The sequence below is a fragment of the Bubalus bubalis genome, chromosome 19, assembly GCF_019923935.1.
Source record: "Bubalus bubalis isolate 160015118507 breed Murrah chromosome 19, NDDB_SH_1, whole genome shotgun sequence".
Taxonomy (NCBI): domain Eukaryota; kingdom Metazoa; phylum Chordata; class Mammalia; order Artiodactyla; family Bovidae; genus Bubalus; species Bubalus bubalis.
This window is the reverse complement of record NC_059175.1, coordinates 45,203,141-45,275,229: the sequence shown is the minus strand read 5'-3', so window position 1 is coordinate 45,275,229 and position 72,089 is coordinate 45,203,141. Positions and strand designations below refer to the sequence as shown.

Below are 72,089 nucleotides of genomic sequence, written 5' to 3'. Positions count from 1 at the left end.
CTTTTCGACATTTTTGTGATTGCACTCAAGTACTGCATTTCAGACTCTTGTTGACTATGATGGCTACTCCATTTCTTCTAAGGGATTCTTGTCCACAGTAGTAGATATACCCATTCCTGTCCATTTTAGTTCATTGATTCCTAAAATGTCTATATTCACTCTTGCCAACTCCTGTTTGAACACTTGATCAATTTACTTTGATCCATGTACCTAACATTCCAGGTTCCTATGCAATATTTTTCTTTATAGCATTGGTCTTTACTTCCACCACCAGTCATATCCACAACTGAGCGTTGTTTTCACTTTGGCTCTGTCTCTTCATTCTTTCTGGTGTTATTTCTCCACTCTTCTCCTGTAGCATATTGGGCACCTACTGACCTGGAGAGTCCATCTTTCAGTGTCATATCTTTTTGCCTTTTCATACTGTTCATGGGGTTCTCAAGGCAAGAATACTGAAGTGGTTTGCCATTCCCTTCTCCAGTGGACCACTTTTTGTAAGAACTCTCCACCATGACCCATCTTGGTTGGCTTCACTCATAGTTTTATTGAGTTAGGCAAGGTTGTGGCCCATGTGATCAGTTTGATTAGTTTTCTGTGATTGGGGTTTTCATTCTGTCTGCCCTCTGAGGGATAATGAAAAGAGCCTTATGGAAGCTTCCTGATGGGAGAGACTGACTAAGGGGGAAACTGGGTCTTGTTCTGATGGGTGGGGCCATGCTCAGTAAATCTTTAATCCAATTTTCTATTGATGAAAGGGGCTGTGTTCCTTCCCTGTTGTTTGACCTGAGACCAAACTATGGTGGAGGTAATAAAGATAATAATGGCCTCCTTTAAAAGGTCCCCTGCATGTGCTGCTGCACTTAGTGCCCCCAACCCTGCAGCATGCCACCACCAACTCACACCTCCACCGAAGACTCCTGGACACTCACAGGCAAGTCTGGGTCAGTCTCTTGTGAGGTTACTCCTCCTTTCTCCTGGGTCCTGGTGTGCACAGGGTTTTGTTTGTGCCCTCCAAGAGTCTGTTTCCCCAGTCCTGCTTAAGTTCTGGCTGCTCTATGGTGGTGTTAATGGTGACCTCTTCCAAAGGGGCTTATGCCACATTCAGGTCTGCCCCACCGAGAGCCTCTGCTCTTGAGGCAGGCCATTGATGACCTGAGCTTCCACAAGAGACACTCAGACACTCAAAGGCAGGTCTGGCTCAATCTCTGTGGGGTCTTGTGGTGCACACAAGGTTTCATTTGAGTCCTCTGAGTGTCTCTGGGGAGTATGGGGTTTGATTCTAAAGACAAGTCCATTCCTCATACTATCTTGCTGGGGCTTTTCCTTTGTCCTTAGACATGGGGTATCTTTTTCAGCAGCAGGATATTATTTTGGAGTTCTCACAGGAGATGAGCACAAGTCCTTCTACTCAGCCATCTTGTGGGTCTGACGACTGTGGATGAACCATGACTTACACTTACTTTAAAGTGTAATCCTAAGGAAAATGGATGATTTAAGATTAACCTAATTAATTACAATTAAACAGCCACTTCTGTCATTAACCCAGGATACTTCCCTGGGCCATTCATGTCTTAATATATATTTTGCCCTTTCAATGGAGTAATGTTTGTTGTAAAATACTGCACTTACCTTTGTACTAAATCATTTTAATGAGAAAAATGCAAATTAAAACCACAACCATTACTCACCTATAAGATTCAAAATATGTGAAATGTTTGATAACACTCTGTTGGTAAGGCTAAGAAGGAAAGAAACAGTCTAATATTTTGTTTCTAAAGATGTAAAATGGGACAATATCTATGGAGAGGATTTTGTCAATGTCTAACAAAATCAGAGATCTATTTAGCCTTTGACCTAGCAATTCCTTTTCCAGAAAACTGTCACACAGCCTCAAAAGTACACTGACATTAACTTGAAATCACATGCATTAAATGTTCTTCAATGTAACATTATTGGTACTAGTAATAAAATTGAAATTACCTCCAATTTTTTTTTTTCAACCCCCAAATCCACTTTTTATTGTATGTGGTCTTTTGCTAAATTATGTCCAACTCTGTGCAACCTCACAGATTGTAGCCCACCAGTTTCATCTGTCCATGGGATTCTCCAGGCAAGAATATTGGAATGGGTTGCTGTGCCCTCCTTCAGGGGATATTCCTGACCCAGGGATTGAACCCATGTCTCTTATGTCTCCGCATTGGCAAGCAGATTCTTTACCACTAGCACCACCTGGGATACCCATTGCTTATTCCATCAACTCTGGTCACATCCCTGAGGGTAAATTTAAATGTTAGAAATGGTCAGTATAATACTTTGCATGATTTTTGTCATTGTTCAGTCACTAATCTTGACCAATTCTTTGCAACCCCATGGACTGCTGCATGTCAAGCCTCCCTATGTCCTGGAGTTTGCTGAAATTCATGTCCATTGAGTTGAAGATGCTATCTAAAATCTCATCCTCTGCCATCACCTTCTCCTTTTACCTTCAATCTTTCCCAGCATCAGGGTCTTTTCCAGTGAGTTGACTCTTCGCATTAGGTGGCCAAAATATTGGAGCTTCAGTTCCAGTATCAGTCCTTACAATGAATAGTCAGAGTTGATTTCCTTTAGGATTGACTGCTTGGATCTCCTTACTGTCCAAGGGACTCTCAAGAGTCTCTTCCAGCACAACAGTTTGAAAGCACCAGTTCTGAGACACTCAGCCTTCTTTATGGTCCAACTCTCCCATCTATACATGACTACTGGAGAACCATAGATATTTGTTGCCAAAGTGATGTCTCTGCTTTTTATATGCTGTCTATATTTGTCATAGCTTTCCTTCCAAGAAGCAAGAGTCTTTAAATTTCATGGTAAAAATTATTTAAAATTTACTCTATATATTCCCAGTGAAAAGTGGTTCTTATTGTGGCTAATTTAATGAAATGATATTTTATGCAAAGCATAATTTTCTTAAATTGGAAAGTATAATTAATTAAATTAAGAACACAGTTGAGTTGTGAGTGTGGCCACCTAAACTGTGGATATAATCAGTGTATAATAACCCACTTGGTGAAAATTTAGTCTAATTGAAGACCAATTACTTTATTTGCTTGTAATACACATGTCATCTACTTACAAATAGAAGTAGCTGCTAGTCAAGTAGCAAGGAAGAAACAAAGAGACTTGGGTAGCTGATATTTCAAACTCAGTAGTATAAATCAAGGAAAAATAACATATTTTATCATAAAAATGCTAGAAAAAATGTTTATATGCATGATTTTATAAATTACTTCTATTCTATTTTTTATATCAATTCAACAATAGCTATCTTCCTATCTTATGTCACTATTACTTATAAGTAAGTAGTGTTATAGTTTTAAAATATTTGCTTTTATCAAATAATATATGCCTATTTAAAAATCACATGTTAAAGAATTTTTTATATTAAATGTGAATAGGGTCAGGCCACAGCTTCACTTCTAAGTCTACCCTCCAGGAAACTTTTCTAAAATTGTTTATATTTTGCTTTTTTCCCATCCCAAACAATATATAAAATAAGTTATTTTCCAAATTGATTAATATCAGATAACATTTATTGTTCCCTCATTATCAAATCCAGAGAAGGCAATAGTACCCCACTCCAGTACTCTTGCCTGGAAAATCCCATGGACGGAGGAGCCTGGTGGGCTGCAGACCATGCAGTCGCTAAGATTCGGACACGACTGAGCGACTTCACTTTCACTTTTCACTTTCATGCATTGGAGAAGGAAATGGCAACCTACTCCAGTGTTCTTGCCTGGAAAATCCCAGGGACGGGAGAGCCTGGTGGGTTGCTGTCTGTGGGGTCGCACAGAGTCATATATGACTGAAGCGACCTAGCAGCAGCAGCAGCAGCAATATCAAATCAAATATAAATATTTAACTCACTCAGGTCCTCTTCTCCTTACCTATTTTGGTCAATTATGTTATTCTTTTGTTTTTTCAGTCAATTATCTTTAGTATAAACAATGTAATTAACTTCAATCATTTTTATTCAGTTTTCATACTTCATATAATATGATGATTTTAGTGTTATTTCTTTTCTATACAATTTTGTTCTTGATATGGTGTGTATACATTACACTTTTGCATTATCACAGTTCTTGGATTGTTATTCCATCCTTAAATAACATCTTATTTTTCTTTCCATGACCTAAGGATTGACTCAAAATTGAAAGTCAATAAATAATATTTTCATCATTATGCTTGCAGACATGTTGAGTAATAAAATGCCAATTATCTTCCCATCTTCAGGAGTTCAAAATCACCATCCAGTGACTCTTGAGGGAGAATTATAGGCTGAAATAATTTTCACAGTCAGTTAAAAAAAAATCTTGAAAATTGAAAATCTTGTTTGAAAATCTTGCTTGGAAAATAGTTTTCATCCTCTGTTTCTGTCACTTTTGGAGGTTATAATAACCATTAAGTCTTGCATGTACTACCTTAATTCTTAAATTTTTCTGTTTTAAATCATGTTTGTCATTATGTTCTACTACTTTTATTTCTTAAAAGTATCTGTAATGATCTCTACCAAAATTTCATTACCTTCTCTGTTGGGTTTTCTCTTTGTTTTTCTTTTATTATAATTTTCTTTTGCTTAATTTACATGTTAGTTTTTCTTCCCCCTTAGGTCATAATGAAAGATCTTCCTAAACTATGAAATTAACAAGTAACATTTCTAATTCCTAAGCACTATAATGTTAATTTTAGAGCTCAGGGATTTCTAATTTCCTGAAGATGAAATATATGCATATATAGAGACAGTATGTGTTCCTCCAGCTGCTTGGTAAATAGGTCTGTCTTCTAGTTAGGTTGTACTCATGTAAATTATTACAGAATGAGAGGCTGCACAGTGTAATCTCTTCTTTTCATAAATCACAGCAATCTTCCTAGCTCTTGATAACACCAGCACCAAATTGACAAAGGCTTTATTCTATGAATCAACATTCAGACTTTTTCAATCTTATTTAGGACTTAAATGCTGTATTTAATTAATTATTTTAATGTCAAAAATAAAAGGACTTATTGCTCTAAAGTTTTTTAAAAAGGTGAGTTTTGAAGTAATTGTAGATTCATTAGCAGTAATAAGAAATAATACAAGGGAATTTCATGCACTCATTATCCATTTTTCTCTCAGTGTTGACATCTTAGACTGTAGTACAATATCACACCCAGGATATTGATTTTTACATAAGATGTGTGGTTTAGGTAAAGGCCCTAACATTTCTTTTTAAAGTTTTATTGAATTTGTTACAACATTGTTTCTGTTTCATGTTTTGGTTTTTTGGCCATGAGGTATGTGATCTTAGCTCCCCAACCAGGGATCTTACCCTCACCTCTTCCATTGGAAGGTGAAGTCTTAACCACTGGACCACCAGAGAAGTCCCCCCAGGCTCACTTTTTTTTTTTTTAACCTATCAAATTTCTCTAATACAATTGACTAAAAAGGCTATCTTTTCTTTGTTGAATTGCACAGAGACGAGATGATCATTTACAAGCCTCAGGATTGTGAGAGAATATATTCATCTTATTTAAGCTGCTTAGTCTTTGATATTTTGTTATGATAGCCTTTGCAAGACTAACACAGTTACCAAGTTGAAACTTCCAATCTATAAACACTAAATGTCTTTCCATTTAGAACCTCTTTGATTTTTTATTAGTGTTTTATAGTTTTTCAATGACAAGTCTTATAAATAAATTGGTTATTTGGATATATTTCAGTTTTGAGTGAGTATAAAAATCTCACTATTTGTTTGTTAATTCCTATCTTATAGGAATTTAATTAATATTTTATGTTTGTTATATATTGTGTATCTGTGCTGAGCGTATTAACTCTAGAATTTTTTTTGAGTATATGTGTATTCCTAGACTTTAGTTTGTATATAATCATCTCATCTGCAGTTAGAGACAATTTTAATTCTTTCTTACCTACATATCTGTCTTTTAACTATTTTTCTTGCCTTACTGCACTTGCTAGCACATCTCATACTATTATAAATGAGAACTGTAAGAGTGAATATCTTTGCTTTGGTTCTGATCTTGAGAAGGGAAATAATTCAGTATGTTAACTATGAGACTTTTCTCTTTGGTTTTCTTGTTATTTATTTATTTATTTTCTTTTGGTTGATGCTATTTAAGTGGGAGAAGTTACTCTCTATTCCTGTTTTTCTGAAAGTTTTTTGTTTGTTTGATTTTATTATGTGAACAGTTGTGAGATTTGTCAAAGTCTTCTTCTACACTGAATTATAAGACCATGTAATTCTTTTTTTTTTGTCTTTAGGATTGGGTGAATTACATTAATAATTTTTTAATATTGAACTAATTATATGTTGAGAATGAATATCAATCAATAACAGTGCATAACTAGTTTTATATATTACTAATTCTGTTCATTAATTTTGCCGAGGATTTCTACATTTATTTTATCATGGAAATTGATCTGCATTTTTCCTTTTGTGTACTGTCTTCTTCTTGTTTTGGTATTACTGTAAGAGTATCTATTACTGTAATATAAATAAAAATCTAATATTTTGCTTCAAAAACTGTGACCCTCATGAATAAGATCTGTGATTTCTGTCATTAAAGATGTGAGGACAGGGTACCTATAAGTGATTACTTTTAAATTTACACTAAGCATTTATTCTCTGGAATCATATCATTTATAATATGTGATGGCCAATTAGCTGCATTTTACAGCTACAGTAAAGGGTGCTAGAAAAGTGCAAAAAGATTCTTTTAATATCAGACACAAAACTGAATTTCTGTGTAATTTAGAACAAGTGGCTTTAACCTCATGGAATTGAAATTTCTGTGCTGTGAAATGAGAATTAGGATGCCAACTATTAATAGTACTGGAGAAGTCAAGTGAAATAATATAAGTAACACCTTGTAAGATAATAGAATTTTTAATAACCTCAGTGTGAAATTATATCTCTAGTTCTTTATCTATTATCTATATATAGAAACAGAAAAAAAAAAATAGAAAGGGACTTCCCCTCGTGGTCCAGTGGTTAGGAATCCACCTGCTAATGCAGAGGACATGGGTTCAATCCCTGGTCTGGGAGGATTCCACATGCAACTAAGCCCGAGGGCCGCAACTACTGAGCCTGTGTATTGAGACTACTGAAGTCCACAAGCCTGGAGCCCGTGCTTCACAACAAGAGAAATCACCACAAGGAGAAGCCTGTGCATTGCAACAAAGAGTAGTCCCTGTTCATTTCAAAGAGAGAAAGCCCATACATCACAACTAAGACGCACCATGGTCAGAAAAAAATAAATACAACTTTAAAAATGAGACAATAGAAAGATGGATGTGGGCTAGGGATAAACAAGATTTCCATTTCCAGAATTGTGTCATTAAAGAGAATGTAGACTAGGTTTTGGTGGGTTTGACTGGAAAGCCAGAATCCAAGTTGCCCATAAGTACTTCACAGAAAGAATGAAGATGCTGCTTAAAGTTCTTTCTGAATGGTATTAGGTGACTTGATTCTGAAAAAGCCATGAGCATAGAAAAAATGAGCTTTGGACTCTGTCCCCACAGAAGGAGACTTGCATATAAACAAGACTCCTTATACGGGGACAGAGTCAAACTTAACAGATTCTGCAACCCAAAGGAGGCTGGCTGAATATTTTCACTACTTTTGCTCTGATTATTGTGACCACCTCACTTACATTTCTGCCACTTTAATTAAATAAAAGATAATCTTTTTATTAAATGTGTTAGCACGTGTGTCTATTCCAACATTTTAAAAAATATCCCTTAGTTCTCATCACCTAATCAGTTAATTTTGGCATTATTTCTCCATTTTCCTACTTTATCACCATCTAGCCTTCTGCCCTAGGAGATTCAGACCTTGCTATTCATAAATGACATACTTTTCCTTTATGCTCAGAAGTTTTCTCTATAATCAAAAGATAACTTAGCTGATTATAAAATTCTGGCATCACATGTTCTTCCTCTCAGTGTATTTTAGATACTGATCAAACTGTCTCCTTGCATGAATATTACTCTGAAGAAGTCAAATTCAGCTTGAAATTTCATGCTAGTAGGGGACATGATTTTTTTCCCCACCTACTCCTAGGATTCATTCTTTGTACCTGATTTTTACCATCCTTTCCAGAATATGCTTTGATTTGGAATGCTAGGTATAAATGTTAGGTTTCATTATTTCTTGGAAATGTATGAGCCCCTTCAGTTTGCACATTTTCTGTCTTTATTTCAGAAAAAAATGTTAAAAATAATTATACTTTAGACTCTCTGTATTTTGTGTTCCATTTGCTTATTTCTTAAAAATATCCATAATATATGTTAGATATACTTTCTTTTTAAGTCTATCATTCTTTGTATGATCATATTTACATTCCTCTCTCCCTCTCTCTTTCTGCCTGAGTCATCCTCATAACTACTTAGAAAAGTCTAGCTTTTTTCACCTATAATGCTTTAGCTTTTCATTTTTTGTCATATTGTGACATTTTGCAACTCAATTCCAAATTCTTTGGACTTCCTACAAAGTCTTTTTGGAATACTTGTTCTCATTGTTCAAATTTCACTTATTACTTATAAAGATGATATTATCTATAAATCCTGTGAGAATAATGAGAAGTGTTTCCTTCATACCCTTGGTTTTACTGTAACCATCTTTTCATTAGAAATGTATTTTACTGATTTAAAGAAAAATGTTTCGTGCATAGAGCTCATTTTCTTTCTAAGTATGATCCATCTTTGAATTTTTTTTGCTGCTTGTCAGAGATGTTGGCAACTGTGGTAACTGGGGCCTTCTGGGGTGTGGATTCAGAGGTGCTGTTTCCAAACTTCCTCAACAAATTGCTTTGTTGATAGAAAATATTATCTGGCTTCAGCATACACTTGGTGGATGTGATTCATCACACAACAAAACCCTTAGCTTGAATCAGTTAAGTGTCCATTCCAATGAGGAACACCTTTCAGTATTTGCTGCTGCTGCTAAGGCGTTTCAGTCGTGTCCGACTCTGTGCGACCCCATAGACAGCAGCCCACTAGGCTCCTCTGTCCCTGGGATTCTCCAGGCAAGAGTACTGAGGATGGAGAAATTTATAGCTAACCATCGGTTGCAAGAGTGATGGAGTGGCTAGAAGTGTTAAGTGAAGAGGCTGGCTGTTCTTCACAGATCAAGAAACTGTCCCTGCCTTTAGGCTACAACTCATCTGACCATCTTGGCCCCAGAGTTGCTGACAGTATGAGGTGCAAGCTGTCTGTGTCTGCTACTGTGGTTAAGCAAAAACCAGGAGCCCATTCTCCCATTGCTGCTAAACTACTCTCAAAGCTGTTGGCATTCACTGCTGCATAAAATCACCTTTAAAAAACAGCTTTATAAAATGTAGGTTAAATATTAGAAATTTCAGCCATTTCAGCGAGCATATTGTTCAGTTAATTGTTGTATATCTGCAGAGCTGTTCTGCCTTTTTCTGCCCCTAACCTCTGCATACTCTCCTCATAGAATGGAGGCTCCATTCCAGGAAGAACATGATCAAGATGCCTTTTTTGCCCTTATGGTCTTGCTACTCTCACAGACCCAGGTGCTGACAGAAGCTGAGAGCAATAGCAAAGTACTATTCTGTTTCTTCTTTCTTTCTTCTAAATTCTATTTAGTGCCTCCAATTGGCAGAAATCAAGAGAAATTTAGCAAGCTAGGGTGTCTGAAATATGTGGCTTGCAAGTTTACACCTCAGAAGAATGAAAGAAAGTGAAGAAAGAAAAATATAGTATTGAGAACACATCTTATTGAAAACCACAGTATCCAGAGCATGTCTCAACTCAGAAGGTCATGGATTGGTCCCTCTGTTTTTCTCTTAATCTGTTCAGACTGCTATAATGAAGTACCCTAGACTGAGTAGCATGTAAACAAAAGAAACATAGTTCTCGCAGTTCTGGAGGCTGGGAAATTCAAGAGCAAGATACTAGCAGATTTGGTATCATTTATTCATAAGGGGTCCACTCTTAAGATCACCAATCAAAGGCCCTATCTCCAAATACCATCCCACGGTAAACTAAGTTTTAGTACATGAACATTTAATCTATGGAAATACTCTTCTTTTGTCCTCTGTTTAGCTTTCACTGAAGCAACTATCAGGCTATGAAAGAAAAGGTACAAAGGTTTTGTTTATTTTCACTAGTTTTTTTTTTGTTTTTGTTGCTCTGTTTGTTTGTTTGTTTGTTTCAGGGTACCTGCTTTTCTGTTTGAAATATCTCCAGCCTTCCAGTAATGCTTAATGTCTTAGCTGTAATTTTGAAGAGATTATGCTGGATAAGGAACTCACTTTTTTTTTTTTTTAATATATGGATGTCTTGGGAACTGAAGAAGTTTGTGAAAATAAACATCACACACTCCTGTTTAGGTTAATATTTCACAATTTTGGCTAGTATAATTCTGTTTGTATCTTGGAATTATGTGTTTTGTTTTTTTTCCATTGTATTAAAGCTCTAATCTTCTACTATTCTTTTGTTCTTTTGGGTATTTTCAAGGGGTTAAGAAAGATAAATTGAAATAAAATGCTTTTATTTCATTATTTTTAAACAGAAAATTTGCATTCTCCAATTACAGCCTGTCAAACCAGTTTTTGGTCTTTCAGGAGAAACAATATTGTCCTTCACCCAGTACTTTTTGTTGTTGTTATTGCAAAGTTCCCATTATGAATCTGTCACAGAAGCAAAATCATAAATTGCAAGTCATAAACGTTTGGCAAATGTCCATCTGTATAAGAATATCACAAAGAAATGTTTGTTCATTTGGAATATCACTGGTGAATCTATTGCATATAGCATAGGTATTAGTATCCTAGGGCTGTTACAGCAAATACTGCAAGTACATGACTTTAAGCAACAGAAATGTATTTTCTCACAGTTCTGGTGGCAAGAAGTCTGAAATTAAGGTGTCAACAGGATCATGCTCCCTCTGGAGACTAAGCAAGAACCCTTCTTTCTTCTCCCTAACTTGTCATGATCATTGGCAAATTCTTGGCATGACTTGACTCAAAGTTGCATCCCTCCAACCCCTGTCTCCACCATCACATGGCCCTATAAACTGTGTGTTTATTTGTTCCGTCTCTTTGTCCTTACAAAGACACTAGTCATTGGACTTAGGGCCCACCTTAACCCAATATAATCTTGTGCTTGTGCTCAGTTCTATCAATCCAATCATCTCATTCTTTGTAATCCCCTTCTTCTCTTGCCCTCAGTCTTTCCCAGCATCAAGGTCTTTTCCAATGAATCAGCTCTTTGCATCAGGCGGCCAAAATATTGGAGCTTCAGCTTCAGCAGCAGTCCTTCCAATAAGTACTTAGGGTTAATTTCCTTTCAGATTCACTGGTTTGATCTTGCTGTCCAAGGGACTCTCAGAAGTCTTCTCCAGCACCACTTCATGGCAAAGAGATGGGGAAAAAGTGGAAACAGTGACAGATTTTATTTTCTTAAGCTACAAAATCACTGTGGACAGTGACTGCAGCCACAAAATTAAAAGATGCTTACTCCCTGGAAAAAAAAGAAAAAAGCTATGAAAAGCTATGATGAAGCTTAAAATATCCTAATTAGAGAGCCTAGTTGATGTTGGGGGACAAAGTCTTAGTTTCTGTGACAGTAAATTACTCATATTTTGAATAACAGCTTCTTATGCCACTATGTTCTATTTAAACTTGACTCTAGTATTTCAGGTGATCCTGTGACTACAGCTACTTATCATCAACTGGGCATAATCATATCATTAAGCCATAAATCAAGTGCTCACAGCAGAAGTTGACTATATAATGAAAATGATACATTCAGGATTAGGCCAAACATTTATGAAGGGATCCAACAGCTGCACCTATAAATTACCTAGATTCCTGAGTCACCTGCAACAATGTAGACTATTGCTTTTTCATTGACTATCTTGACTTCAGTTCAGTTCAGTTCAGTCACTCAGTCCTGTCCGACTCTTTGCAACCCTATGAATCGCAGCATGCCAGGCCTCCCTGTCCATCACCAACTCCTGGAGTTCACTCAGACTCACGTCCATTGAGTCAGTGATGCCATCCAGCCATCTCATCCTCTGTCGTCCCCTTCTCCTCCTGCCCCCAATCCCTCCCAGCATCAGAGTCTTTTCCAATGAGTCAACTCTTCGCATGAGGTGGCCAAAGTACTGGAATTTCAGCTTTAGCATCATCCTTCCAAGAAATTCCAGGGCTGATCTCCTTCAGAATGGACTGGTTGGATCTCCTTGCAGTCCAAGGGACTCTCAAGAGTCTTCTCCAACACCACAGTTCAAAAGCATCAATTCTTCGGCGCTCAGCTTTCTTCACAGTCCAACTCTCACATCCATACATGACCAGTGGAAAAACCATAGCCTTGACTAGATGGACCTTTGTTGGCAAAGTAATGTCTCTGCTTTTGAATATGCTATCTAGGTTGGTCATAACTTTTCTTCCAAGGAGTAAGTGTCTTGACTTGAGTCCATTCAAAGACTCTGGCTGGGTACTAGCTTTAAAGGGTCTCCATGATGGATGGTAATCATACCTGCTCTCTCTTATTAGAAAGGAAATGATGGCAACTTTTTCTCCCAACAAAACAGGACCCCTTTTGTGACATGACAGCTAGAACTCCTAGAGAAATAAGATATTTAGTGTCACAAATGGTGGCATGTTTCTGTATACCACTGTAGGAACACTGTTTTATTCGCTTTTATTCTTCAGCAGAGAAGAGTCTCATCTCAACAATAGATAGGTTTTACCATCCACCACGTGAATTCTCATGTTGACTCCAAGGCGTGAAGTAAGATTTAACCAAAGGTGACCAGACCAGTTCATTTCACTATTTCCTGACCTTTCCTATTTTTAACACCAAGAGTCTCTCAGACTTGAATACGCATGAATTCAGTCGCATGAATATGAGGATATTTAATCATTCTAAATCCAAACTGTCCACTTCATATAGGAAACATATTATGGAGTAAATTTTAGAAAACTATGGAATGGGAGCTGATGTATCAATGCTTTTTCTTTTTGCTCCCTAATCCTGAGATACCTTCAAACATCTTCTCATACAGTCCCTTGGAATCATGCAAGCAGCAACCCATAGTGTTGAAAATATTCATAATATCTCTTTGTTTTAGCCTTCCTTTGAATTCAGCTTCCTTCATTATATTTTTCACCATTGTTCCCTGAGATCACCTCCTTCATAATGTATTCACATGTACCTTTTAAAAAATTGTTATTTTAGGCTTCCTTGGTGGCTCAGTGGTAAAAATATCTGCCTGCCAATGTAGCAGACTTGGGTTCTATCCCCAATATGTGAAGATCCCACATGTGGGGAAGCAAAATAAGCTCGTGTGTCACAGCTATTGAGCCTGTGTGCTAGAGCCTGAGAGCTACAACTATGGAGCCCATATGGCACAACTGCTGAAGCCTGCATCCCCTAGAGCCTGTGCTCTGCAACAAGAGGCCACCACAGTGAAAGCCCACACCTGCAACTAGAGACTAGCCCCCACTCGCCACAACTAGAGAAAAGCTTGTGCAGCAACAAAGACCCAGTACCCTCAAAAATAAATGAATAAATATATAAAATTATATAAAAATGTTCTTTCTTAGCAAATTGCTATAAGTCACCTGCTATCTTAAACAAATACAATTTTATTTGGATTTGAAGTACTAAAAAGAAGCTGAAATGATAGTGAAAGCCATGGTGATTTTCAGATAGAAATTTATATTATTCGAATACAGGTTTCTTCTTAGATGTAACTATGAAGTTAAGTAGATTTTGAAGAAAATATTTAAGGGAGCATTATCTATCTATCTATAAAATGGCATAATTGAATTGGAATGGAATCTCTCTTGAAAGATCAGAGAATTAGATCACCTACACTTCCTCCCACATCTCCACCCATTCTCTTCCCAACTTCATTTCTGTTACTTAAGTTTTTCTGCTATTGTCTTAAATTCCACAGTTGTTTTATATAAATTGTATTTTAAAATAGACTAAAGTCTTTCCTCCATATAAGGCCAAATAAAGATTTTTTTTTTAATTTTATTTTATTTTTAAACTTTACATAATTGTATTAGTTTTGCCAAATATCAAATAAAGATTGATTTAGGATATACATTACTTCATCTATAGCTGTTTTAGAAATTATTCCAATAATTATAAAAAGCATAAAAATGCTAGAATGTTTCTGATGTTGTCCATTATTACATCAACAATAATTCAAACGTGTTGAAGTCTTATACTTCTTAGTTTTCCTTTGTAGTGGACATGTTTGAGTCCTTGTATTAATGGCCATCAGTTTCTTTGTCAAAGCTTCTCCAGTCATGAGTTATTTTGTCTCAATTATTTCTGTTCATTGGATTTAACTGTCTAATTGTTCCTCTGTTAGGAATATCTGTTAAAACTATTTGCAGGTGTCTGAGTTTCTGCCTGTTTGTGAGTGCCTGAGTGTTGCTTTTATCCAGTTTAAAAAAAAAAAAAAAAAACTGGATAGAAAGTTTTTATTTCACACTTTTTCTCAGAACTTTAAGACATAACCCTTCTGTCTTCTCTGCTTCTCTGAATAAATATCACATTAGTCCTTTGTTTGCTTCTCCATGAGTCTTTTGCTCAGCTGGATTTTTCTTCAAGAAAGACCAATGTCCCTCTCTTTTTTTAAGCTTTCAGGCTTGACAATGTATATGTTCTGGTTTCATGACTGAACAAGATCTTAATTAAGCGTAATATGCTGCTGTTGTCGTTCAGTTGCTCAGTTGTTTTCTACTCTTTTGTGACTGCGTGGACTGTAATGGTCATAATTTATTTACCTGAAGAAAATGCTGATGGCTCCTTTATCTTCTAGCTTTAAATGGCACTCACAAGAAATCTGGGCCCAGCTTAAATTTCACCCCATGAAAGCAAATTGCTATTTTCTGCCTGGTTGCTTAATTTTTTTTTTTTTTAATTCCTGAAGTTTTGCAACTTTAAATGGATATATCTCAGTGTCAATTATCTCTGTCATTTCCCAGTGTGCTCTTGTATGCTTCAAATTCAGTTATTCCTCCTTTTATGAATTTCCTTTCAGAAAAAAATGTTATTTTAAAATATTTTTCTTCTCACTGTTAAGGTATCCAGAAATACCAATTATCTTTTTCTGTCTTCATTATCTATTACTCTATTCCTAATTTATTCAAATTATATATAATTTTGTAAGTTTTTACTTTTCTTTTTTGTCAGTGATTTCATTTTCAGCAGTATCTATTCTCTTACTTGCCGTGTCTAATCATTTATTAGTTTTATGAGAGAATTGCTTTATTCTCTATGGGCTTCCTTTTCAATTTTGAGTCCCTGTATTTTGGATTTATTTTATCATTAAGTCTCTATGGGGATATTTCTTCTGTATTTTGAATTAGGTTTCCTCTAACATGTGGTTCTTTTCTGTCTTTTTCATGATAGTTTTTCTTAAAAAAAAAAAAAATGAAAGAATATTCTTCCGTAATTGTTATCCAATTTCTCTTCTCTTTGGCCATACTTGTGGAGAGTTCTGTTTGTTATCAAGTCTAACCTCCTCCTACTTGCTGCAGGACAGGCCAATACATCAAGAGACCAAGTGTTGGGCAAGCAAATTTATTCTAAAAACCAGACCAAGAAGATGGTAGGCTAGTGTTCCAAAAAAGTCATCTTACTTGAGTTGGAATTCAGGCTTTAAAAGAGGGGATGTGGTTGGTTATTGAAAACTGCTTGTACCTGAGTCCTTTGTTCTTACAGCTGTCCATATAGGTCTGGTCACAGTGTTCCTATAAGCTTCCAACAAGATAAATATTTGTCTTCTCTGTTCTGTAATTTTTTGTCTCTATATAAATGGGAAAATGTTATACTTTTACAGATCAGAGCCTTGAAAATGGGCAATGTATATTTCAGGCTGTAGGCAACATTCTTTTAGTTATTACTTGTAGCAAAAGCTACAAGTAATTTTAAGGTAAAAAATTTTAAGGTAAAAAAAACAGAAAAATGGAATCAGATTTGCTCTGCTATATATTCACATGTTCCATTTGCTAGCATATTATCATGAATTTTCCTTGACCCTCCCTTTCAATCTTAGCTGAGGCATTCTTTGTTCTCTTTCTGAATCATTCTAAGACTTACTTAGAGAAGTGGGGTGTTTAATCTTTTGTGATATTGTTATTATTTTAGTATTGTGAGTGAATTCATTTGTTCATTAGTGTTGTGTTAAATCTCCTGCAATATGAATGCATTGGGCCCCCATGACTCATGCTTTTGTGAGAGAGTTCCTTCTACTTGTTCAGTGAATCTTCTCTGCTCTCTGTTCACTGAGGCCCATTACATTTGTATACGGCCACATTCATACCTGTACCACTGAATGGTAAGGATAATCAGGGGTATAGCAAATTTTGTTATAGCAAATCAAACACAGAAAGAATGTGAAAGTGTTAGTCACTCAGTAATGTCTGGCTCTTTCCAACACCACAGACTGTAGCCCACCAGGCTCCTCTGTCCATTAAATTCTCCAAATAAGAATACTGGAGTAGGTTGTCATGCCTTTCTCCAGAAGATATTCCCAATCCAGAGATTGTACTCTTACTTCTCCAGCCAATTCTGGTTCTTTACTGCTAGCCACCAGGGAAACCCAGATCCCTCAACCATAGAGGAAAGAGGGATTTCATCATGCCTCTATCTTCACACGATGTCTTTTGTTCTCCAAGGAGCTCTTTAGAAATGATCTGTCAGCCCTACTTTTTACTCCCAGCTCAAAAGAGTCCTGAGGATTCGCTAGGCTGCAGGCAGAAATGTGTTAGTATTCTCTAGTTGCCTGTACTCTTCTGCTGCTGCCGCTGCTGTTAAGTCGCTTCAGTCATGTCCAACTCTGTGTGACCCCAGAGATGGCAGCCCACCAGGCTCCCCTGTCTCTGGGATGCTCCATGCAAGAACACTGGAGTGGGTTGTCATTTCCTTCTCCAATGCATGAAAGTGAAAAGAGAAAGTGAAGTCGCTCAAGCCACCCCATGGACTGCAGCCCACCAGGCTCCTCCATCCATGGGATTCTCCAGGCAAGAGTACTGGAGTGGGGTGCTATTGCCTTCTCCATGTACTCCTCTAAATCTGATAAATAATAAATGTCACACTTACCTCCTTAATGAGTTTTATCTTGGGACATTTAAGTAATACCAAACCTCAAGTGACTAAAAAAATTATAAATTAGAAATATAATGTAGCAAGCCTGTAAGTGTTGAAACAAAATTAATTAAAAACAAATATTCTGAGGTGGAAATGCATAGTGAAAGTGAAAGTTGTTCAGTCATGTCCGACTGTGTGTGACACCATGGGCTATACAGTTAATGGAATTCTCCAGGCCAGAATACTGGAGTGAATAGCCATTCTATTCTCCAGGGGATCTTTCCAATTTAGGGGTGGAACCCAGGTCTTCCACATTGCCGGCGGATTCTTTACCAGCTGAGCCACCAGGGAAGTGGATGTCTAATTTATGATGATCTGGAGAGGTAAACATTGATAATAACAAGGGGCAAAAATGGTCACTTGAGTGCCAGCCAAAGGGCACTTGTTTTAAACATTAGTTGAAGAACAATATGAACAAATAAACTTTAGTTGAATAATAAAATTATCTATGAGTAATTGCTTTGATGAAATAATAGATTAAATTTCCTGGCCTAGAGGGGGTTAGTGCTTATATATCTCATCTCATTTAAATCTTTTTCATCTTTCAGGCACGTTTTACAGATTAAGGTATTTAGGTAGAGAAAAGCAAACGATTCAGCCAAAGGCACCCAGATTATTAAATTAAGTCAGGCTTTCAAGGAGGCAGGCTAGTTCCAGAGTCTATACCTCATCTTACACTCCTCCACCCCTTTGTGGAATGGGTGAATTTATACCCCAACCTATAACCTCGTGTCTTACTTACTTCGTTTTTTTCCTCATATATTTCTATAGAATCATTGCCATATAATCCTTTCCTTACACACCCTGGGCTAATATGTCATAGTTTGACCTTATCTATTTTCCCTAATTTTTGCTCACATTCACTATGCAGTTTAGGTGTACACTCCTTGAAACTAATAGGGGAGATAAATGTGTTCATTTTAAACCTCAAATCACAGCTAAATCAAAACTTATGCATTAGCATTTGTCTTTTACACAAATCTGTTGGGGTATGTGCAAATGTTCATCACTTAACTCTAATTTCCTTGAAGATATAGACTATTTTTTCATCTTTATTTTATTCCTAATCCCCAAATTTGCCTGCCACTTGGAACTCAGCTTCTGTTCAGAGGATTTGATTAAATGACTATGCTGCTGCTGCTGCTGCTGCTAAGTCGCTTCAGTAGTGTTCGACTCTGTGCAACCCCATAGATGACAGCCCACCAGGCTCCCCCGTCCCTGGAATTCTCCAGGCAAGAACACTGGAGTGGGTTGCCATTTCCTTGAGAAGGTTCTAAATAATAAATAAATATTACATGACAAATAAGCCCTTTGATATTAAGGAAACCAGCTTGAAAAGAGCCTAATAGTATCAGTTGGAAAGAAAAATGAGCATATATTTCTTCAGCAGAAACTTAAAGACTTTTGTATTTTCCATATACTTAACTCCCCCTCCCCCCAACAAACACTTTCTATTCATCAATAATCAGGAATTTTCAGTTACTTTCTCCAAAGTTATTTGGTTCTAATTGGAACTCAAGATAACATATTTGCTATTCCTCAAAGAAAGCTTGAATCTGCTTACCAGTAAGGGAAATATTCTTAGTTGTTCAATGAAATGGATAAATTAAGTGATCAAAACACAAACTTTCAATTCAGTTCAATCACTCAGTCTTCTCTGACTCTTTGTGACCCCATGGACTGCAGCACGCCAGGATTCCCTGTCCATCAGCAACATCCTGAGATTGCTCAAACTCATGTCCATCCAGTTGGTGATGCCACATAACCATTTCATTCTCTGCTGCCCCCTTCACCTTGGGCCTTCAATCTTCCCAACATCAGGGTCTTGTCCAATGAGTCAGTTCTTTGCATCAGGTGGCCAAAGTATTGGAGTTTCAGCTTCAGCATCAGTCCTTCCAATGAATATCCAGGACTGATTTCCTTTAGAATTGACTTGTTTGATTTCCTTGAAGTCCACAGGGCACTGAAGAGTCTTCTCCAGCTCCACAGTTCAAAAGCATCAGTTCTTCGGCACTCAGCTTTATGGTCCAACTCTTTATGGCCCAACTCTCATATCTATACATGACTACTGGAAAAGCCATAGCTTTGACTAGATGGACCTTTGTTGGCAGAATAATGTCGCTTCTTTTTAATATGCTATCTAGGTTGTTTTTTCTTCCAAGGAGCAAGCATCTTTTAATTTTATAGCTGCAATAATCATCTGCAGTGATTTTGCAGTTCAAGAAAATAAAGGCTCTCATTGTATCCATTGTTTCCACCATGAAATGGTGGGACCAGATGCCATGTTCTTAGGTGTCTGAATGTTGAGTTTTAAGCCAGCTTTTACACTCTCCTCTTTCACTTTCATCAAGAGGCTCTTCAGTTCCTCTTCGCTTTCTGCCATGAATGTGGTGTCATTTGCATATCTGGGGTTATTGATATTTCTCCTGGGAATCTTGCTTTCAGCTTGTGTTTCATCCAGTCTAGTATTTCCCATGCCCTACTCTGCATACAAGTTAAATAAACAGGGTGACAATATACAACCTTGATGTGTTCCTTTCCCAATCTGGAGCAAGTCCACTGTTCCATGTTCAGTTCTAACTGTTGCTTGTTGACCTGAATACAGATTTCTCAGGAGTCAGGTCAGGTGGTCTGGTATTCCCATCTCTTGAAGAATTTTCCACAGTTTGTTGTGATCCACACCGTCAAAGGCTCTAGCATAGTCAATGAAGCAAAAGTAGATGTTTTTCTGGAATTCTCTTACTTTTTCTATAATAAAACAGATGTTGGCAATTTGATCTCTAGTTCCTTTGTCTTTTCTAAATCCAGCTTGAACATCTGGAAGATATCAGTTCATGTACTGTTGAACCCTCGCTTGGAGAACTTTCGGCATTACTTTTCTAGAGTGTTAGACGAGTGCAATTGTGTGGTAATTTGAACATTCTTTGGGATTGTCTTTCTTTGGGATTAGAATGAAAACTGACCTTTTCCAGTCCTGTGGCCAGTGCTGAGTTTTACAAATTTGCTGGCTTATTGAGTGCAGCACTTTCACAGCATCATCTTTTAGGATTTGAAATAACTCAATTGGAATTCCATCATCTCCACTAGCTTTGTTTGTAGTGATGCTTCCTAAGGCTCACTTGACTTCACGTTCCAAAATGTCTGGCTCCAGGTGAATGATCACACCATCATGGTTATCTGGGTCGTGAAGATCTTTTTTGTACAGTTCTTCTGTGTATTCTTGCCACCTCTTCTTAATATCTTTTGCTTCTATTAGGTCCATACCATTTCTGTCCTTTATTGTGTCCATCTTTGCATGAAATGTTTCCTTGGTAGCTGTAGTTTTCTTGAAGAGATCTATAGTCTTTCACATTCTTTTCTTCTATTTTTTTTTTTTTCATTGATCACTGAAGAAGGCTTTCTTATCTCTCCTTGTTATTCTCTAGAACTGTGCATTCAAATGGATATATCTTTCCTCTTCTCCTTTGCCTTTTGCTCGTCTTCTTTTCTCAGCTTTTATAAGGCCTCCTCAGACTACCATTTTACTTTTTTCATTTCTTTTTCTTGGTGATGGTCTTGATCCCTGTCTTCTGTACATTGTCTTGAACCTCTGTCCATAGTTCATCAGACACTCTGTCTATCAGATCTAATCCCTTGAATCTATTTGTCACTTCCACTGTATTTTCGTAAGGGATTTGATTTAGATTATACCTGAATGGTCTAGTGGTTTTCCCTACTTTCTTCAATTTAAGTCTGAATTTGTCAATGAAGCATTCTTGATCTGAGCCACAGTCAGCAACCAGTCTTGTTTTTTCTGACTGTATACAGCTCCTCCATCTTTGGCTACATCAAAAGTAAGTGATCAAGATACAAACTTTACTCATTATAAAATTGAGGAATTGGTCCCAGAGTTGCCTTCAATTTCAGTCACTCTGAAAAACAGGATGACATATATCATTATTTTCCAAAAATAACAATATACTTGGAGGTAAAATATATCCTAAATCAATATTAATCTTAAAATACAATGAGAAAAGGTTCTAAACTAACATTAATGTTTATTTTGAAGGTTGCTTTGAATTCGACTTCTTATCATCTAACTGCATTTTTTCCTCTTTTCTATCATCACCTAAGATAATCTTTCCTATAACTATTCCTAAATGGTTTCTTTATAATTCTATAATGGCAGCTTTGATATTAATTTTGAAAAGGATAATAGCAACAACTATATATAGGGCACTCCAGTGATTTCTGAAGTGACATGGTCTCTTGATCTGAATGAAAGTCAAACAGAAATGGAAAGAGATGGCACAGCTTCTGAATGTTTTTATGATTTCTGGGAAATGCACAGTTACCATATAGCTCAGTCAGTAAAGAATGCCTGCAATGCAGGAGACCCGGATTCGATTCCTGGGTCAGGAAGATCCCCTGGAGAAGGAAATGGCAACCCACTCCAGTATTCTTGCCTGGAGAAACCCAGGGACAGAGGAGCCTGGTATGTTCCCAGTTCATGGGGTCGCAAAAGTTGAACATGACTTAAGCGACTAAACCACCACCATAGAAATTCAATGCAGAGTCACATGAAGGGGTTAAAAGATCTAAGCAACAGCATTAGTATATTGTATAAGGGAAAACCTGAATTTTGTTTATAATATCTAAAGTAACACATTTGAATTAATATGCTCCTCAAAACCTGTTTGGCATTGCAATCTCTTAAAAACAAAATTATCATAAACTTCAAAGAGATAAATCTTTCACAGCTTAAAAGCAAACAAACAAAAAATTAGGCCTTAGGTTAGGACTCAATGGGGCTCTATTCAATTTTGGAAAACTTATGAATTAATAGGAGTTAAGAAGTAGAAGTTCAGAGGAGAGAGTGCTACAGGATTTCTTTTTAGGGGTGATGTAAATGTTCCAAACTGAGATAGTGGTGATGCCTGCTGTACTTTGTGAAAATATCAAACACTGAACACTTTACTACTAATGCTAAACGTTATACTCTTTAAAGTGGTAAAATATATGGTAGATGAATTATTTCAATAAAGCTGTAATTTTGAAAAGACAAAAAACTTATGATAGACAGTCTCTTCTTGGGTTCCAGAACTGTTTAAAGAGTATTTATTATCTAGTTCCCGAAATATGACCACTTTTCTCTCTAATTAAACTCAGGAGTATATTTTTCTCTTTGAAGACAATATTAGCAAAATTTTAAAAGTAAATGATTCAAAACTTAATTTAACTTATACCAGCACATGATTTTTTTTTTTTAATTTGTAATAAATTTTAAAAACTGATTAAGTATGTAACCCTTACATATTTGGGGTTTCCACCATGGTGCAAGTGGTAAAGAACCCCCTAGCCAATTCAGGTGATGTAAAAGACATCAGTTTGATCCCTGGATATGGAAGATCCACTGCAGAAGAGCATGGCAACCCACTCCGGTACTCTTGCCTGGAGAATCCCATGGACAGAAGATCTAGCAGGCTACAGTCCATAGGGTCTCAATGAGTTGGACACAGCTGAAGTGACTTAGAATACATGCATGCACGCATTTTGCTTCTTTATCCATAAAATGGGGCATTTATCATATAATTAAAACAAAAAGCATGTAAAGCAATTAGAATTTTTCCTAGTGCCTAGAAGGTGCCGTCTATGGGGTCACACAGAGTCGGACGTGACTGAAGCGACTTAGCAGCAGCAGAAAGTGATTTGTACATATTATTATTAATAACTACTACCCAGGGCATATTTACTTGTCAAATACAATATTTTTATACTTCTCCAAATAAATTTCATATTCTCCATTAAGTATTGCTTTTTTTTTAACTTTTTTTTTTCACAAGCTGTCAACTCTTGAGAACACAAGAATTTTAAATACCAATCTTCAGCTCAGTTAGTTTATACAGTAGGTGTGAATCACAAAGCTTTAGGATTTTTTTTTCTCAGAAATCACAGATCTAAGGAGATAGGAGATATAATTACATATGAAAACCAAGTAAATTACAGTTAAAAGAATATATTTAATTGACATAAATATTGAAATATTTGTTAAGGTAGAAATCTTCTTTTTTATAATTTAGTTAATTCTAATTTCACTTTTACTGTTTGCACATCTAAAATCTTGATATTACTCTAATTCCTCATGTTCAGTTCAGGAATGACTATGCATTCTCATAAAATTTGGTACTTACCCAGTTGTCGCTGTGAGTGGATGGGTGCTGCAATCCTAGTCAGACAGAGGGGTGGTTACCAAGGTTTCGGTCTCTTTAGGAATTTAAGTTTGGGCTACAAGAGAGCCAGCTTCATAGGCATTAGACCTGGGCAGTCCTGTAGTCAAATGAAAAGCCCCACACTGATGCTTGGTTTATTGCTCTGATGTCATAGTCTTGAAATTCTTAGTAATTTTATTTATTTATTTATTTTTAAATTCTCAGGAATTTTTGAACAAGGAGTCCTGAACTTCATTCTGCAATGAACACTTCATATTATGTAGCTACTTCAGGATCACAAAGTTGGATAAGCTACCAAGTGTGTGATAATAGTTAAGGGTGGGAGGAAATTATAGGTGGTTGAGAAGGGAGAGGATAAGCATTTAATGTACTCTGAACACACATACAGAAGTGGCAACTGTACATCTTCCCACTAACTTCTCATAAGTTTCCCCTTGAACTATGGAGGAGCTGTTTTCCAAACATGATAGAGAAGAGAACCTGTGTGAAGCAAGGGATGGAGAGAAGTGTCCTGCTTCTATCTTTATTCAACAAAAAGTTCTGCAGGAAGGATAGCTGGTTGACAACATCCAACTGCCCCAAGATTGGCCAGTGTGTTAAATCCAGATTATGCTTACCCAGTGACTAATTGCTTTGATGTACTAGAATCAGGATATTTCTGCCCACCTCTGCTGCTGCTGCTTCTGCGTCACTCCAGTCGTGTCCGACTCTGTGAGACCCCATAGACGGCAGCCCACCAGGCTCCCCCATCCCTGCCCACCTCTAGAGTCCTATAATCCCTATAATAGTAGACTTTGCTTAGGGAGTTTCATTATCGAGTCAACTAGTTAGTGTCCCCTCTCTCTCTCTGTCGCATTAGAAAAGGATCTAATGCTGGAAAAGATTGAAGGCAGGAGGAGAAGGGGACTAGAGAAGATCAGATGGTTGGATGGCATCACTGACTCAATGAACATGAGTTTGAGCAAGCTCCAGGAGATGGTGAAGGACAGGGAAGCCTGGCATGCTGCAGTACATGGGGTGGCAAAGAGTCAGAAACAACTGATCAACTGAACAAGAACACCAACACTATTTTAATAATATATAATTGTTATTGAGATCATGGGTAATTTTATGTTTCATTCACCTTGCTTGGCTTATATGTATATTTTCTCTACAAATATATGTGGTACTTTAATGACATAATATAATTGGAATTCATCAAGAATAATACATTTTGTGGTCTTTTTAATAGGAAAAAATTTATTTCACCCACCTCCATTTACTTACTACTCATAAAATGTGAAGCCTCATCTTACTTGTATACTAACATCAGGAAATGATTCCAGTTTTGGTGAAAATTCTGCAAGACTGAAGAAAAGCAGTCTCATGCATACTCCATGATTGCTTTAACATGAATTACTGCTGCAAATCCAGGGGAAATGTATGTGAACAAATACTCAAAGTTTTAATGCTTAAAAAAAAATAAAGTTAGATTGTATTGGTTACACTTTCACATTTCATAATGTCTTTTAGAATTATATATGCATTTTTTTTAAATTTCTATAATGTCACAAACTATATTTTGAGATGTTTAAACATACAAGAAAAAAAGCTTATTAAGATAAATATTCTGCAAGCAATCTTTCTCAAGCTACTTATACCACGATTACATGATAAGTAAAATTACTGCTTTTGAGTACCAGGGAAAAAATAGATGGCATCTTAATTTATGCATGTGTGCCCAGTAGTGTCTGACACTGTGACCCTAGGGAAGATAGCCTGCCGGGCTCATCTGTCCATGGGATTTTTCCAGACAAGAATACTGGAGTGGGTTGCCATTTCCTCCTCCAGGGGATCTTCCTGACTCAGGCATCAAACCCACGTCTCCTGCAGTTTCTGCATTGGCAGGTGAATTCTTTACCTCTGAACCATCTAGGAAGCCCCTGTCATAATTCATAGGCTAACTTTATTAGGAGATATTGGAGAAGGAAATGGCAACCCACTCCAGTACTCTTGCCTGGAAAATCCCATGGACGGAGGAGCCTGGTAGGCTATAGTCTATGGGGTCGCAAAGAGTCAGACACGACTGAGCGACTTCACTCACTCACTCATTAGGAGATATTGAGGTTAACTCTGAAATTTCAATGTAAATAAGATTTTTTTAAATCTTGATGTGTAGTTATCACACATATATGTGATGAGTTAAGCTTTGAAAACCAGTAAATTGGAGTGGTTCTTGAATATTCCTTTGGCTGTCCCTTCCCTTCATTTCAAATCAATCAGAAAGTCTTGCAGACTTGAATCTTAGATCTTTCCTGAAGGCCCCCTGCCACCCTATTTTTGCTGGCTCTGGGCTAATGCTCATTAATTCTTCATTTGAGTACTCATATTCTGAAATTCCCTGTGACCATCCTCCACATTGCTGCCAGTTTGATTGTTCTGAAATGGAAATATGGTCATTTCTCTATAATTCACTTGTGTCATTGACTTCCCAGAGCCTAGTTTGAAGTAAAATGCTTGTTGGCAGCATTTTCAAGAACTCTTGTGATCTTGTCCCTGCTTCCTTCTCAGGAGCATACCTTGTCTGTCTGCAAAACCTCTCAGTTCCAGCTCTACTGAACACTTTGTCATCATTCAAAGGTTTCATGAGTTTTCACTGCTCTGCAAGTTGCATCTTCTATTGTCACTGCCTGGAATATATTACTTCTGCTTGATCCTGAAAAGTAGAATTCATTTATCTTTTTTTATTTGTATTTTTTCTAAAGTTCATAATTAAAAAGAATACATTGCCACTTGAAAAACCTTAGTGCAAAAACATGTACTTAATTTTTTGACCATACAATAATTTTATATTTCTATGTAAATGTTCTTTTATTTCCCATTTAAGAAACTAAATGATAATATCACATCACTTATATTCTCAGATGATTTCACTAATGTTCTCGCAGCAAGCAAGCAGATAAAAAACAAATGACACTCCTTAAGTTAAACATTTCCTCCTCTACCCCTTACTGGGAGCTGACTAAAGCTCTAATAAACATCTTCAGGTATTTTATGTGACAAATTGTCTGACATGCCCAGGGAATTCTTCAAGCCAGATACTTCTTCATTCCCTAAATGTGTTGAATGATAGTTGCTACACGGCAAGTATTCACGTAGTATTTGTTTAGAAAATTAAAGATGGCAAATAATTAAGAATATGCTGAATTTTGAATTTTTAGTGTTATTTAAAAATTTTAATAAAAATGACATACGTATTCAGTTAACATCTAGTCTTGGTCATGTTCTTGCTTAAATTGTATGGGTATTAATATACAGTTCATTCCAATACCATTTTTCTCTTCCTGTATATTGGGTACTTTGTTATTTGTTTGGGGGATTCAGAAAAATACAACACTGACTATTTAGTCAATGTTTTCATATTATAAGTGATTGATGACATAGCAGTTTGTACTCTGTGCCATCTACTATTTAATCAGCTAATAAGGTACTTTATTAACTGAAGTTTAATAGTCTTATTTTGTGTGTGTGTAAAATAATTAAAATACATTCAAAATATGTATTGCATAAGAACAAGGAAGGCTGGTGTGCTGCAGTCCATGGGGTTGCAAAGAATCAGACATGACTCAGCAACTGGACAACAGCAAATATTTCCTAGTAAATCATATCATTATAGATCAAATTTTAGAGCTACAACAATATAAAAGTTAATAAAATCAGTGTTTATTGAAATTATAGTAATTCTTATAAGATTTTTGAGTAATTTCCACTAGTTAAAAACTATGAAGTAGTGTAGTTTTTAACATTTGTTTATCATACTTCCAATGTGAAATCCACTCACAAAGAACTATCCATATGTCCACTCTGTTTGCATCTCATGATACTTTTCCATCCCCCACTAAAACACTGAGTTCTTAGTTATTTTTTAGGGACCTTATCTCTGATCTTTGCATAATAATTAGATAAAATTAATTTTTTTGAAATATTAATCAGTCAGGACATGTTATGCAATTGTCCTAAATTGGTTCTTTTCTATTACTATGATTATTAGTTTGGTACTGTTGCCCTAACGAATTGCCACAAATTTAGAGACTTAAAATAACACAGGCATTATCTCACAGTGCAGTTAGTCTGAAGGTTAGCTTGTTTGGGTCTTAGAGGCTAAAGTCAAGGTGTCTACAGGGCTGTGTTTCTTTGTTGTTGTTCAGTTGCTAAGTTGTGCCCAATTCTTTGTGTTCCCCAGTGGATCAGTAGTAACAAATCTGCCTGCAATGTAGGAGACACAAGAAACATGGGTTTGATCCCAAGTGGGGAAAATCCCCTGGAGAAGGGGATTTTCTCACTCCAGTATTCTTGCCTGGGAAATTCCATGGCAAAGGAGCCTGACAGGGTACAGTCCATGGGGTCCCAGAGTGTTGGAAACAACTGAAGCGAGTGAGAACAGTGAGTACTTTGAGACCCCGGGGACTGTGCTCCCTTCTTGACACTTTAAGGGAGAATCCACTTCCAGGCTTACGCGAGTGGTTGGTAGCATTCACTTCCTTGTGGTTGTGAATTTAAGGTCCCTGTTTTCTTAATGGCTATTGGCTCGGGATCAGGGATCCTTCTCAGATTCTAGAGACTGCTAGCCTTCGCTCGCTCCTGACCCCATTCTTTCATCCATCTTCAACCCATCAGGAATGGGTAAATACACTTCCATTACTTAGATCTCTCATGCTTCATCTCTTTGACTGACTCATGTCTTCTTTGGTTTTTATGGGCTCATATGATTACATTCAGTTCAGTTCAGTTCAGTTCAGTCACTCAGTCGTGTCTGACTCTTTGAATTGCAGCACGCCAGGCCTCCCTGTCCATCACCAACTCCTGGAATTTATTCAAACCCATGTCCATCGAGTCAGTGATGCCATTCAGCCATCTCATCCTCGGTCGTCCCCTTCTCCTCCTGACCCCAATCCTTCCCAGCATCAGGGTCTTTTCCAATGAGTCAACTCTTTGCATGAGGTGGCCAAAGTACTGAAGTTTCAGCTTCAGCATCAGTCCTTCCAATGAACACCCAGGACTGATCTCCTTTAGGATGGACTGGTTGGACCTCCTTGCAGTCAAAGGGACTCTCAAGAGTCTTCTCCAACACCACAGTTCAAAAGCATCAATTCTTCAGCGCTCAGCTTACTTCACAGTCCAACTCTCATATCCATACATGACCACAGGAAAAACCATAGCCTTGACTAGATGGACCTTTGTTGGCAAAGTAACGTCTCTGCTTTTGAATATGCTATCTAGGTTGGTCATAACTTTCCTTCCAAGGAGTAAGCGTCTTTTAATTTCATGGCTGCAGTCACCATCTGCAGTGATTTTGGAGCCCCAAAAATAAAGTCTGACACTGTTTCCACTGCTTCCCCATCTGTTTGCCATGAAGTGATGGAACCAGATGCCATGATCTTCGTTTTCTGAGTGTTGAGCTTTAAGCCAAATTTTTCACTCTCCTCTTTCACTTTCATCAGAGGCTTTTTAGTTCCTCTTCACTTTCTGCCATAAGGGTGGTGTCATCTGCATATCTGAGGTTATTGATATTTCTCCCAGCAATCTTGATTCCAGCTTGTGTTTCTTCTAGTCCAGCGTTTCTCATGATGTACTCTGCATAAAAGTTAAATAAGCAGGGTGACAATATACAGCCTTGATGTACTCCTTTTCCTCTTTGGAACTAGTCTGTTGTTCCATGTTCAGTTCTAACTGTTGCTTTCTGAAATTTTAGGTCCATTCAGATAATCCATGATAACCTTCCTCATATAAATCAATGGGTTGGTAACCTTAATTGCAGGTACAAATCCCATGTATCAAGACTCTTCTCAGCAGTACCCATATCAATGCTTTGCTGAACAGTTACAGAATACAAAATCTTGGGGAGACAGTTTTACAATTTTGTCAACCGCATCATGCAATGATTTTTTTCTTCTTCCATAAAGCATATTTAATAAGTTAGCCATAAATATTGAGCATTTTTGAGCACTTTATCTTATGATTACATCCTTTCTTAAAGAAAGAGTGAAAACAAGGGAGAAAAACACTAAAGAACACCCTTTATTACAAGTCTCTCTCTCATTCTCCTCTTCTTCCTCCTCTCTCTTAGATATTTCGTTGTTGTTTAAGTTGTGCTTAAATATACAGCTTCTGACCAATGCCATTGAAGTTTCAGGCACTTTCCAGCTTCCTCCTCTGCCATCTTTAGCATGTGGATTTCATTCCCCTATTCATAGAAAGGCTGATGATCTTCTGACAACCTGGCATTATTTCAAGCATAAAGAAGAGGAAAGGATGGGGGAAAAAAGTGTCTAAGGGCACAAACACTAATGCAGATTTATCGAGCCTTGCCATTCTTCAAAACATTCCCCAAATCTATTCAATAACTTGTTTTCATCTCATTGTTGGAACTATGCTTCAGTGCTTTCCCTAGATGAAAGAATTTCAACTAGGGAAAGAGTGGGCTGAATAGACTGGGCTGATAAATATCATTGTGTTGACAGACTGTAGTCTACAAAAGACATTATAATTTATATTTGATTATTTCTTATCTTACATTGGATAGGCAAAAATAATAATAATAATAATAACTCACTTGACTGAACTGAACATTGGTGTCCTGAAATTCATTTCATGAAGACTGAAAAAACCAGTAATCACTAAAATTCAGAAAAATAATTCAATTTTTTTTTTTTTTTAGTAAATTTTGCTTGTGTGCTCAGTTACTTCAGTCATGTCTAACTCTTTGCAACCCCTCAGACTACAGCCCACCAGGCTGCAGGGGGTTGCCACGCCCTCCTCCATGGCATCTTTATGATCCAGGGATCCAACATGTATCTCCTGCATTGACAAATTCTTTACCACTGAGCTACCTGGGAAACCTTGGTAAATCTTAGTCCGTATGTAGTATTTTGTTTTTGCAGTCACTCAGTCGTGTCTGACTCTGCAACCCCATGGATTGCAGCATATCATGCTTTCCTATCCTTCAGTGTCACTCAGAGTTTGCTCAAACTCGTGTCCACTGTGTTGATGATGTCATCCAACCGTCTCATCCTCTGTCACTCCCTTCTCCTCCTGCTCTCAGTCTTTCCCAGCATCAGGGTCTTTTCCAGTGAATCAGCTCTTCACATCAGGTGGCCAAAGTATTGGAGTTTCAGCTTCAGCATCAGTACTTTCAATGAATATTCAGGCTTAATATCCTTTGGGAAATCAGGATTGACTTGTTGGATCTCCTTGCAGTCCAAGAGATTCACAGGAGTCTTCTACAGAACCACAGTAGGAAAGAATCAATTCTCTGGCACTCAGCCTTCTTTGTGGTCCAATTCTCACAACCAGACATGAATACTGGAAAAACCATAGCTTTAACTGTATGGAGCTTTGTTGGCAAAGTGAAGTCCCTGCTTTTTAATACACTGTCTAATTTTCTCATAGCTATTCTTCCAAGGAGCAAGTGTCTTTTAATTAAATGGCTGCAGTTACCATCTGCAGTGATTTCAGAGTCCAAGAAAATAGTCTGTCACTGTTTTCATTTTTTTTTTAATTTTATTTTATTTTTAAACTTAACATAACTGTATTAGATTTGCCAAATATCAAAATGAATCCGCCACAGGTATACATGTGTTCCCCATCCTGAACCCTCCTCGCTCCTCCCTCCCCATTCCATCCCTCTGGGTCGTCCCAGTGCACCAGCCCCAAGCATCCAGTATCGTGCATCGAACCTGGACTGGCAACTCATTTCATACATGATATTTTACATGTTTCAATGCCATTCTATTTGCCATGAAGTGATGGGACTGGATGCTAGGATTTTAATTTTTTGAATGTTGAGTTTTAAGCCAGCTATTTTCACTCTCCTCTTTAATATTCATCAAGAAGCTTTTTCATTCTTTGCCTTCTGCCATAAGGGTGGTGTCATCAGCATATGTTAGGTTATTGATATTTCTCTCTACAATCTTGATTACATCTTAATCTTCATCCATGTAATATTTGTGTTGTTTTAAATTAACCTTTCCAAAAATGAAAAATTTTATTGTTAACTTTATAGGATTAAGTCAAAGACACTGAGTGTTAGAAATCCGATGCACTGTATATTTTGTTGACAAACATCTGTATCATCAAAGCTACAGTTTTTTCCAGTAGTCATGTATGGATTTGAGAGTTGGGTCATAAAGAAGGCTGAGTGCCAAAGACTTGATGCTTTTGAACTGTGATGTTGGAGAAGACTTTTGAAAGTCCCTTGGACTGCAAAGAGATCAAACCAGTCAATCATAAAGGAGTCCTAAAAAATTGATATTCAAAGCAATTATTTTCCAAACTACTTGGCACTTAAAAAATTGTAGTCATTTGGAAGTATTTAAGACTCTGAACCAAATGCACTTACTATTTTATAAAATGCCAGAGTCAAAATACATAATAGTTATCCCTGAATTTAAAGGACAAATCATTTAGCTACAATAATTTTAAGTCCTTGAACATTTACTGTAAAGCATACTAAAAATGGGAATATGCAACTGACTATATATCCCCCAACAAAACATTGATTTTCAGCTATTTCAATAATGGAGTAGATCTTAGTGTAGGACTGCTCTGTGATAGAAGCAATCATTCTAAGTGAGGTTTGGATTTAAAGCTATGTCAAGTTGTGAGGAAATTACTAAGTACTTCTGCTAAAAAGTTTCCTTTTTAATCTGTTGCAACTTTGTTTACAATATTCCAAGGGTATTTTATTCCAAAGGTCTTTCATCATAAAATATTTTCAGTGTAACATGTATTATTATGTGACAATTCAAGCAGGTAATACATAGGGAAGAATTTACAATTCATCAGAGTCAGATGTGAAGTTGTCTTTCTTAGAAAGTGACAACTAAGATGACTAAGGCTCCAAACAATACAATAGTACTGTTACATGTACATAAAACATGTCCTTAAAACAGGACAAAACTAAACAAAATTGGTAGATACAGCATGTTCTTAAAAACAATGCAAAACAGAAACAAATTGGCAGGACTCTAAAAGGGCAGATACTTAAAAATTGATGAGTGCCAGCTGCAATGCCATGTGAAACATACTAGGGGAGTTTACATACCCTGAAAGAATCTTGCTTCATGAACCCCATCGGATTCCCACAGCAAAGGTCAACTAGAAGTGCTTATAATGATTCAGACTGGAGAGGGGGATACAGCCCTGTGGATGGGACAAGTATACACATCCTAATCCTTCCTTTATTCCACCACAAGACCTCTTCTTAATCTAAATATTCATTGGAAGGACTGATGCTAAGGCTGAAACTCCAATACTTCAGCCATGTGATGTGAAGAACTGACTCATTGGAAAAGACCCTGATGCTGGGAAAGATTGAAGGCAGGAGGAGAAGGGGACGACCGAGGATGAGATGGCTGGATGGCATCACTGACTCGATGGACATGGGTTTGAATAAACTCCAGGAGTTGGTGATGGACAGGGAAGCCTGGAGAGCTGCAATCCAAGTAATCACAAAGAATCTGACATGAATGAGCGACTGAACTGAACTGAACTGTGATAGGTATAATGATCATTTGAAGGTAGAAGCTGATTAATTATATTTATTAAAATATAACAATGTATATTCTAAATTCACAGGAAATCACTACAAACTTTATAAGAGGGTATAAGTAATAAGTCAATACTGGAAGTAAAATGATATACTAAATAATGTTTATTTAATGCAAAAGAAGGTAAGGCAAGTATATAAAGATTAAATTTAGTTCAGTTCAGTCTCTCAGTTGTGTCCAACTCTTTGCGATCCCATGAACTGCAGTATGCCAGGCCTCCCTGTCCATCATCAACTCCTGGAGTTTACCCAAACACATGTCCATCAAGTTGCTGATGCCATCCAACCATCTCATCTTCTGTCGTCCCCTTCTCCTGCCTTTAATCTTTCCCAACATCAGGGTCTTTTCAAATAAGTCAGTTCTTCACATCAGGTGGCCAAAATATTAGAGTTTCAGCTTCAACATCAGTCCTTCCAATGAACACCCAGGACTGATCTCCTTGCAGTCCAAGGGACTCTCAAGAGTCTTCTCCAACACCACAGTTCAAAAGCATCAATTCTTCTGCACTCAGCTTTCTTTATAGCCCAACTCTCACATCCATACATGACCACTGGAAAAACCATAGCCTTGACTAGACAGACCTTTGTTAATAATGTAATGTCTCTGCTTTTTAATATGGTGTTTAGGTTGGTCATAACTTTCCTTTAAGAAAGTAAGCATCTTTTAATTTCATGGCTGCAATCACCATCTGCAGTGATTTTGGAGCCCCAGAAAATAAAGTCAGCCTCTGTTTCCACTGCTTCCCCATCTATTTGCCATGAAGTGATGGGCCCAGATGCAATGACCTTGGTTTTCTGAATGTTGAGCTTTAAGCCAATTTTTTCACTCTCCTCTTTCACTTTCATCAAGAGGCTCTTCAGTTCCTCTTCACTTTCTGCCATAAGGATGGTGTCATCTGCATATCTGTGGTTATTGATATTTCTCCCGGCAATCTTGATTCCAGCTTGTGCTTCTTCCATCCCAGCATTTCTCATAATGTACTCTGCATACAAGTTAATAAGCAGAGTGACAATATCAGCCTTGATGTACTCCTTTTCCTATTTGGAACCAGTCTATTGTTCCATGTCCAGTTCTAACTGTTGCTTCCTGACCTGCATATAGGTTTCTCAAGAGGCAGGTCAGGTGGTCAGGTATTCCCATCTCTTTCAGAATTTTCCACAGTTTACTGTGATCCACACAGTCAAAGGCTTTGGCATAATCAATAAAGTAGAAATAGATGTTTTTCTGGAACTCTTGATTTTTCTATAATCCAGCAAATGTTGGCAATTTGATCTCTGGTTCCTCTGCCTTTACTAAAACCAGCTTGAACATCTGGAAGTTCATGGTTCATGTATTGCTGAAGCCTGGCTTGGAGAATTTTGACCATTACTTTACTAACATGTGAAATGAGTGCCATTGTGTGGTAGTCTGATCATTCTTTGGCATTGCCTTTCTTTGGGATTGGAATGAAAACTGACCGTTTCTAGTCCTGTGGTCACTGCTGAGTTTTCCAAATTTGCTGACATATTGAGTGCAGCACTTTCACAGCACCTTCTTTAGGATTTGAAATAGCTCAACTAGAATTATATCACCTCCACTAGCTTTGTTCATAGTGATATTACCTAAGGCCCACTTGACTTCACATTCCAGGATATCTGGCTCTAGTTGAGTGATCACACCATCGTGATTATCTGAGTCATGAAGAACCTTTTTGTATAGTTCTTGTGTGTATTCTTGCCACCTCTTCTTAATATCTTCTGCTTCTGTTAGGTCCATACCATTTCTGTCCTTATTGAGCCCATCTTTGCATGAAATGTTCCCCAGTATCTCTAATTTTCTTGATGAGATCTCTAGTCTTTCCTATTATGAATACAAAACATCTAGTAAGGTTTTGATCCAACTATATCCATAATGACACTGAATATGAATGGTTTAAGTATAATATTTTTAAGACTAAAATTGTCAGATTGGTTCAAATGTCAAGATCCACTTCTACTTTGTCTGTTAGAAATGCAGCTAATATATACTGTTAAAGATAAGCTAAAAGTGAAAATATGGAGGAAAAAAATGCTTTGAAGATATCACCCTAAACCTGGAATAGCTATATTAATACCAGAAAAAGCAGTCTTTGGAGCAAAGAATGGTATTACAAATAAAAATGGGACAGTGTATCATCATTAAGTGTCAACTCTGTAATAAGGCATAATTATTGCAAATATATATATTTGTAACAGCAAAACATCAAAATAAATGAGGCAAAAAAGAATGTTAGTAAAACAAGTAGGCAATTCAAAAATATATTTGGAGACATCAACAATCGTTTCCTAGTAACTGACAGAACAAGTAGTCAGAAAGTCAAGGTGATGGATGTGAGGGCGATCTGGTTGTGACATCTGTCACCCCATTGATCGCCAGGGTTGATTCGGCTGATCTGGCTGGCTAGGCGGGTGTCCCCTTCCTCCCTCACCGCTCCATGTGCGTCCCTCCCGAAGCTGCGCGCTGGGTCGAAGATGACGACCATCCCTAATAGAGGAGGACCGCTCTTCGGTCAAGGGTATAGGAGTAGCTGCGCTCCCCTGCTAGAACCTCCAAACAAGCTCTCAAGAAAGTCAAAGTGAGTATAAAAGACTTGAATGCTATTAACCAAATAGTCCTAATTGACATTTATAGAACAAATCACCCAACAACAATAGACAACACCTTATTTTCAAAGACATATAAATATTCAACAGCACAGACTACATTAAGCCATTAAAAATATCTCAAACAATTAAAAAAAGTAGAAACCACAGCTATATTTTAACAGCATAATGAAATTTTTTAAAAAAAGGGAAATGTATATAAAAAAACCTGAAATATTTATATATTAAACATCCTATTTACAAATAATGTAGGGTTAAAGGGGAAGTTTAAAAGAAATTAGAAAATAGTCTGTATCAGATATAGTTAGCACATCAAAATATGTGGGATACAACTAAAGCAGTGTTTCCTGGGTATTTTATAGTATTAAATATTTATATTAGGAAAGAAGAAATGCCTCAGATCAATAGTCTAAGAAAGTTGTAGAGAAGAGTAAAGCAAATTAAGCCCAAATGAAATAGAAAGAAGAAATTCTAAAGAATGGAGAAGAAATTAATTAAATTGAAGATAGAAAAAATGATAATATCAATGCAAATAATATTATATTCTTTGAAAAGTTCAATAAAATTGACAAACTTCTGGTTACAGTGACCAAGAAAAAAGAAAGAATTTACCATAAGAATGAAAAATTACCAATATCAAGAATGGAAAATAAAGGGACATTACTACGGACAGCATGAATTCTAAGAGGAACCCATTTTTTGGTAAATTGGTTTTAGGGACAGCCTGTGACCTCAACATTATCAGAGAGGTGGATTTCAGAGTGGTAGATTTGGAGTTCTTAGTTAAATTAATTCCTGGATTTTGGAGGAAAGTGAAGACAATTCTCATGATCACAACCTTGAAAACCTCCATGTTATACAAATCAAAGGAAGACTGGCTGTTCTAGATGACCAGTGAATTCAATCCGTGATCTTTTATTAGATCTTGGATTAGAACTAACCAATAAAAACAACTAGAAAAATATTTGATGGCATATTTGCGGGAAATTGTTTCATTGAACATATGACATATATATTAAAGAACATTTTGTATATCAGGCTTAAATTTTCTGGGTGTGATAATTACATTGCAATTAGATAAATATCTTTTTTTAATGAAATACAAGCTAACATATTTTTGTGAAATTTCAAAAACTTAATTTTAAGTAATTGATAAATACATAATTCAATAGAGAGTTTGGAATGGCTATGTACACATTGCTAAATTTAAAATGGATAACCAACAAGGACTTATTGTATAGCACATGGAACTCTGCTCAATATCATGTAGCAGCTTGGATGGGAAGGGGAATTTGGGGGGGAATGGATACATGTGTATGTGTAGCTGAGTCTCTTTGCTGTTAACCTGACACTGTCATAGCAGTGTTAATTGGACATACCCCAATACAAAACAAGAAATTCAAGAAAAATTTGTAATTCAAAATGTGCACTGTTATCAGTGTATATATTTAGACAGATAGTGAAAAATAAAGGATTTCATATAGTAAACAGTGAAATCTGGAAAATTTAGGTAAAAAATATAAAAATGCAAACTTCTAATTTTTGAAGCCAGATGCTGAAGAATCTGCCTGCATTATGGGAGACCTGGATTCAATCACTGGGTCAGGAAGATCACTTAGAGAAGGAATAGGCTATCCACTCCAGCTTTCTTGCCTGGAGACTTCCATGGACAGAGGAGCCTGGCAAGCTACAGTCCATCAGCTACAGCTGATGGTGCAGTCAGACATGATTGAGCAATTAAGTTTTAATTTCTTTCTTTCTTTTTTTAATGAAATCTGGAAAATCTAGGTAAGGGATGTAGGAATGTAAACTTCTAATTTTTGAAGGTCATATATTTTTATACTAAAATTTGAGTTAAAATAACTACTGAATACAGTACATTCTTATAGTCAGCAGTTTATAAAAAGCCAACTCACTTCACAGTCCTTATAATTATTTTTGTTATCATACTGCTCATGTGCCTTAGCCATTATGAATCTCAACCTTTTGTATTCCACCTGTGTCTCACTCAGATTACAGGTAAAAGGTTTAGTGATTGTGGTGTTACATGGTGTCCTTATTCCTTTCAGTTGAGGAAAAAATTCAATTCCAAAATTCCACCCTGAAGATTAGCATTCTAAGCACAAACTAGTAGTTTAATCTTTTCAGAAATCTGAGCCTGAGGCAGAGGAGTTATCTTCAATTCCAGAGAGCAGAAGTAAAAAATGAAGTGGCAGGAAAGAAGAGAGAGGATACAAGCATAGATTATTGAATTGCCCACCGGAAGACTCTTGAGAGTCCCTTGGACTGCAAGGAGATCCAACCAGTCCATTCTAAAGGAGATCAGCCCTGGGTGTTCATTGGAGTGACTGATGTTGAAGCTGAAACTCCAGTTCTTTGGCCACCTCATGAGAAGAGTTGACTCATTGGAAAAGACTCTGATGCTGGGAGGGATTGGGGGAAGGAGGAGAAGGGGACGACAGAGGATGAGATGGCTGGATGGCATCACTGACTCGATGGACGTGAGTCTGGGTGAACTCCAGGAGTTGGTGATGGACAGGGAGGCCTGGCGTGCTGCGATTCATGGGGTCGCAAAGAGTCTGAGACGACTGATCTGATCTGATCAGATCTGAAGTATAAATTGCAGAATACTATGATTACTCTTGAGAATCCATAATATCTTCATTCAGGATCCTTCTATTAGAAGGGATAACAGAAATTAATTTATCCACAAATTCATGAATCCTACTGTTCAAAGTCAACCACATGGGGCATTAACTCCCACATGCTTCCCGGTTGTGCAAATGAACCTGCCAAAGAGGTCCTGACAGCTCAGAGAAGTCCTCAGACAGGAAGCAGGAGGAGCCCAGCTTGGGCAGTTAGCAAACACTGTCCAGTTGTGCACCTGTGAAGATTTTCATGGTTCAAGCAGAGTTAATGGTCACCCTGGGAACAGAAACAAGAGAAAGTGAGGGGAGAACATGTGAAGGATGGAGCAATGCACATATGTGTGTGTGTCGGGGAGGAGGGCATGTGGGTGGCAGAGACTGGATTTGCGTCCCCTTTGTAACATGCAACAGTGGACGCAATCAGTTGTCATTTCTGAGATTAGGCTGTAAAAATACTGGCTCCTGTCTTGGGTTTCTCTCGTATTATTTTGGGTTTGATCACTACATTGTGGCATGTAGTGAAGCTGTCCTTGAGAAGTTTCTTGTGTCTTGAGGGACTGAGTCTTGCTAACAAGTACATGAATGCATTTGTAGTTGGGTTTATTCCACCATCCCCCACCTTGAGTCTGTAGGTGTGACCACAGCAACAGGTGGCCTACAGCTTGACTATAATTTCAGGATTGATCTCTAGACAGAGGCACTTAACTATGTCACTCTGATTCCTCATCCCCAGAAATTAGTAGAAAATACATATTTATTGTTAAAGGCCATTAAATCAGGGGCTTACAAAACAGAGACATTACTTTGCCAACACAGGTCTGTATAATCTAAACTATGGTTTTTCCAGTAGTCATGTATGGATGTGAGAGTTGGGCCATAAAGAAGGCTGAGCACTGAAGAATTGATGCTTTTGAACTGTGGTGTTGGAGAAGACTCTTGAGAGTCCCTTGGACTGCAAGGAGATCCAACCAGTCAATCCTAAAGGAAATCAATCCTGAATATTCATTGGAAGGACTGATGCTGAAAGCTGAAGCTGAAGCTTCAGTACTTTAGCCACCTGATGCAAAGAGCTGACTCATTGGAAATGACTCTGATGCTGGGAAAGATTGATGGCAGGAGGAGAAGGAGAAGACAGAAGACGAAATAGTTGGATAGCATCATCAAGTAGATGGACATGAGTTTGAGCAAGCTTTGGGAGATGGTGATGGACAGGGAACCCTGGTGTGTTGCAGTCAATGGGGTAAAGAGATAGACACTACGAAGTGACTGAACAACAACAACAACAAATTGGGGGAGGGCTATTTCTTATATAGCAGTAGATCATATAGTCTTCTATCTCATCCCCCTTTATGATCTGTGTCCCAGGCATCTTGTCCTAGGCTCTCAAGTGCGCCCTGTTTCCCCTCATGTCTAGAGATTTCAAATAGTGCCACCCAAGTGAAATAATAGTCATTAATATTAATACTTCAAGTTAATTGCAGTTGTTCTCTAAAATCTGAACTGCTTATTGCATGCCTCATGCCATACTTTAAAAATGTTCTCTATTTTCTTAATGGAACCTTTCACAATTTGGAATTATATTTTTGTATGATTATTTGGCAAATGTCTGAGTTTGCCAGTTGGATTGTAGGCTTATTTGAGGCAAGGTTTCCCTTTTTCTTTTTTTAACTCTGGCACTCAACATAGTACTTGACACAGTTCTTGATCAGTATGTATTTTTCAATTAACGTATGATTATATGATTAAATGAGAGGCATCAGTGGTGCAAAATTTTCACTATTTACAGATATATTGCCTGGCAATCATAGTAATTAATAAAAAATATAAGTAATGTGTTAAATTGGCAATCCAATTACATATCAAAATTAATTTTACTAATAAAATTAATAAATAAGAAATATAGAAGGAAACAATTATTTGTTGCAATAGAATAAAAATTTTAAATTAACAGTCAAAAACTGTGGACATTGGCAATTTGATCTCTGGTTCCTCTGCCTATTTTAAAACGAGCTTGAACATCTGGAAGTTCACGGTTCACATATTGCTGAAGCCTAGCTTGGAGAATTTTGAGCATTACTTTACTAGCATGTGAGATGAGTGCCATTGTGCAGTCGTTTGAGCATTCTTTGGCATTGCCTTTCTTTGGGATTGGAATGAAAACTGACTTTTTCCAGTCCTGTGGCCACTGCTGAGTTTTACCAAATTTGCTGGCGTATTGAATGCAGCACTTTCACAGCATCATCTTTCAGGATTTGAAATAGCTCAACTGGAATTACATCACTTCCACTAACTTTGTTTGTAGTGATGCTTCCTAAGGCCCACTTGACTTCACATTCCAGAGTGTCTGGCTCTAGGTGAGTGATCACGCCATCATGATTATCTGGGTCATGAAGATTTTTTTGTACAGTTCTTCTGTGTATTATTGCCACCTTTCCTTAATATCTTTTGCTTCTGGTAGGTCCCTACCATATCTGTCCTTTATTGAGCCCATCTTTGCATGAAATGTTCTGTTGGTATCCCTAATTATCTTGAGGAGCTCTCTAGTCTTTCCCATTCTATTGTTTTCCTCTATTTCTTTTCATTGATCACTGAGGAAGCCTTTCTTGTCTCTCCTTGCTATTCTTTGGAATTCTGCATTCAAATTGGTATATCTTTCCTTGTTATTGTAGTTAACTCTTATAGCTAGCATTGCTGCTGTGTTGTCAAATCTCATTAGCTATTTGTGTTAAGCATTTTTTCTGAGTGATAAATGAGTACACAGTGTCTTTGAAAAGTGTTTCTCATTAGAATTACCCCAGGATTCTTGTCAGGAATTTAGTTTCTTGTGAATCCCATTAGGGTATTTGGAATTGAGGACCTGGAACGCATATTTTAAAAAGAAATCCAAATGATTTTTCACCCACACTCAAGTTATAATTTGTAAAATTCACCGTATTAGCTTGTGAATTAAAGTTGCATTCTCTGTGGGATTTCTATTCTACACCCAATTTAAATCTAGGATATGTCTATTTCTAATTCATTTCAAGCCAATTAACTTTCCTTATTTACTAATAAAATTCACATTTACTTTATTAGTGTATTTTTCTTACTTAATTTAAGAAAACCACTTTTAATGTGAATGCATTAATCAAAGCTTTCATTTTAATTAATGATAAACTGAATTCCAGAAAATTGGTATGTGATTTTATTAAAATTAATTATAATGAAGTTAAAACAATCACCTTTAAGAATGTGCATGTCCTTCTAATAGGGATTAGATTTCAATGGCTACTTACATATTTACATACATAACTCAGAGAACTGTAATATATATTAAACCCTGATTGCTATTAACTGTTTTTGCTCTTCCTTCACTGTGATAATACTATACCTAAAAGGAATGTGAGACTTAGGGGTTTGAAATGGCTAAAAGTGAGTGTGCAAGTCGCTCAGTCATATCCAACTCTTTGCTACTGTAGTCCATGGAATTCTCCAAGCCAGAATACTGGAGTGGGTAGCCTTTCCCTTCTCCAAGGGATCTTCCCAAGCAAGGGATCGAACCCAGGTCTCCCACATTGCAGGCAGATTCTTTACCAGCTGAGTCACAAGGGAAGTCCTTGAAATGGCTAAGGGCATGTGTTAATCTCTTCATTCAAAAATTACATTGAAATTACAGAATACTCACAAAATAAAATAAACAGTTAAAGACTTGGAGGTCCTGAAAAATCAAGAGGAGTCCCTTGTAAAACTAATTATTGAGTTATTTCTGAAGGATACAGAGCCAACAAGATCAGATTCATTTTAGAAGATAACCTAATCTGAAGCTCAATAAAAGCAAAATTAAGAAACTTCAAAATAATTGTGATTCCAAATATCCTAAAATGCATTAGGTCAAGAAATAGTTGGGAAACTAGAGAAGACTGTCTTATAGCCAAGTATGAAATATATTACTTGTACCAGTAACTTCTTATCATTTTCTGTATCTAGAGTATTTGTCCCAGAATACCCTCCCAAGAGATCAAGTATGGTAGGTTCCCAGAGTGTTGTAGCTGGAAGGAGAAGCTAAAAGGTGCTTAGGAAAACTTCTGATGATTAACATATAAATGGCTATTTCTTCCTGCTCAACAGAAAAGTGAGACCAGACTCAAATTCATAATTGCAACCACAGCTAGAAATCAAGTAAAGTAAAAGTGCACCTGCTGTTTGGAAAAGAAAGAAACATTTAGTGTTGGGCTGAGTGAATAAAAATAAGCCACTTCAACTGCTAATATTGATCAGTGTTAACTATTGTTATAAATTTACACAGAAAAATCCATAATGACCAAACATCTGGGGGAACATAGAAAAGGAGCACTAGCTGGAGCAAGTGAAATAACTATTTTTTTTCTTTTTTTTTTAATTGTATTTTATTTTTTAACTTTACAATATTGTATTGGTTTTGCCATATATCAACATGAATCTGCCACAGGTATACACGTGTTCCCCATCCTGAACCCTCCTCCCTCCTCCCTCCCCCGTACCATCCCTCTGGGTCGTCCCAGTGCACCAGCCCCAAGCATCCAGTATCCTGCATCAAACCTGGACTGGCGACTCGTTTCATATATGATATTATACATGTTGAAAGACATTAATAGAAAAAATAGAAAATAGAAAAAATTAATAGAAAAAAATACACAAATAATAAATATCTTTATTTAGTAGTTTTGAGAAGGTAGAATTTCTACAAAACATGAATATGAAACTTTTTAAAGAGAGCTTAGAAATTTAAAATAGATGCAAATGCAACCTCAATAATATGGATCCTACTGAGGAACGTTGCTGTTTGGTCACTAAGTTGTGTCTGACTCTTTGAAATCCCATGGACTGCAGCACGCCAGGCTTCCCTATCCTTCATTACCTCCCAGAGTTTGTTCAAATTCATGTCCATTGAGTCAGTGATGCTGTTGAACAATCTCATCCTCTGCCACCTGAGGAACAGATATAATATAAGAGAAAAAGGATCAGGATACATGTGAAAGAATCCAGCACTGAAGAAACTGTGAGTGTCTACATGTCCTGGAGGACTCTTTCTTCCTGAACCTCATTGGCCTCTCATAGCGAAGGTCTGAATATCAACTAAGAAGTGCTTATGGTCATGCAGACTGAAGAAGGAAAAAAATAAAGAGGGAATTACATCATAATAAAACCTGGATTTACTCTATATTAAAAATTATTAGAGAGAAACATCACTGTGCCTACAATGGTCCATATAGTCAAAGCTATGGTTTCTCTAGTAGTCATGTACACATTTAAGAGTTGGACCATAAAGAAGGCTGACTACTGAAGAATTAATTATTTCAAGCTGTAGTGCTGGAGAAGACTCCTGAGAGTCCCTTGGATAACAAGGAGATCAAACCAGTCAATCCTAAAGGAAATCAACTTTATATATACTGTTTATATATGCTGTTCAGTATATTTATATACTGAATATTCATTGGAAGGACTGATGCTGAAGCTGAAGCTTCAATACTTTGGCCACCTGATGCAAAGAGCCAACTCATTGGAAAAGACCAGATGCTAGGAAAGATTAAAGGCAGGTGGAGAAGAAGGTGAGAGAGGATGAGATAGTTGGATGAAATCATCAACTCAATGAACATGAGTCTGAGCACACTCCAGGAGATAGTGAAGGACAGGGCAGCCTGACATGCTCCAGTCCATGGGGTCGCAAAGAGTTAGACAGGACTTAGTGACTGAAAAACAACAACAAAAATTGTCTACCAATGCCCCTTTATATATTGGCTTCCCAGGTGGCACAAAAGTCATAAAGAGCCCACCTCCCAGTGCAGAAAACATAAAAGAGGCAAGTTCCATCCTTGAGTTGGGAAGATCCTCTGGAAGAGAAAATGACAACCCACTCCAGTATTCTTGCCTGCAGAATCCCAAGAACAGAAGTGCCTAGCAGTTATAGTCTATAGGGTCATAAAGAGTTGAACAACTTGTGTCTAAGACATGAATATCATTCAGTCTATTCAAGCAACTATAATTTCTTCACACATAGAATAAAAGCACTAAAATATTCTTACTAAATTTGGATAAATGGCAACCATATGGATTATAAGCCAATGAATATATAATATGAAAAAAAAAGTTCCCAGGAAGACATTGATGTTTAAAGAAGTAACTAAAAACTAAGAAAAAAAAAATTAGCTAAGCCTTCAGTCAAGAGGATAACATAAGAATAATTTTCCCAAGTCATAAAAAGTTTCTACAATAATTCAGCAGAAACGTTGCTTAAAACAATCAAGTAAAGTCAAAGTGCAAGTCGCTAAGTCATATCCAACTCTTTGCAACCCTATGGACTGTATAGTCCATGAATTCTCTAGGCCAGAATACTGGAGTGGGTAGCCTTTCCCTTCTCCAGGGGATCTTCCCAATCCAGGGATCAAACCCAGGTCTCCTGCATTGCAGGCAGATTCTTTACAAGCTGAGCCACAAGGGAAGCCCCTGCAAAACCCAAACAAACTATATTCCATTTATTCTCTCACAGTGCTGGAGGCCAGATGAAAGTCAGTATTGCTTATTGGGAATCATGGTGGCGGCATGATCATGGTTCCTCCAGAGACCCTAAAGCAGAATGTTTTCCTTGACTCTTCTAGTTTCCATACTGTAGGCATCCTGTCAAATATGGTCCATTGCTCCAATCTTCATGGCCAGCATCTTTAAGTATCTCTCAGCTCCATCTTCACATTGCCTTTCCTCAACTGTGTAAAATCTGAGTCCTTCTTGCAAGGATACATGTGATGGCATTTAGAGCATACTGGTGGCACTAGTGGTAAAGAACCACCTGCCAATGCAAGAGACATAAGAGGCATAGGTTTGAGCCCTAGGTCGGGAAAATCCACTAGAGGAGGGCATGGCAATCCACTCCAGAATTCTTGTCTGGAGAATCCTATGGACAGAGGAGCCTGGCGGGCTATAGTCTATGGGATTGCAAAGAGTCAGACACGACTGAAGCAATTTCATATGCATACTCACTGTAATCCATCATAATTTTGAATCACAAGACCTCAATTTATTCACATCTGTAAATACTCTTGTCTTTTTCCAATATAAGGTCACATTCAGTCTCTAGGGATGAGAATGTGTGTATTTGGGGGGCAGACATTTTTCAGCCTACTATGATGCAGCAATATTGATAGATTCATAGTGAAATAATATTTTAATTTTAACTAGCATTGAACATATTCAATATTTACTTTCAAAATATTTTAATGAGCAAAGGAGAGGATTAGAAAAATGTTTCCTTCAACTGAGAATGTGTATTTATAGAAACCTTCACCATCATTCTTCACTCAGGTCCTGTGATAAGACAGATAATGAAAATGAATGAGCTTTGAAATATCTGTACAAATAAATGTTGCTAAAAATCTATTGGAGCTTCAAGGATGTCAAAATACCATCCTGATGAAATTATAACAAACTTACAAAATAAGAGGGAATTTATTGAGAGAATAATAATAGTAAATAAAAGAAATCTTTTATTTCTTAGAATTAGTTATCAAGATGAACAAAGTCCTATGTTACTAGAACTGAATATTGGGAAAATTAGAAAAAAATAGAGGACTGATCATATTTTAAAGTCTACAGGTAACCCTGAATTAGGCCTCAGGAGCTAGAATTCATGGTTATGGAGTTGAATTCCATAAATAGTGATCAAAACTACATACATACATAAATGAATAAATAGATTTTCATGAATAATGAATAAATACTTTTTCAAATATCAAACGAAGCTTTCATACTGTTCATTAATCTTACTGAATGAGCACCTGATCCTCAGAGAAATGGTCTCAATCTCATCAAGTTGAAGCAGCTGCCAGTCCAAGGAAAATAAACAGCAAGGAAGAAAACATTCTATTTATAGGAGTATTTTAAAAGAACGTCCATCAGAAGCTCTGTGGCTTGAACAAGTACAAAAATACATCTATTACATTTAACTGGAATAGGGCAGAGTGAATCAGTTTTCCAGTTCTGAAATGTTAAAGGGCAGACATTTCATTCTATTTCTTCCTGGCTTCTCTACATCAAAAAAAAAAAAAAAAAAAAGATCCATTCTTGACAGACGGCAGCAGTAGAAGACCTTGTTACAACGTACGGTCATCTGGTGAATGACTTTGATTACACTGGGTCCTGGTGCTGTGAAAATCAGGTTAAAAAAAATATAAGAATGGTTTCTTTTTAGTAAGGAAAATATCAGGAAATTCTGTCATAAAAGAATAAAATTTCATTCCTATGAAAGTGAGAGAAAAAGCTTAAGCATCCTTATTATAAAAGAGGTAAAAGCTTTAATAAGAAATGGATTTTTTTGTTGTTTTTTGAGATTTGAAAGATATTCTTTCTCTATTTTTCTTTTTTCTTAACTTAAATCAACCTGAAATTTTATGTAAGAATATAATTTATCTTTAGTTCTTTGAATTGAGTCTGTTTTAGAAAAAGCAACAAAAAAGTTCTCTTTTTTAAATTTTATTTTATTTTTAAACTTTACATAATTGTATTAGTTTTGCCAAATTACAAGAGATACGTTGGTATCATTAAGATTTATAAGACTGAGCTCCATAAGTTTAGGACTGATGTTTTTTGGAAACTTACAGAAATTCCACAGCCTAGAGCAGGGCCTGCCCCTAAATCAGTTGAGTTCAGTTCAGTCGCTCAGTCATGTCCAACTCTTTGCGACCCCATGAATCACAGCATGCCAGGCCTCCCTGTCTATCACCAACTCCCAGAGTTCACTCAGATTCACGTCCATTGAGACAGTGATGCCATCCAGCCATCTCATCCTCTGTCGTCCCCTTCTCCTCCTGCCCCCAATCCCTCCCAGCATCAGAGTCTTTTCCAATGAGTCAACTCTTCGCATGAGGTGGCCAAAGTACTGGAGTTTCAGCTTTAGCATCATTTCTTCCAAAGAAATCCCAGGGCTGATCTCCTTCACAATGGACTGGTTGGATCTCCTTGCAGTCCAAGGGACTCTCAAGAGTCTTCTCCAACACCACACTTCAAAAGCATCAATTCTTTGGTGCTCAGCTTTCTTCACAGTCCAACTCTCACATCCATACATGACCACTGGAAAAACCATAGCCTTGACTAGATGGACCTTTGTTGGCAAAGTAATGTCTCTGCTTTTGAATATGCTATCTAGGTTGGTCATATATTTCCTTCCAAGGAGTAAATGTCTTTTAATTTCATGGCTGCAGTCACCATCTGCAGTGATTTTGGAGCCCAAAAAACAGCATTCAATACATTTTATTGAATGAATTAATGATAATTAATATTTAGTTTGGACTAAATGACCCTTAAGGAAATTAAAATTAGTAAAACAGATTGTTTTATTATTAGCTCAGCTCTGTCTCTCTGGGGCCCAGTGAATATTAGATAATATATATTCTGGGACTATGGTAATGGATTTCTAGATGGTATCCTATTTCTCAATAAAGGATATCCTTTTGGTTAAGTGGTTTTCATTGCTTTAAACAATGAAAACCACTATGTGAAAATGATTAGTATTGAACTACTCAGTTCATGGTACACTATTATTAGAAGCATTAGAAAATATGCTGAAATACATAGGCTTAAAAACATAACTTGATGAATAAAAAGTTAGATTGCTTCAGGAAATAAACCAGGGCTAACATTTCAGTTCAGTTCAGTTGCTCAGTCATGTCTGACTCTTTGCAGCTATTTATTTAAAAGTAAATTCTTTTCCCACACTGCAATACAGCAGTACTTTGAGCTATTGGTTATTCACTTAAAAGTGAATGTGTGTTGTACTTTGTTTATTAACAGAATGTGCATTAAAATATTTTCCCTCAGACCTAATCTCTTATTAATGAATTTTTTATGATCATATCTATAATATTGATTTTATTGATTATGGTTTTTGAATCTGTTAGCCAGTGAAAAAATTTCCAAGTCATTGCTAATGTAAAAATGGGCCCAGTCTCACAGTTATTAAAAAACAAGCCCATAAAGTCTTAAAGTATAACTCCAGTGATCTTAATTCTTGCATTCAGACTGTAGTATACCAAAGCCTGAAAAATTAGACCCCAAGCTGGGCATATTAGAAAGACATATCACACTATGAAGTTTTCTCCAAATAAAAATCTAAAACTTTTCAAATATACACACATACACAGATGGGAGTAGGGTTAAGATAGAACTAGAGAACCTCTGTAAAAGGATAGTTTATGAGATAGAAAACATTTCATTAATTTTTTTTCTATAAATAAAAAGATTTACATTGAACACACTGCTGCTTTTAACATGTTTATAACATTGCCAACTTTTTTTTCATAAACTGAGAAATACAATTATATGTATTAGGTATGTTGGAAAAGCTATAGTAAATAAATATTTGTTGATAGTTACTGATTTTAAGAATTTTTTTTCTCATTCATTTCATGTATACTTATTTCTCCTGTAGATTGCTAGGCTCCTCTGTCTACCCCATGGACTGTCTACCCCACCAGGCTCCTCTGTCCATGGGATTTCCCAGGCAAGAATACTGGAGTGGGTTGCCATTTCCTTCTCTGGGCAAACTTCCCAATCCAGGGATACAACCCATGTCCCGTGAATTGCAGGCAGATTCTTTATCGTCTGAGCCACTTGTAACTAGGCATAAATGCCTTTATTTAAAATTTTTAAAAATAAAACCTATAAGAATTTTTAAGATAAAATTATTAGAAAATATTTGTGTATGAAAGTGTCTTCCTTAGAACATCAGAATATATGAAATCCCACTGTGATACATTTATTTGGAAAAAGCAGAGAGTAATTTCTTAAAAATAAAATAAAGAAAAAAGGCATAAAATATTATTTTCAACTTCAAAATAGCTTAATTGTTAAAAAAAAATTGAAAATAACAAGAGTACAAGGAGAGATAAGCAAAGGTAATAGCACCAGAAATAGTGTCAAACTTTTGTTTTTCAAATAAATGCATTCCCAAAGTTCCTAAATTGTGTGAAAAATTGTAGGAGCTTTAGGAATGCTTGTCCTTGCTGTTGTTTTTACTATGTTTTTTATTTAAATTATAAGCATTTTTAGATTTATCTTACATTTAAATTCCTAAAGAATTATAATATATCTTAAACATAATTAGAGAGAACTCTAATTTGAATGACAGTTTTGTTATTCACTACTATTCATTTTGCTGAAGCCTGGCTTGGAGAATTTTGAGCATTACTTTACTAGCATGTGAGATGAGTGCAATTGTGCAGTATTTTGAGCATGCTTTGGCATTGCCTTTCTTTGGGATTGGAATGAAAAGTGACCTTTTCCAGTCCTGTGGCCACTGCTGACTTTTCCAAATTAGCTGGCATATTGAGTACAGCACTTTCACAGCATCATCGTTCAGGATTTGAAAGAGCTCAACTGGAATTCCATCACCTCCACTAGCTTTGTTTGTAGTGATGCTTTCTAAGGCCCACTTGACTTCACATTCCAGGATGTCCGGCTCTAGGTGAGTGATCATACCATCGTGATTATCTTGGTCATGAAGCTGTTTTTTGTACAGTTCTTCTGTGTATTCTTGCCACCTCTTCTTAATATCTTCTGTTCTGTTAGGTCCCTACCATTTCTGTCCTTTATCGAGCCCATCTTTGCATGAAATGTTCCCTTGGTATTTCTAATGTTCTTGAAGAGATCTCTAGTCTTTCCCATTCTGTTGTTTTCCTCTATTTCTTTGCATTGATCGCTGAGGAAGGCTTTCTTATCTCTTCTTGCTATTCTTTGGAACTCTGCATTCAGATGCTTATAGCTTTCCTTGTCTCCTTTGCTTTTTACTTCTATTCTTTTCACAGCTATTTGTAAGGCTTCCCCAGACAACCATTTTGCTTTTTTGCATTTCTTTTCCATGGGGATAGTCTTGATCCCTATCTCCTGTACAATTTCATGAACCTCCGCCCATAGTTCATCAGGCACTCTATCTATCAGATCTATCAAATCTATTTCTCACTTCCACTGTATAATCATAAGGGATTTGATTTAGGTCTTACCTGAATGGTCTAGTGGTTTTCCCTACTTTCTTCAATTTCGGTCTGAATTTGGCAATTAGGTGTTCATGATCTGAGCCACAGTCAGCTCCTAGTCTTGTTTTTGCTGACTGTATAGAGTGTCTCCATCTTTGGCTGCAAGGATTATAGTCAATCTGATTGCGGTGTTGACCATCTGGTGATGTCCATGTGTAGAGTCTTCTCTTGTGTTGTTGGAAGAGGGTGTTTGCTATGACCAGTGCGTTCTCTTGGCAAAACTCTATTAGCCTTTGCCCTGCTTCATTCCATATTACAAGGCCACATTTGCCTGTTATTTCAGGTGTTTCTTGACTTCCTACTTTTGTATTCCAGTCCCCTATAATGAAAAGGACATCATTTTTGGGTGTTTGTTCTAAAAGGTCTTGTAGGTCTTCATAGAACCGTTCAGCTTCTTCAGTGTTACTGGTTGGGGCATAGACGTGGATTACTGTGATATTGAATGGTTTGCCTTGGAAACAAACAGAGATCATTCTGTTATTTTTGAGATTGCATCCAAGTACTGCATTTTGGACTCTTTTGTTGACCATGATGGCTACTCCATTTCTTCTGAGGGATTCCTGCCCACAGTAGTAGATATAATGATCATCTGAGTTAAATTCACCCATTACAGTCCATTTTAGTTTGCTGATTCCTAGAATGTTGACGTTCACTCTTGCCATCTCCTGTTTGACCACTTCCAATTTGTCTTGATTCATGGACCTAACATACCAGGTTCCTATGCAATACTGCTCTTTACAGCATTGGACCTTGCTTATATCACCAGTCACATCCACAGCTTGGTACTGTTTTTGCTTTGGCTCCATCCCTTCATTCTTTCTGGAGTTATTTATCCACTGATCTCCAGTAGCATATTGGGCACCTATGGACCTGGGGAGTTCCTCTTTCAATATCCTATCATTTTGCCATTTCATACTGTTCATTGGGTTCTCAAGGCTAGAATACTGAAGTGGTTTGCCATTTTCTTCTCCAGTGGACCACATTCTGTCAGATTTCTCCACCATCATGACCCTCCCGTCTTGGGTGGCCCCACAGGGCATGGCTTAGTGTCATTGAGTTAGACAAGGCTGTGGTCCTAGTGTGATTAGATTGACTAGTTTTCTGTGATTATGGTTTTAGTGTGTCTGCCCTCTGATGCCCTCTTGCAAAACCTACCGTCTTACTTGGGTTTCTCTTACCTTGGATGTGGGTTATTTCTTCACGGCTGCTCCAGCAAAGCGCAGCCACTGCTCCTTACCTTGGATGAGGGGTATCTCCTCACTGCCGCCCCTCCTGACCTTGAACATGGAGTAGCTCCTCTAGGCCCTCCTGCGCCCATGCAGCCACTGCTCCTTGGACGTGGGATGGCTCCTCCCAGCCCCCAAAGTACTGGAGTTTCAGCTTTAGCATCATTCCTTCCAAAGAACATCCAGGGCTGATCTCCTCTAGAATGGACTGGTTGGATCTCCTTGTAGTCCAAGGGACTCTCAAGAGTCTTCTCCAACACCACAGTTCAAAAGCATTAATTCTTCGGTGCTCAGCTTTCTTCACAGTCCAACTCTCACATCCATATATGACCTCTGGAAAAACCATAGCCTTGACTAGATGGACCTTTTTTGGAAAAGTAATGTCTCTGCTTTTGAATATGCTATCTAGGTTGGTCATAGCTTTCCTTCCAAGAAATAAGCATCTTTTAATTTCATGGCTGCAGTCATCATCTGCAGTGACTCATTGGAAAAGACTCTGATGCTGAGAGGCATTTGGAGCAAGAGGAAAAGGGGACAACAGAGGATGAGATGGCTGGATGGCATCACCGAATCGATGGATGTGAGTTTGAGTGAACTCTGGTAGTTGGTGATTAACAGGGAGGCCTGGCGTGCTGCAATTCATGGGGTCGCAAAGAGTGGACACAACTCAGCCACTGCACTGAACTGACTATCCATTTTGAACAGGTTTTTTAATTATTCAAATAGAAAACTTATTAGCCAGTATATTTCCTGAAATATATTCTTGTTAATAAACTAAGTTATAACAATTTAGTCATTAATACTATATGCAATGTTTGTAATATTATGGTTGAGCATATGTGAGAAAAATACACTTTAAAATATTATAAAACCACTTGAAAATACAGAGGAAAAATATTACCTTTTCCTAAACTTAAAATTAGAAAACAGAGCAAGGATAAATGTTTATTTAGATGCCCACAAAAAAAAAAAGTATTGGAAAAGAAATAAATTTTTATCCTAACTATGCATTGTGTGTTGTGTTGTGCTCTGTTACTTCAATCGTGTCCAACTCTTTGTGATCCTATGGACTTTAGTTTGCCAGGTTCCTCTGTCCTTGGAATTCTCCAGGCAAGAATACTGCAGTCAGTTGCCATGCACTCCTCCAGGGTATCTTCCCAATCCAGGAATTGAACCCATGTCTCCTGCATCTCCTGTGTTTCAGGCAGATTCTTTACTGCTGAGCCACTGGGTGAAGGCCCAACTATACTTTATGTCAGGTATTATATATAAACATAAGAGGTATTATTAAGATATGCTGCATATTCTAAAACTATTAGTTTTATAATGAAGCAACAACAAAAAAAAACTCAAGTTATACATGTAATGGAGAATGAGTCAACTCAAAGCTCAAAAATGAGTTATTTAAGATCTGAATGAGGGTAAAAAAAGTCAAGCTGAATGCAATATTTACTACAACAGAGGTGATAATTATTATGCGACTAAGATGGAGAAATGATTATTATATCAGGGGATTTAGTTGGGCTTTAGAATAAAAGAGAAGGCAATGGCAACCCACTCCAGTACTCTTACCTTGAAAATCCCATGGACAGGGGAGCCTGGTGGGCTGTAGTCCAGGGGGTCGCAGAGAGTCGGACATGACTAAGAGACTTCACTTTCACTTTCACTTAGAATAAAGGAGGGAGCATCTGAAATGAAATTTGAGGTGACACTACCATCAGGGAGAAATTTCAGTAAAGCAGGTTAACCAGCTGTAGAATGTGCATTAATCAAAGGGGAAATGCATACACATGGACAGCATGTTGGGAAAGTGAAAACAGTTGTTGAGGAATTCTTTGTTTTTATTATAGATGCTAGTTGTTATAAAATGCTCCTAGGAAATTAAATGTGAAATGAAAAATATTATCACTAGATGGGAGTCTAGATTAAATGTAATCTCTAACATTAGTAAAGTACACACAGTACTTTAACGTGTGTAAGGTTGCATTCTAAGTGTTTCTCATGAATTAATTTATTCTTGACAACAGGTATGAAGATCTACATCTACATATACATATCTCCACTTTATGTATGAGGAACAAAGACCCATAGATGCTGAATAACGTACTGAAGTAAATACAGTCTAAAAAAGGCAGATGTATTAAGCTCACCCAAATATTCTGACCTCAGATCTCTGCTCTTAACAATTACACTTAAATACAGCTTCTCTGTTTTTTAAGTGTGGTGTCCTTGTACAAATACAATAACACTTCAAATTCACATTGTTCCAATAAGAATTCAGACTATGCCATTTGGTATTAAATTTTATTTTTCCAAGGATACCAAATTTACTAGAATTCTTATAAATATTCTTAAATGCTTATTCTCAATACCCTCTCTGTTGTATTCTTAAACCAAAATATGTAATGTGAGTGTAAAAATGACAAACTCATTTTATTTGAAGAGTAGGGAACATACATGTAAATAAGGTTGTATTTAGAAATTCATCATTCTTGCTCTCGTTTAATGAAAAATATTTATTGATAAACAGCAGACTCATTATTGCCAGAATTCAGTGAAATAAAGTCTATGAATAAAAACAAGCAATCTGAAATATATATATATTACACATGCTGGGCACTAAAGAATATATGGATTTGATTCAAATCATGCTTTTTTTTGTTTGTTTTTAATCTTGGACTGGGGTATTTTTGTTCATTTACATTTAAATCTACTTTAGAAAAAATATATTATTTATTGAAAAAGTGCTTGAGTCTATTCAGCAGTCAAATTCAGAAAAGTTGACAAAATTTGCAAACATTGATTTAAAAGAAAAATCACCCAATAGTTCTTTTGAAGAGAGGCACAGCAAATGTTTGGATCTGACAGTTGGATTCTGTCAGTTTTAGTAATTGTTTTCTTAGACCATCCTGAGATCACTGATATTAACTACATCCTGAGGTCTGGAAAGTGAATATTTGTCAGCTGCCCAATTTGTTCTGAAAATGTTAGCTCTCAAGAGAAATCTCCGTCTTTCAGACCTGTCTTTTTTCACATCAGCCTCTAACTGCCAGTGCCAAACTATGTATACATTCCTGAAAGTGAAAGTGAAAGTTGCTCAGTAGTGTCCAATTCTTTGTGACCCCAGAATTCTCCAGGCCAGAATATTGGAGTGGGTAGCCAACCATTCCCTTCTCCAGGAGTTCTTCCCAACCCAGGGATGGAACGGAGGTCTCCCACATTGCAAGCGGTTTCTTTACCAGCTGAGCCACCAGGGAAGCCAAAGAATACTGGAGTGGGTGGCCTATCCCTTCTCAAGCAGATCTTCCCAATACAGGAATCCAGCTGAGGTCTTCTGTATTGCAGGTGATTCTTTACCAGTTGAGTTACCAGGTAAGCTGGTATATATTCCTAAGAGACATCAAAGATCCTATATCTCCTAAATAGCTAGAAGGGAATATCAGAGAGTTTTTCTCTCAATCACACACACACGCACACACACATAGTTTGTAGTCAGTAAATTGTGAATACTGCATAGTATTTGCAACATTGCTTATCTGATTTCTTCTTAAAGTTTTCAACTTTTACAGAGTATCAGTTGTAGATCATTTTGTGAAATAATCGAAACACGCCTTTAATGTCTTTGTTCTGACACAGAGTAAGTTGCTTTTTTTTGAAATGCAGCTTATTCTATCTAACTCTTCTGTTACTCCATGTCTTTTACGAGCTTTTCCTCCTTCAAATCCCTCCCCCCATTGCGATAACACTTACATAAAGATCTGAAAAGCTCACACATGACATGTATGTTAATATCTTACTAACTTCAGAGTAGTTCTTATTTTGTATCTGCTTTGCATGTTCCATCATCATATACGCTAGAGCATCATCATTTGCTTCCTGAACAATCTTAGCTTTTTTGACCGTAGATGTATGAGTTTATATCTAGACTCTCTATTCTGAAGCACATGTAGTAAAATTGGAGTGATACAGAAAAGATTAGCATGGCCCCTGTGCAAGAATGAGATGCAATTTGTGAAGCATTCCATAGTTTTAGGACTTCCTTGGTGGTTCAGATAGTAAAGAATCTGCCTGCAATGCAGGAGACCTGGGTTCAATCCCTGGATCAGGAAGATCCCCTGGAGAAGGGAATGGCAACCCACTCCAATATTTTTGCCTGGAGAATCCCATGGACAGAGGAGCCTGGTGGGCTACAGTCCATGGGGTCACAAATAGTTGGACACAGCTGAGCAACTAACACTTTCACTTTCCCTATTCTGTTTGTTTATCTTTATGCCAATATTACACTGTTTTAATTATAGTAGCTTTATAATTAGTCTTAAAATTATATAGGGAATGCTCTCTTCCAAAATTGTTTAGCTATCTTAGATCATTTGCATTTATATATAAATTTTAGAATGTTTGATTATTTCTTCATAAAAAAAACTCCATTAAGTCTACAGAGGAACAATTAAGTCTCTATTTTAGTATTTTTTTCTAATTTATCTCAGTAATGCTTTATAATTTCTAATTCTCAGCACTTAACATATATTGGATCAAATATATCACAAAATATTCATGTTTGTTGATGCTACACTAAATGACATTTTTCAAATGTTCAGTTTCCAGTTTTTCCTTGCTAGAACACAGAAAGACAATGGACTTTCATATATTGATATTGTACTCTTTCCTTGCTAAACAAATTTGCAAGTTTTAATAGCTTTTTTAATAGGTTCCTTAAGATATTCAATGTACACAAACATATCAACTGTGAATGAAGACAGTTTTGCTTTTTTCTATCCAATTTGCATAGTCTTTATTTATTTTGCTTACCTAAGTCCACAACTAGTACTTCTAGATCATTATTTAATAGAATTAGTGAGAGTGGAAAAAACCTTGTGTCCAATCATAAAGTCAATTTTATAATTTCACCAAAGCAACACTAGCTGTTGCTTTTCTAGTTTAGAAAGCTATTTTTCATTCCTAGTTTTTACTGTATAGGTCTATGATGCATTCTGAACCAATTTTCTGTTTGATTAAGGTAAAGATTGAGGTTATTTATTTGTTTCATATGGATATCTACTTGTTCCAAAAGAATTTGTTCTAAAAACATCCCTTTCTCCATTGGTATTTTTGCTGAAAATTAAGTAATCATTTATGAGCATATATATATCCTGATCTTCTGTTACATTAATCTATATTTCTATATTTACACCAGTAGCATACCAATGTGTTGAAGTAGATGTATGGTCACTCTCAAAATCAGGTGCATGTGTTCCAACATTGGTTTTCTCTTTGAAAATCATTTAGGCTTCTCCAGGCTTTCTATATTTTTACAAAATATTTAGAATTATTTGTCAATTGCTACAAAATAATAAATATTTTCTTCCATATTAATTTAGATTCTATTAAATGTTCTTTTTGATTTATTGATGATGCTATTTGGAAAAATACATTTAATAAAAAATATTCTCATGACTTCTTATAATCATCATCATACTACACACAATATATATAACAAATAAAACATATACAACAAAACAAACTAGTTTTGTTGGTCATAGTCATTGATATGAAATATTGCGATTCATCAAATTACAATGAAGTGTTTCTTGAATATAGGTCAGATGATGACACAAAGGTTTGTTCAGGCTTCTGTGGTGTTCCAGTGGTTAAGATGCAGAGATTCTAATGCAAGAGGTAAAGGTTTCATCCCCTGTCAGGGAACTCCACATGCTGAATGGCACAACCAAAAATTTTTAAAAATTAAAAAATGAAACTATGGAGATAATTGAGGATACCCCCCACACCTTTGAAAAGATAAAATAAAATATCATTTTTAGAGGAATCTAATAAGGGAAGATGCATTCATATAAAATTAAGCAAAATATAAAAATTAGACGAGCAGAAGTAGTCATCACTTTCATAGAGAAAAAAAGCATATACAGATGAAAATAAATAAATAAAAGGAGCATGGAAATTGTCATTCTCACTATAATGTGGGAGAGGTAGGTGAGAGATATTGGTGAGAAACAATGGACCTCCTAGCTTACATAATCTCAGTTAACTTGTCCTAGCACAATAGTTTAAAAACTGTGTAAAATTCTGAAAGAGATGGGAATACCAGACCACCTGACCTGCCTCTTGAGAAATCTGTATGCAGGTCAGGAAGCAACAGTTAGCACTGGATATGGAGCAACAGACTGGTTCCAAATAGGAAAAGGAGTATGTCAAGGCTGTATATTGTCACCCTGCTTATTTAACATATATGTAGAGTACATCATGAGAAACACTGGACTGGAAGAAACACAGGCTGGAATCAAGATTGCTGGGAGAAATATCAATAACCTCAGATATGCAGATGACACCACCCTTATGGCAGAAAGTGAAGAGGAACTCAAAAGCCTCTTGATGAAAGTGAAAGTGGAGAGTGAAAAAGTTGGCTTAAAGCTCAACATTCAGAAAACGAAGATCATGGCATCCGGTCCCATCACTTTATGGGAAATGGATGGGGAAACAGTGGAAACAGTGTCAGACTTTATTTTCTTGGGCTCCAAAATCACTGCAGATGGTGACTGCAGCCATGAAATTAAAAGACGCTTACTCCTTGGAAGGAAAGTCATGACCAATCTAGATAGCATATTCAAAAGCAAAGACATTACTTTGCCAACAAAGGTCTGTCTAGTTAAGGCTATGGTTTTTCCTGTGGTCATGTATGGATGTTAGAGTTGGACTGTGAAGAAGGCTGAGCACTGAAGTATTGATGCTTTTGAACTGTGGTGTTGGAGAAGAGTCTTGAGAGTCCCTTGGACTGCAAGGAGATCCAACCAGTCCATTCTAGAGGAGATCAGCCCTGGGATTTCTTTGGAAGGAATGATGCTAAAGCTGAAACTCCAGTACTTTGGCCACCTCACATGAAGAGTTGACTCATTGGAAAAGACTCTGATGCTGGGAGGGATTGGGGGCAGGCAGAGAAGGGGACGACAGAGGATGAGATGGCTGGATGGCATCACTGACTCAATGGACGTGAGTCTGAGTGAACTCCGGGAGTTGGTGATGGACAGGGAGGCCTGGCATGCTGTGATTCATGGGGTCGAAAAGAGTTGGATACAACTGAGAGACTGAAGTGAACTGAACTGAACTCAAACTTATAGCCTTCAGATACTGTTGAAAATTCATTTGGTGGGAAAATGGATAAATTGACTTCTCAATTAATGAAATTACTTTAACTATTCCTTTATAGATACTTAGATTTAATATATCCTAGCATTTTTGCCTGTTTGGTACTTCTTATAACTTTTAATTTATCCAGTATTCATACATGAAAATTGAGTCAGAAAACACTCATACTTATTAGAGGTAACACACATATCATTCCAAATTTTATTCTATGGGTAGGTTTGAAATTTTACTTTTGTTATTTTTCCTTTCTTTTGGCATTGTAATTTGACTTAACTCATTAATAAAATGTTTTAAACTTAACTACACTTCCTATATTCTCTTAATTTTTCTTTACAGTTTATTTGATACATTTTTTTCAAAAACTTAGCAATGGTTTAAATGATCAAATGTGACATTCATTCTTGTTAAACACATTTGGGAATTAAAAATGACTGTGCTCATTGACTCCTCTTTTCTGTTAGCAGCTGGTATAAGAATCAGTTTCTGCCTAAATGCAGCTTGAAACTGGGATATGTGAATAACCAAAAGAAGAAATATGAATTAGCAAAGATCATTAACTAGCTTTGATGGAGTGTTCTGTTTCAGTCAGAGTAAGACTAAATTAGTTTGTCATCCTTATAAACCTGGAGGAGGAAATGGCAACCCTCCCCAGTATTCTTACCTGGGAAATCCCATGGACACAGGAGCCTGGCAGGGTCCTTTGGGGTCACGAAGAGTCAGACATGAATAAACAGCTGAGTGTGCATACATGCATCCTGTAACAGTAAAGAAGTTAATCGTTATCATGTTAGATTATTCCACTTATATTCAATTATTTTATTATATTCTATTTATATTAGATTATTTTTTTATATTAGTTGTTCTATTTACACTAAGTAAGCTATTCTGTTTATATTATCCATACTAGTTGGTAATCCCTGAACATTGTCAGGTTCACTTCTTTCCTTATTATATTTCAAAATTGCCTAGGACTTCCCAGGTGGTACTAGTGGTAAAGAACCCATCTACCAGGGCAGGAGACATAAGAGACTCTGGTTAGATTTCTGGGTCAGAAAGATCCACTGGAGGATGAATTGGCAACCCACACCAGTGTTTTTCCCTGGAGAATCCTATGGACAGAGGAGTCTGACAGGCTAAGTCCATGGAATCTCAAAGAGTCAGACATGACTGAAGCAACTTAGCACTGCACACAGAGTTCAGATTGAGCTGCCCCTCCCTAGCTTTTCATCCAGAAAAGACCACAGACCTCATTGATCCTAGATCTTTTACCCCAAAGTCTATAAAGTCTTTTTTTTTTTAAACTTCCTGACTTACTGGTTAAAAGATGTATTAATTGAGTTAGCTATGCTAGAAGCTTCCCTTCTAGCTCAGTCGGTAAAGAGTCTGCCTGCAATGCAGGAGACCCAGGTTCAATTCCTGGGTAGGGAAGATCCCCTGGAAAAGGATATGGCAACCCACTCCAGTATTCTTGCCAGGAGAATCCCATGGATGGAGGAGCCTGGTGGGCTGCAGTCTGTGGGGTCAAAAGAGTCGGACATGACTAAGCACACACAGCATGCTAGAAGCAGAACTGTGGCTTAGAACATGGTTTTGATTCTGCAGTTTAACTCTAAGATGCTGGGAGCAGGAGGGTATAAGTATTCTCCACAATGCCCCACAATTTCTTTGCTTTCCAGAAGTAACTGGAGAGTCGATCTCCCATTGGACCCGGTGCCACATAAAGGCAGTTTAATAGCTCAAACAGGTGTCTTTGAAACCTCTAACCTTGCCAAAGAACTTGATAGAAACCGGTCTGAAGCCTTATCATAGACACATAGGTGTCAAACTGCTGACTATGCACAGTACAGATATTCTCTTGAAGGAGAGATCATTTTTAATGATCTTCTGTTAAAACATTAACAAGAAAGTGCCTCCAATAGACATGTCTCCTTAAATTCAGCATAAAAGAACATCCTTTATTGCCCCTTTTCATTGGTATTGATACATGAACTTCAATATCATGTAAGGTTGTCTTTAAGTAGGCATGAACTTTTCACTGTTTCATATATTTCTCATTAAAACACTCTTCTCTTTGCATTCATTCTAACATTAGGATAGTTCTTTTAAACTTAAGTATACATGTTGCTGAACATGGTGTTAAAAAGCTAGTTTATATACAAACTAGAGCAGCAAGATTATCAGTCACATGTGTCTTTTCTGTATGTGAAAAATAACAAATTGTACACTAAACACTCTTTTATTCCTGGTATGTGAATGTACTGAACAACTCTGTATTTTGCTGCTCATTGTTTTATCCATTCTCGTGAATGGGTAGGGTTGAAATACAATTTATGTACAGCTATACTTTATTACTTGTTCACCATTATGAGATTAAAAGACCAATATATTTCTAAAGGTCATAACCGACAGGTTATTTGCAATATTTTTATAGCTCTACAAGGAGAAAAATTAATTTGCTGCATCTGTTCATACTAGAAAAACTGTTTTTGGAAAATGTAATTGTAAAAGTCTCTTCTGTAGTAAAGACTCATAATTCTACTGTTTTGGATGTGGCCTATAGTCTCAACAATATTGTGAGAGTTGGGAAGTAAGTGGGAGTAAAGGCACCAATTCTATGCCTCAGATTATCATTAGGATATGAAATGTTTAAACAGTTTCTACTCTGCCCTCAATTTTATCTTATCTACCTGTCCCATCAATGCTGTGGTTTAGCTTTGGTTTCTCAGAAAGCAGAATATGAGGCAAATCTCACATATTCATTTTTATTGGAGGAATAGCAATTAAACAAAATCAAAATGCTGATTCACTATATTAATGATATCATATTCACTAGACCAGGGAAACAGTAAGTCACATGTAGTCTTACCTACTAAGATACAGGCAAACTAGAGGGTGAGGGATAAAGTTGAAAATATTCATCGATCTGAAGTTATTTATGATGCTTATGTGAGTCTAGTGCTCTGTGACATTGGAGGAAATTCTCCTAATTTAGAATACTTATTATATATCAAACTTTCAGTTAATAAAAATGAGATGTGTCTTTTAGTGAACCGCTTAAATTTCAGAAGACTTGTGGATACTGTTCCAGTGTTTTTATATGGTATTTTAGAAGGATAGTTGATTTGAATGAAGCATAAAGAGAGTGCTACATCATAATGCAGACTACTATTTGGGCATATAATCCAGCAGATCTGATGGTAATAAATGTAACTAAGGAAGATAATGATTCTACATGGAGTCATAAAGGATTCCCTACAACCAAAGGTTTGTATAGATATAGGTAGAAAGGAGGAGGCCTGGTTGAAATTTTGGTATGGTCTATTGCCACTATGGAAAATGGATTGCTAGCTCACTACAGTGCCTCCCCTGTTTTCTCTGGGCTGACTCTGAAGGGGTTTGGTGATGGGGAATTCTCCTAATAGACAAAGATCAAGCAATACACTTAGTTATCCAATATGTATGTCTAAGGTGTGGAAATACTCTAAATTTTGTGCTGTGGTGGAGAACTCTGTTATGAGGTCAATGGCCAGAAAAGAATAATGTTAGAAGTTTAGAACAGAAGAGTTCTGGGGAAAATACATATGGCTTATACAGAACTCCTTAGTAAGGGCTCCTTATTCTTAGTAAGAATAAATCATGATTAGTGGCCCTACCATGAGAAAGAGGAAGCCATGCAGATGGAAGGCTATTCTTGCTGGTTCAAACAGTCAGCATCACGATAGAGAAAGATATGCTCTTCCAGTCTAAGTATTCTGAATATTAAATTTTCTCTGGATATAGACTGGGGCTCTCATGTTCCCAATTTATACTTTTTTAGAGAGCTAAGTAAACTATTTCTATATACTGAAGACACCCAAATTCAGTATTTAGTATCATTGAAAAAGAGGCAGTTTTTTTCATAAAAGATAGTGATAGAACAGACGAGGATGTAGGAGGACTGTGGGGAAAAAAAGTACCAACTTGGAGGCCAGTCAAGAGTATTTTCAGTTCAGTTCAGTTCAGTTCAGTCGCTCAACCATGTCCGACTCTGAAACCCCATGAATCGCAGCAGGCCAGGCCTCCCTGTCTATCACCAACACCCGGAGTTCACTCAAACTCACGTCCATCGAGTCGGTATTTTAAAATGATGTATTTTAAAAAGGAAAAAGAGATCAACTATACTGAATGTTGTTGCTAGATCAAATAAAATTAGATGTCAGATCTTAACAGAGCAATATCATTTGAGTGTTAAGAGCTAAGCACACACAGAGATTGATTGAATTGTGGGTAGTGTGCAGGTGAAGACATCCTAAGTCTACTAAGGATCTTTAAAAGTAATTTTCAATTTTATAGTAACTTTTTTTATATTTTGCACATTGACATCATGCACAATTCTGCCATATCTTAAATAATGACTGCTTTACTAAAATCATTTACTCTTTTATCACTCGTTACTTCATCCTTACTTACTTGATGACTTTTGATCTAAAAAAGTTAAAGTGTATATATCATAAGTCTTGACCCATTGCCATTTTCCTACTCTAATAACATCTCTACTTTCTTATCCAGTCACTATAGATCCACTTACTAATCAATAAAAAATATAAGTAACTAATTGAATAGCATGTGTATCACTTTAGTTATTATTATGTCTCTAACTTAGCAATCTTATAGGAATATAAATTATTTTTACTCTAATTTTACAGATTAATGATCAGAAACTCAAAGTCACAAAATAAATAAGTGGTAGAAGTGGGTTTCAAACCCATTCCTTCTAATTAAATACTTTTTTAAATCACAGCTCTTTATGAAGCCATTATCAATCATTTAAACTATTCTGCCATTCAAAGTCCTCATACCGTAAAGCTTCCCATGAATTAGCTATTGCAAGCTGTCATCAACATACAGTCACCTCTATGTCACTGCTATCATCTTTTTCAGCTACTGACTTTACCTTGTACTTCATTAAAATTATCAAAATCAGAAGACACAAGATAGACATTCTTTTTTTGAAAATCTCATTGTATATTTTGTTAAAAAAATACAACTTCCTTTGAGTACATGCTTGATTTCCCGCAGTTCCAAAGGCTGGCTGCTCTTTTCTTTTGCAAGGTTGTATCTGTCTCTACATTGGATTCTATCTTCTCCCATCTGTTTCAGTATTGAAATATCACTCTATGCTTAGGTCTTTCTCACTTGTGCAGTTTTAGTTTTTGTTTTGTTGTTTTTTTTTTTTTTTTCTGTTGCTCTTTCTTCTGCATGTATAAAAATATATTTGGCAAAACTAATACAATTATGTAAAGTTTAAAAATAAAATAAAATTAAAAAAAATACTTAAATATTTCCCATAGTGTTTTAAAAATAAAAACAACAACAAGAGAATTCTCAAGCCTCCTGTGACTATTTTTTTTTTTAAGTAAAGGAATTATCTAAAGCTGCTGAGTAAATGTAGATGCTGGGAGAAAGACAAACTAACACTTTATATCAATCAGAATGGCTAGGTTGAAAATATTTTCTTTTGTTTCTATTAAGACTCTGGAGAGATACTAAATAGTCATATCTTTAATTTTTGACTTTGTATTTCCTTAACTCTAGGAATAATGTAAATTTAAAACCCAAATCCTATAAAATAGCAGAATTATGGTATATGACTTTTCACGAAGTTTGCCTTACATTCTTCATCTACCATTTTAGAAGATTTCTGTCATGTAAACAAATGCACTTTTTATTTCTTGCTATTTTTTTCATGAAGGTATATTCCTTTCAAAGTCTCAGATTTATCCAGTATATTGATTCCAGTGGACCATCTTGTGTCAGCACAAAATATTGTCTCATATTGTAACTAAGATTATTCCAATCTTGGGATCTGGTATAAATTTACCATCACATGCCTTCAGGGCAGCCATGGTTTCAGATGTTTACCTGTCTGACATTCCACTTATTTTCACTCTTGGCCTCCTACCTTCTAATTTGGAACTAGAAATGTTAGCAGTTGGATTTGAGTCTGAGCTGAATGCATCTGCACATCATCCAGACTGAGAACACATCTGAAGGTCAAATTGCTGCATGAGAATATGCAGAATGAGGAGAAACTATAAACTAGAAGGAAAAAAAAACTATAGGTATGCTCACATTTAAGATGCAAATGGAGAAAAAAATCACAAAATATAAAAAGAAATTAAAAGTAGAAAGCTTTTTCAAGATGTTTGTTGATGAAGAAAAGGAGAGAAATAATATGGTAATTCATGTGAGGTTTGCTAATAAGCAGGATTTTTGTTAATTTGATGAGACTTAAACATGAACAAATGCCAATGAGGAGGACTCTATTTGAAGGCGAGATGGTCTCTGAAATACTGCAATATTCATGAGAAGACACTGCAGACAGCTGTATTTTTGTGAGAACTTTTATCTATATATGGAGGGAGAAATAGTCCAAGATTAAGTCGTTGGAAAATGTCTATTTTCAAGGATTGATATTAATAGTTCCTGTACTGTGTGCATGGGCTAAGTCATGTCCCACTCTTTGCCATGCCCAGGACTGTAGTCCACCAAGCTCCTCTGTCCGTTGTATTTTCTAGGCAAGAATACTGGACTGGGTAGCTATTTCCTCCTCCAGGGGATCTTCCCAACCCAGGGATCAAACCTGCATCTCCTCCATTGGCAGGCAGATTCTTTACCAGTGACTGTATGCATTATATGATTGATATTTTACAACATTTTATGTGTGGCACAATATGGATCATTGACCCAAAAAATTGGGTCAATTTCAACATAAATTTTTATTGGTCCTACCAGTTCAAAGAGATCATATTACTCATCACTACTCCACTAAGGGAAGCCATTGTCAAAACTTGAGTATCTAAAGATTTATTTGACAATATTCCTCTCTTTTAGATTACAAGTGCATTAATTCTCTTATAACCCAACCTTGCTCTCCTCCAAAAAAATACCAAGATTACCCCAACCAATTAATTGATACATTTTTCAGTTTCTTCTCTTTTTCTCCTTCTTTTGTTCTCTTTAATTCCCAAAAGTGTGCCATCTTCTATGGGTAAAAAATTTGCTGATACCAACCATTTACTACTGGCAACTACTCATGCATTCCAAAAGCTTCATGCTTAAGACATGGTATTTCATTTTGAATTGCATTTAATATGCCATTATTGTTAAATAAAGTTGACATTTTTCAACCCTTGTTTTCTTTGGACTCGGACATTTTTTCCTATCTATAGCACGACATTTTCATAGTTGTACTTTCATGGCCGTCCATATTACTCAGTTTTATGCTCTGGATCCTCTTCTTCTAACTGTATACAAATGCTGAGGTTGCTTGTTTAATCTTGAGATATCTCTTCTTGAGAGAGTCACACATTCCCAGATATTTAAGTGTGATGATAGTGATTACAATGATAGCTAACATTTGTGAATATGTATAAAACTCTAGACATATGCCAAGTGACTTGCATATAATATTTCATTGAATTTCCACAATGATCCTCTGAGATAAATGCCAAGAGGTGTTATTTTTAAAAATCTTCGTTTGCAAGTGAAGAAACTAAGGTAAAATCAGTTTGTTAGGAAAACTAAATGATCAAGGTTTTAAACCCTATTAAATACCTTTGCTTGTCTATAAGCCCATTTTACTCACATGCTTCCTTTATAGCCTAGACATTTTATTTATTTATTTATTTTTACTTGATAATATCTAGTCGATAACTGGACAGCTCCACTCAAATTTTACATGTCCAAACTTAACTTTTGGTATTATTCCATCAAATTCTCTCTTCTTCCTGAATCTCTATGTAAATAGGATTTACTTTCATTATTTTAGTTAGCATATAAGACACCTTGGCACCTCTTCTCACCTCTCATGAAGCATGGAAAATTCTTCATTCTATCCCCTACTTTACTTTCTCTATTTCTACTGTCACCTCCTTCCAGCTGCCACCATCTTTCTGTTAACTGTTGAAATGACCCTTAATCTGTTGAGCTGAATTCTTCCCTTTCCTTTTTTTTTTTTTTCAATCTAATATTTACATGCAAAGGAAACAATTACAGAAACAAGAACTCATCCTACTGTTATCCCATGTAAGATATTTCCACAAATTATCTTTTCTATTTAATAGAATCCTAAATGAAGAATAATTTCAGGATTTTTCTTGATATGATCCCTTCCTACTCGTTTAAGATCACTTCATAGCATTCTCTTCCTCTGTTTATATTCGTGCTGAAATTTCTTTTTTAGGAACACACTAACTACCTCAGGCCTGGGCTCTAGAAAAGTTTTCATCTATTAGGAAAGTCTTCTTTGCTTGGTTCCAAATGCACCTCACCTTATTTTGGTTATAAGTTGTGTTATACCTCTGTGTGATATAGTTTCCTGGGATATTTTGACTCTGTTATGAACAGAGTAGGAAATTTGCCATGTGTTAAAGACACAACTTGTTTCAATCCAGTCCTAGAAAATGTGCATATTTCCATGTTTTATGCAAAATAGGGAGGAAATACAAGCCTTGTTGTTCAGTTGCTAAATTGTGTCCAACTTTTTGAGATCCCATGGACTGCAGTGTGCCAGGCTTTCCTACCTTTCATTATCTCCCAAAGTTTGCTCAGATTCATGTCCATTGGGTCAGTGATGCTATCTAACCATCTCATCTTTTGCAACCCTCTTCTCCTTTTGCCTTTAATCTTCCCCAGCATCAGGGGTCTTTTCCAAAGAGTCAGCTCTTTTCATCAGGTGGCCAAAGTATCAGAGCTTCAGCTTCAGCATCAGTCCTTCCAATGAATATTCAGAGTTGATTTCTTTTAGGATTGACTGGTTTGATCCCCTTGCATTCCAAGGGACTCTTTAGAGTCTCCTCCAGCACCACAATTTGAATGCATCACTTCTGCGGTGCTGAGGCTTCTTTATGGTCCAGCTCTCACATCCATACATGACTACTGGAAAAATCATAGCTTTGACTATATGGATCTTTGTCAGCAAAGAGATACATGGCTGCATGCATGCATGCATACTAAGTCACTTAAGTCATGTCCAACTCTGTGTGATCCTATGGACTGTAGCCTGCCAGGTTCTTCTGTCCATGGAATTCTCCAGCCAAGAATACTAGAGTGGGTTGCCATGCTCTCCTCCAGGGGATCTTCCTGACCCAAGGATCAAACCTGTGTCTCTTGAGTCTCCTGCATTGGCAGGCTGGTTCTTTACCACTAGTGCCACCTGGTAAGTCTGGATACATGGCTAGCCTAAGGTAAATTGGACTGAACAGTTACCAAATAAGCTGGCAGAAAGAAAGCCAGAAACTGGTATCCCTCATTCTTTGTGGGGAGACTGCATTCTTCTCTCAACCACTTGTTTTTGTAAATATTAATGACACATTTTTTTTTTCCTACCCTTCTCTTCTTCCTTTCCCTCCTCTCTCTTCTCCATTTATTGTTATTTTCCATTTGAGTTAATTTCTTTTAAAAGTTCATAATATTTTTCTTCAATATACATAGGAGAACTTTGAAATTAACCGAGAAAGAATTTAGAAACATTGAAATAGCTCCCATCACTCATATAGGAAATATAAATATACAGAATTTATCTGATATCTGTGGATTATTAATGTTTTATATGAAAATTTTAAAGATAATTCTCCCCAGGTCCTTTTCTATCTGTCTCCAATTTAAACAGAGGTGTGAATGTATGAAAATTTCTCTTTAGCTCTGATATTAGTTCTATTTCATTCACATTTTTGTTTTTCAATGCTCAGCACTTCCTAAATCATTATTATTAAATTTCATTTCATGTAAAATAATATGGAACAAAGATAATTTTATTTCTTTTATTTTATTTTAACTTTGCCATCACATCTACCCATACACTGCAAGAACTCCCCCATTTGACCCATGATGCTAAAACATATATTATTCTAAAGTCTTAATGGGAAAATGCATCATTAAAACACTTTATTACTGTTACGCAAAATTGTTGTAAGAAGGACCTTATAGAAAATGCCATTCTACATAGCGTTAAAGCTGAATTAAACAGCATTTTGATAGGAAAAGAAAAGGAAAAATATTTCCTTAAGATGTTGTCATTCCCTTCCACCTGCTCTAGTTATCAGTGGGGAGAGTTATCTACTGTCCAACATGAACCTTTACACTCTTTCTACACCAGCTCTTCAAATGAGAGTATAGTACTAGAGGCTTAGGATACTAAGTTTGTTATTGTTTATTCATTTTAGTCGTATCTTCATTTGTGACCCCATCGACTGTAGCCCACCAGGCTCCTCTGTCCTTGGGATTCCCCGGGCAAGGATACTGGGTGGGTTGCCATTTCCTTCTCCAGGAAACCTTCCCAACCCAGGGATTGAACCTTCATCTCCTGCATTGGCAGGCAAGTTCTTTACCACTTAGCCATCCCAGAAGCCCATTAGTAAGTTTACTGAAGGAGAATACATTTATATGCAAATCTATCTCTTTTTCCCCTCTCCCATTACATTAAAGAAAATCTTACTAAAAGGGTAAGCAGAATTCTGATTTTTGAGCATTAAACTTGATATATTGATCTATATTTAAAAAGAGAGTTTAAATGATTCAAAATTTGCATATTTTTATACAGGATACCTACCCTCACCCCACCTTTGGCACTCAAAGTGACAGTTAAGAATAGTGGTGGAGAGTAAGTGCTTGGAATGCAGTTAAATGCAGCATAAGTGGATCCTTTTAAAGGATAACAGTTTTAATGGTTACTTAATCTGCCTGTGACTCCATTTCTCCTACAGAAAAATAGGGATAATATTTATCATTCATAAAACTTTTTTAATACATCACCCCATTAGTCTCCTATCCCTTTGTATGACCCTGAGAGAGAAAAGCTCTAGATAAAATACAGAGGCTATAATGTTGGCACTCAATTTTAAATATAGAAACTGATCTACCCAAGGCTTGAGCTATTGCTATTTAAAGCTGTTACAGGAGTTGCAATCTTTTACACCAAGCTGAAACTAAATAACCTGGACTTTTGCCTCACTAAGTTACTTAAAAATATAATACATTAGTACATAAGAACACACCAAAGCAATCAATATTTTATGAAATTGCTGGACTGTGATATGGCTTTTGAATAGTATTAGTGCTAAATGCATTAACCTTAATGAGGAACTCTGAAATGGTCTCTTAATAACCTTATTGGGATATGACTACTTTTAAATGGCTTTTACTTTGTCCTTGGAATTCATATGATGCATGTGACAGAGGCTTGTTCAGTGTTAACAGAGGATTAGATGAAGGAAATTAATTAAAGCTTCCTTGCAAAGCTTTCCCCTTGAGCTATTCAGTACGCTGAAGTGGTATGACAGGGTACCATCCTTTCTCTAAATCTACTCATTAAATAACTCAATTGGGTTTAAACACACATTCTTTTTAAAAAAAATTAGACCATAATTTTTCTCCTTGTCTTTTTAAACTGACCCCTTCGAGCCACTGCCACCTCTGTGATTTGTAATTACCTTTTAGCTTCTAATAATAAGACAGCTGCAAAGTGTGTCCATGTGTTTCAGAGTCCACCAATTCACTTCTTAAGAGCTGTCTTCAACTGAGATGACAAATTTAAATAGGTTAGGGACATTTGTTTAACTAATCCCCTGGACAAATAAGTATCTAGAATGATTTCCTAGAACTGAAACCAGAGCTTTTAGTTATATTATGAAATATCAGATAAAACACAAGTATAAATTTTTTTAAACACTGTTCATGTCATACTTGAATAATTGTAATACTCATTACTTTCCAATTTTATGTTTTATAAATGAATTATTTTATAAATGAATTATTTTGGTTTTAAATTTTGCACATTGTGATTTGCTCTGTTTTAAAAATATTATTGTTATAAGTGTGTTAATTCTTAACTATAAATGTTAAAAACAATTACTTATAGTACAAAATAAAAATAATATTCATAAGGAAAACTTACTTTGCCTTCTTGGAAAAAAGAGAACATTTAGCTATAGCAATGACATGTGAAAAGCATATTAGAATATAATACATCTTTTAAGCTGAATCAAATTTTATGTTCTCAGTAAACAAATACAAAATCCAGAGTTCCTTACTTTATAATCTCAGTCAAATAAAAAGCTCAAGCACTGAAGTGGTACGATTCCTCCTCTTTTGATGTCAGGAATGAAAATATAAAACTATCCCTTTAAAATTAAGGTTAGACTGTGCAGTCTTTTTTCTTTTTTTCCATCAGGGTATTATTTTTCTACACTGATTTTGATGAGGAAAGCTAACCTGGGTAAAGGTACATCACTTTTGTTTAAAATGATTATTTAGGAAATCAGAAGTAGATCCTCAGTAGCAGGTTTGAATTAATAACATTCTGGTAAAACATAAATAAAACATGTTCACACAGATAAATATAATGGCAATTTTTAAATATTGACATTGTAATTAAACATGCACATGTGTGCACAAGGGTGTATGAGCACATTCACATACACACAAGCAGTGTTTATCTAAACTGTTATATTTTGTAGATTGTATTGTGGTAATAATTCTAAGGAAAGACCAATTTTATTATTCCTCATTAAATTGGACTATATCATCTGAAATTAAAAGAAAATAAAGCTGATCACACTGACAAATTTTACCTGTATTAAAACACTGATGTATGGATGTGAAAGTTGGACTGTGAAGAAAGCTGAGTGCTGAAGAATTGATGCTTTTGAACTGTGGTGTTGGAGAAGACTCTTGAGAGTCCTTTGGACTGCAAGGAGATCCAACCAGTCCATTCTGAAGGAGATCAGTCCTGGGTGTTCTTTGGAAGGACTGATGCTAAAGCTGAAACTCCAGTACTTTGACCACCTCATGCGAAGAGTTGACTCATTGGTAAAGACTCTGATGCTGGGAGGGGTTGGGGGCAGGAGGAGAAGGGGACGACAGAGGATGAGATGGCTGGATGGCATCACCGACTCGATGGACATGAGTTTGTGTGAACTCCGGGAGTTGGTGATGGACAGGGAGGCCTGGCGTGCTGCAATACATGGGGTCTCAAAGAGTCAGACACGACTGAGCAACTGAACTGCTGACTGACTGACTGAAAACACTGATACACCAATATAAAAATCCTCTGTTTATATGATTGATAATTTCATTCTTCTGCAGTTTCTTCACATTCGATTTTTGAATCAACCTTTCTAATAAATTAGATGTCTAAGATTTAAACATTTAAATTAGGTTAGAAAGCAAATGCGACCAAATGATATGCATTTGGTGTGTTTCAGGATCATAACAGTTAAGACAGATGATAGCTATTGTGCTAAAATTCAGTAAATGCATTATTTAATGAGATTCAGAAAAATTATACCACATTCATTCAAAATTTTACTCAATCATTAATGAGAAGCATAGTGATTCAACTGTCTTAAAACATGTGCATAATATTTTATTGAGGAAAGGT

The 72,089-nt window shown here is 36.5% G+C and overlaps 2 non-coding genes across 2 annotated transcripts; both read left to right on the top strand.

The window, feature by feature from the left end:
* The first annotated feature begins 55,438 nt into the window (after nt 1-55,438).
* Nucleotides 55,439-55,542, top strand: LOC112580730. Its single transcript, XR_003105069.1, has one exon. It is a non-coding gene; the product is annotated as a U6 spliceosomal RNA (small nuclear RNA).
* Nucleotides 55,543-60,025: 4,483 nt separating this feature from the next.
* TRNAC-GCA lies at nt 60,026-60,097 on the top strand. Its single transcript has one exon. It is a non-coding gene; the product is annotated as a tRNA-Cys (tRNA).
* The last annotated feature ends 11,992 nt before the right edge of the window (nt 60,098-72,089 follow it).